We start from the raw sequence: 72,089 nt of genomic DNA, 5'->3' as shown, positions 1-72,089 counted from the left end.
GTAGAGAAGTACTTGTAGGTTTTATGAACATTTTGTGAAATTATGGAAGTTATTTTGGTGGTTTTCTAAGCAGTTCAATTCCCATTCTAAAAACTGTATTTTGAATAATTATTGGGGATTTTTCTGGACTTAAGATATGCTTCCTTTCTTCAGACAACTGTCCTTGGTACCATGGATATAAAAAGCTTTTTTCCCCCCTGGATTGGGTCAGGGAAGGGGCTTGAGGGTAGAGTGAGGAAAGGTCTAGGAACAAGTTTGGTTGGGGTTTTTTTGCCTGCAGTTGTAACTTCAATTTTATTTTCTAATATTAGAATACCTAAGTTGAATTTCTAATATTAGAAATAAGCAGAAAATATACTAACACTAGGTAAGCTTTAAAAAAGGTGTTTCATATAATTTTCCTTGGAATGCTTAATGGCCCTAGTACAGCAGATTTTTTTTGTCTTGCAGAACAAATTTACATTTTTATCATCTGAATGTGGTTGCCTTATTAGCAGGAGGTGCAGTCACTAGTTTCACTTCACCTAACCCACCATAAAATTGCTGCACCCATCATATAGATTTCTCTGAGCATGGGTGGGTTCTCCAATTTTACTACCCTCCTCTTTAGCTTTTAGTTGTAGTCACCTTTGTTGACAGCCCAAATGAGGAATTTAATATTGACCCTCTAACTGGCATCTGCAGACGGTTCTGAAGTGGCTACTGGACTTCCCAAGTATCATGTTTAGTATGAGATTGTTTAGCCATAATGTATGTTATTTTTGGAAAAGGTCAATTACTAATGGAATGATATTGCCCTTTGAAGGTTTTCCCCATAGTTCCAGCTTGGATGTCATTCCATCTAAAGAAGCAGATCATGGGAAAAGTGCTGAATTAAGTAGTTTTGATGATTTGGGTCGAAGTAGTCTAGGAGATGTGTTCTCTCCAGTCAGAGATGGTAAGTTACTAATACTGGAATTTGTAAAGCATCATTCCTCTGCATGTAGTGTGACAAAATGTCACTTGTGATTTACTGACTGCTGTACCTACTTGATATTTTAATTTGTCTTTGGTTATGAACTTGGTGCAGTGATACAAATAAACACTTCATTTGTCTATTTTCTGCTGTTTTGTAGATGTTATTGCAAATAAAGTGACTGAAGATCCTCAAGGAAATGGTAAGCATATGCCAGTGATAGGTCTTTGGAGGTCTGTGCTAGTTCTCACATGCTGATTTTGTCATATCATTGAAAAAAACCAAAAAAACAAATGACCAAAGCAGACCCTGAAACAACTTTTCTGGGAATTGTCTGACACATTAAGAGACACAGCATGGTAACAGGAAGTCAGGAGTATGGTCCTAAAGTGATTGGGGTTTTTTCCCTTTATACAATTTATAGTGACACACAGAAGCTTTTCGTGTTTTATTACTTTTATAAGTTGAGGGCATCATAAGTTGGATGGAAGGATGTAGTTTTTTGTGGAGTACATTTTTTGGTGATTTCTTTTGTCAGTCAGTTTTGTATGAGTGTGCAGGCATTCTAACTGTGGGATAGATGTGGTGTGTTTATTGACCTGTGTGTTTCATCTTTCCCTTTTCATTTTAGGCTTGGATTTCCAGTCCTACCTGTTAGGTTTGGATTTTCTCCCACAGCCAACCAGTGCCTTTCCAATAAAAAGAAACCTAGTGGGCAGTAGTGCACAAGGGACACAGTCTAGCCCATTACATGCACTTGTGGGATCTCCAATTAAAGAAGAAGAAGAACCTCCAGAAACAGAGTCTAAGAAAATAAGTCTTGGAAAACAAGAATCTAAAGACATCTTGAAGCAGGTATTTTTGTTATGAGTGGTCTTTTTAGAATCTTGTCAGAATATTACTGCTTGAAGAAAAGAATGCTGAATAATGCCCAATCTGATTTTTATTTTGAATCTCTGTTCACACACTGTTAACACAAATCTGTAAAACCTTGTGTGATTTAGGTAAATTGGCCTTCAGCAATGGAAGATAAATGTATGTTTGTCTTAAATAAGATGAGGTTACATAAGTTCCCATGAAACAAAACAGGTAGCCTGAGGAGTATTTTGATTTTTCTAGAAAATCAAGAAGGATGGTTGCATCAGTATGATCGATTGTTGTATGTTAAGTCAGTTCCACTCTCTTCTTTCCCTGTTCTGCGTCTTCCTCTTTTTATTGAGTTATCTTTGATATGCCTTTGCACAGAGCTTAACTACTTTTTTCTCAAGAGCTATTGCTCTTGAGAAGTCTGAGTTTGCTAGGAGTGATACAACCTAGTCACAACATTTTTTATGTGAAAATCAGAAGCCCCTGCCTTTTGCAATTGCCTCTTTGTGCCTACTTGAGGCAATTTGGAATGTTTTAGCAATCCGTTTTTCAGATATCTTGCTCGGAAATGAAAAGCATGTATTTCTGAGCAGACTCCTAAGAGCAAAAATGTTTAAAGGTGCATTTTGGAAAACTTAGTCTTCAAGTGCAATTAGACAATTGTAACAAGTAGATTTAATGTTTAAAATTAAAAAAAAATATTTCTGTTGTCAGGTTTCAAAGTCAAGCTTATCAAGCATAGAACCTTCTCCACCATTATCTTCTCCTGATGTAAATGAGAAACTAATGAAGACTATTCAGGCCCATCCTGCATATGATATACCAGTAAATGGTACTACCTCAACAAGTAAGTTGATAATTTTGGCCCAGTTCTAGGTGTGGTTGGTTGTAAACTGACATGAAATCTGATAAAATGGACTTGATCTCGATTCTTTAAATCAAGCCAGCCCTCCTAAAATATTTCTAGTTGCCTCTGAAAAGACTAATTCTAAATCTGATTTGTTCTTTTTATTAAGCAATATTTGAGGTAAAATTAATTAAATAAATCATTATTTTTAAAAAGTATCAGTGTAATGCGGTATATGAATGGTTTTTATTTGTCTTGAGGGCTCTCAGTATTTTATTTTCAATTGTAAAGGTTCAAAGATAGCATCACCTGTCACTGCTGGAGTTGCAAGTTCGTTGTCAGAAAAAATAGTAGAAACCATTGGGAGTAGCAGACCGAATGCACCTCTGACAGCAATTCAAATAAACTTCATTCAGAATATGATACAAGAAACAATGGATGACTTCAGGTACTGGTGTTCCTGCAGAGTCTTTTGTTTTCAATGACATGTTTTCTTAATGAGGTGTTTCAGCATCTGCTCAAACAAATTTCTCTTTGGATTAGAAAATTACACCATTTATAGCCCTATTTTTGAAAAACTAGGTATGAAACTTAGTTTTTAATAGCTCTGATGACTAATTAGACTGATGCCTCTGAGGGCTGTTGGTGTATGACTTTGCTGATGTTTTCAGAATGAGTGAAAATTTCTCAGATGGTAAATTTAGTCTGCATAGCAAGTTCTCTACTCTTTTCCTGAAGCCTTGCATTGGTTTCTTTTCCTCCTTGCTCTTCTCCCTATCCCAGCAGGAGAAATTTCAAGTTGACAGTGGGGAGAATTTGACATAGCCAGTTGACTTGTGTTGGCTTTGCTTGTTCTTAACTTGGCATGTGTAAGCTGAAACAGTGTGTGTGTATTTCTGCTGGTGGAACTTTACATTGAAATAACATCTGTGCTGTAAGTGATGGTTGGTGTGAGCTTATTTTATGGATATCTAACCAACATTCCAATTGTCTTGAAAGAAGTCAAATTAACATATTATCATACTAGCAAATTAGTATATTTAGAGTGGAGTTTGAAGAAGGTGGAGAAGTTAAGAGAATCCTACCTAGGGTATCACTTCCCAAACTCAATTTAAGATGAAGTAGGTTGAATGGAGATGATGGAGAAGAATTGTGGGGCAGGGGAACTGCTGCTGTCTTGATGACAAAAAGCATAGCAAAGCTAGCTTAGTAGGTCTGTGTACTATGGCTGTTCTGTATCTGCCAACAGAAAAAATACATCTAATGTTATTTTATGTCTTTACATAAATGTAGTATGGTAAAACTCCCCTGGGATTTTTTGGCAATAAACACACATCTGATGAACACCTGTAACTGATGTAACTTAAAATGCAGTCTATGTATTGCAGATGTGTTTTCTTTTAAATCTATGTTCAGGCACCCCAGAGTTAGAAGTTATGCTTGCCAGTCTTCCAGTACCTCAGATTTGGAGCCTTAAATGTTGTGTTTCTCCTCTGACCTATACTTCCTGGAGTGTCTGGAAGGCTCTGCTGGCCCTTTTCCCAGTGTTAAATTGCAGATACATTTAAACTGATCATGAAACATTGTTCGTACTGTGGTCAGTAAGAGGGAAGCGAACTATTGTAAGCTTCCCATTGATGTAACTGCCTTTCACTTGCTGGAATCTGAGGAAAGGATTTTTATCTTCCTTGCCTGAAATTCAAGTAAAAGGGGGAAAAACTATGAACCTTCAGGAAAGGACCAGGAATAATATATAGCTCATTTGGTTCCAAAAAGATGTTTATTTCTTGATCTCCCTGTCTTTGGGAGATATCCTACATCTTGGGATTTATAGGATGCTAGCTGGTATCTATACTTGATACACTCGAAGAAGATTGCCTCCAGTAGGAGTTCTGTAGCACAGTAATCTGTGGAAAGAGAAGGTGAATTACAGCCTTTGGGTTTGCTGTAATTTTGAGGAAAGGAGAATGAAGTAAGATCTTTGTGTGCCCACTTAAGAAACACCTTGCTTTGTCAGGCCAGTGGTACCCATAGCACAGTACTCAGTCCCAGACAGCTGCCCTGTTCAGGAAGGACTTGTCAGCTTGCCTGCTTTTCTGTGAGCTGTTCTCCTGGTTCTTCCTCAGCTCCTGGAACTCTTGTATTAATGTCATGATCAGAGGCCATTTTCAAGCTTGGTTTTTGTAGTGTGGAATGGTTGTCCATGAATTAACAAATTCATGTCTACTTCACAGACAACACTGCCACTGCTTTTTATGTAGACTAACCTGCATTATTCCATGGTATTGAGAATAATGTATCATTTACCACAGTTGTGGTTTTGGGCATCTTTTACAAAAGACTGTTGAAAGTCATGTACTGAAAAGGTCTATCTTCAAGTACAGATAAATATCCTTCCCTGTAGTGCTTATGATCAAGGGATTGAAAATTAGCTTTGAATGGTAAAAATGAGAGGAGCTTATAGCTTGCAAGTGAAAAATAAATCACCATGTCTATATTTGTGTTTCTAAACTGAAAAGTCCTGCATCTTCTTATGTGCTGAAAAAAAAAAGATACTTATAAAAATCAGTATCATAACAAAAGTATTCCAAAATAAGCTGTAGAATATTATGTTTCATGGTCTAAGGGTTTATAGACTTTTGATGAATGAGGTGAGGATTTTGGTGAGTGAAGGTGAGGAATTGTGGAGTTTTGGGTGCTGAGGGTATGAGAGAGGCTGCTTCCTAAGTAAGTCTAAGCATCTTCCTTTTGCAATTCTTCCCCCAGAGAAGCATGCCATCGAGATATTGTAAATTTGCAAGTGGAGATGATCAAGCAATTCCATATACAGTTGGTATGTACAAGGACCATGATGGGAAATGTATTCAGCTTTCAATTTTGGTAATACTAAGGCATGCCATCTATTTTGTTTATAAAGACCAAGAAAGGGAGGATTTCATGTGAAGGAGCGGAAAAATATGAATGGGAATCTGTTAAATTGTTTTTTCTTTGATTAATAAAGGCAACCTAGGGGTTGAGTAGGTATGAATTCCATATTTCAAGTGTTACAAACAAATTCAGCTGTCCTTTGGAAAGGGCCAAAGGCTGGGATAAGGAGAAGATAGATGGAATTCAAATAGAAAGCTTCAGTTGTAGATACTGTATGCATACTGAGCTGTTCTGTATTCTTTAGCTTCACCTTTTTATGAATCTTTGTTCTTTTGATCTGCATTAAAAAGACCTTGTCTGGGTTCTGAGCATTTTAATGGAATCTGCATTAGTAGATTCTCATCCTGAAGAACTGCAAAATATCCTTTGATAAAATATTCACTAATGTTTTAATGATGAAAATACTGTATGTCAGCTTAAAAGGGAAAATCTTACTTTTCTTATCAAAAGTTTTTAAAAACAGAATTATCTACGTTATTTCATTTTTAAAAGAAATATGAAAGCCAATAGGATAAAACTGGAATTATTAACTTTATTGCTACTGATTGAGACTTTTTTCTTTTCTGTAGAATGAAATGCACGCTTTACTTGAAAGATACTCTGTAAATGAAAGCTTAGTAGCTGAAATTGAGAGACTACGAGAGGAAAACAAAAGACTGAAGACTCACTTCTGAAAGATTTACATTGCTAATTTTATTAGCCTGAACTCACTACAGGTGGTGTGTTGTCTCTGACAGATCATCTATCATCACTGAAGTATTGTTTGAAGACCTGTTACTATTTTGAACATGAATTTATTCTTCTAAATAACTGGTGTAAGATACTTGTTTGTAATTATAAAATTTGTAGCAGATAGGCACTGTATAAAGAACATTTGCATCCTCATGCTGACCATCTTGCAACGCAGCCTTCTAACAGAAAAACTCCAAGGACAAGCGTGGTATTGGAGTTTTAGCAATACGTAAAGTGCCTTTTCATAAACAAAATCAAACCAGGACAGATGCTTTTACTCTAAGAACTTTTTTATATGTACCTACTTTTCTATCTGCTTCTTTATTCTACTGCTGTCAGAAGCAATCACTACAGCTTGCCTTTTCAGATACTTTCCTGGAAGAAAAAGGGGAGTGAAAGCTCCTCTTTTGTGCACAACATGGAGTCTTGTTTACAAAGAGCTGGAAAGTACAGTAGTCAGTTAAGTTTATTTAGCTGGCAATCTCTCTGTCCTGAGATTGAAAAACTAGAGCTTTCAACTAGAGCTTGAAAATATTCCCAAATTCGGTGCCACAGTCTTTCTTACTGAATACATAAGTTTGTTGTTGCAAATGCTACATCAACTTCACAATGAGATTTTTTTGTTACAACTTTGGCTATGAATCTAGAATTCTTTTTATTTACATGTATTCGAATGTTGTCATAGCTTGTCTGATGTGAATGCAACTTTAGTCTTCAAAATGTAAGTATATTAATAATATAGCCATTAATAATACACTGATGTGTAATTGAAACCTTTCAGTCTGACTCAAGCACCTTTTGTGCCCAACCTCCCCTTCCATTGGTAGCGAACAACTCTTGATATGGAGCAGTCGTGTTGTAGTTTTGAGTCATGTTGGTTTAGCATTATTGTGGCCTTTTTCAGATAGCTGCATACCAAATCTATTATCTTGTATTACTAACAACCATTAAAGAGCAATCATTACTTCAGTAGCATGATAGTATCATACTGGTATGTCAGTATTTCTGAAATGAAGATCAGTAGGAAGTCCTGACTATTGAAGTGCATGGGATATTTGGCTTGGCCTTTATTTTGACAAGAAGATTAAATTAAAACTTCAATTATAAATTACTTTAAAATCAAATGCAAATTTTAAATTGAATTAAAAATTTCTCTAAAAGACTTCTTCTACAGGTGCTTCTTGCTATTTAAGTTTTTCTGGACACTTCTTAATTTTCCCTGTAATATTTGCTTGTTTCTTTTCACAAATTGAAAACTCAAGCAAAGTTGAAGAACATGGCAGGTTAATTATTTACAACATCTAGTGTTGAAATCCACGATGACACTCTGCTACTAAATGAATATATAAATAAATTAAAGCCATAATTTGTAGTGTAACTTATTTTTTTATGTTGCAAAACTAAAGAAAAACTCCAAACATGTCTATAACGTTTCCTTACCTTTAGCTTTTTTAAAAAAGAGAGACTTCCTTTTTTGATATCATTAAAAGAAAAACAGTCTTGTAGCAAAATGAGGGTGTTCAAGCAGCTTTTAATATTAGGGAAATTGCTTTAAATACCTGTAGTTCTACTACTTTTAAAAGCTTTTAAAAATATTTCTGTATCACATATAACTTCATATTGAAAGGAAGCAAAGAAAGTTGGGTTTTTTTTACTAACTTAACACACATTGTAGAAAACTCTTTATTAAGTTCATACGATATGTAAGCTTGACACATAGACCAAACAGTTCATGGAGACAGTAGTAGTTGAAGGTAGCAAAAATATCTTAGCATCCTTCTATGTATGCTTTTCAGTGTTAATGAAGCAACCTTGCATATTTCCATCTCTTGATTTATTCAAGTGCTCTTGCTGGTGTGCCTGGATGACAGCAGGGAGTTAGACCATTATCTTGGGTATTTTGCTTATAGGTAATTTGGTTTCCTGACACCAAACTGTATAATGTTTTTAATTCCTCCAAATGGAGGTGACTATAGCAAGAGTGATTAAAAAGATTTTTAGGGCTTTTGTCCATGTCTCAGGATTACTTGTAGTGCAGGTGGCTTACACATGGTGTGTGGAGACTCACTCTGCCTCTCTCTATAAGGGTATGTTTTGCCTTGTACACAATCTGATTTGTATGTTAAAATAAAGCTTGTTTCAACGTTTTTGAGAAAAAAGCTGTGGTGACCTGCTTATTAAAGAGAATAATCTGTGTTGTAGTTGTTATGCCTCATCAGGCACCATCTACCTGAAATTCTGGAGTAATCTCTCTTCTGCCTCTGCGGCTTCATGTAGACCATCCAATCATTTCCACAGAAATGTTCACAATACCTCATGCTCTTGGAGTAAAGGACAGATGAGCAGTCCCCCCTCCCAAATTGAAAACTGTTACAATCATATTGAGAGAGATCATATTCATAGCTAAATATTGTATTCAATCAGATGTTTTAGGTAGGAGAAATAATCTTGTCTCCTGAGATCCTGGTGAGCTGGACATTCTGCGTCTTCTTCATGTTAAACTTCTGGATATTTAATTTTTTAAATTCCTTTCTCATGCTAATATAGACTTTCTGTGATGAGAAGTTTCTTTGCAGTTTCAAGGTATGTAGAGTTTGAAATCTGATTTTGACTAATTGATTTATTCTCATAAAAATGCCAGCATGTTCTTACTTCCTGGCAGCAGTCCACCAGTGCCTGATACACACACTGTATTCTTCATAAGCACGACAAGGATGAATTTGGAAGTTGCACATTGCCCCTCCTGCACAAGGAACATGGCATACTAGAAGAAAGAACATGCTTTACAGACTGCATTGCCAAACTGTACTTGCCAGCAGATACCCTAGATACTAAAACTGAAGATGCAAAATGGTTGTAGATTGTTTGTATGTAAAGGTAACAGATCTGATACTGCTGAGTGCTTAAGGCTGACAGGTGCTGTGTCTGTGCTACCCACCAGTGCACTTGTGTCTTTGGGTCATTATGGTGTGTGTCAAGAGCTGCACCTTCTGGTCCGGCTGAGTACAGCCATTTTCACATCATCTCAGTCCATGCATCTAGGCAACACTGATGAACAAATTCTCAGCTGTGGAAACAATCTTGTACTCTTCCTTAAGCATCCTCTGCCAGACACTGCCAAAGATAAATTACAAGGCCAGAGGGACAAGAGTAAGAAATTGCGAGGTGTTTTCAGGATTAACTGTGAAATTAGCTGTGATTCTGGATGTCTCTCTAGCCGAGGAAGTACAGACAGTACCTGTGCACCTCACATTTTCACATTTGTCTGGCACAGCTATAGGACAGGGAAACTTAACAGTGGAATCATACTCAATAACTAAAAGTCATGGAAAGAACATCTCGTTAGCTGATTTTGGCAGTCGAAACGCTGATACATTTATGGGACTGAGAGCCACAGTCCTTCAGATGTGGACAATGTCACATCTAGTATGCTGTCTACGCAGTTGCTAATAACACTTTGTTACATAGCTACTCTTACTAACGTTAGGGGCTTATATGAGATGTTTCAGTGTTGTTTTTTTTTTTGTATGGAAAGGTATCCTAAAGCTAGAATGTATATCTAATATTTTCAAAATATACAGAGAAACTTTTGAGACAGTGCATATTTAATAATTTGTCGATTATTAAGAGCATCTTTGAGATGGTAGGGGGGTGATGACCCAAAAAACTTATTCTTGGTCCAGAAGGCACTTGATTTTGAGAGCAAGTTAAGAATCCACTAAATCAGCAGAAACTTAGATGTTATTCTGTCTTCACCTGGATATAAACAGCAGCTGACTAAAAATAAAGGAAAGAGAAGTGTAGACTTCTCTTATTCCTTAAATGATACCTTCTCCTTAGCTTCATTAGTACTCAAAACATCCAGACCCGAGCTCAAGTAGGAAGTAGCATTCCCTCTTCCAGAGAGACTGTATCATGACTGAAGATGTTTGGTGGAGTAATAACTGCCCTATTTATTTTGGACTGTGCCTGTGCTGAACCAGTTCAGGCCTCCAAATGCTCTTGCAGCATAAACAGTAATGCTTATTATTTTTTGCGGGGGGGGCTTAAATCATGTTAGAATTTTACAAGTGTCTGGCTTGGGGCTCTGAAATTGGCTGATGAGTGTCAGAAGCCGTCCACTCTCCATTGCGTACTAGAACAGGAGTTCTCTGAAACAACTGCCAAGCTTTGTATTACCAGTTGCCCCATGCAGCCATTGGCCTAGCTGCAGACATAATTTTGGAGGGAGTTTAAAATTGTCATTATACCTCTGAGGTATACCCGAGATGCATTCTGATAGTAGAAGCTTCTGTTGTTCTTACTAGCACAATGTTTTTCTCCCTTAGTTCTGTCATGTGTGAGTTGTAGGACAAATGCTCATGCCTTGAGCTCTCTCTCTTGAATTCCTCATTTGTTCTCTCATTCTAGCTAAAAATACCGACACTCATATAATGGAAAGTTATTACGGTTCCTTTCCAATATCTTACACCACAAAGTTCTGTCTCTTTATGGAAATCACTGAGACAATGCTTTTTCAGCCTATTATTTTGCAAGAATGATAATTCTGATTTATTCTTTTCATCCCTACTTGTCCTCTGAGTAATGGAGAAAGAACAAAATTACAGAGAGAAAAGGATGCATGAGAAAAGAACACAATTTCCTATACAGGTTATTTACATACAAGTGCCTTTACTGCTTTTAAAAATACACATTAACTAACACAGGGCAGAAGTGTTCCAGAATTAATTTTTAAAAAATTAGTACTATAAATAAATACTAATGCTTTGTTGTATTACTATAGCACTACTTACCAGAATGCCTGAATACCCAGAGGTGTCCAGCTGGGGATATTTTTTATAATTATCGGGTTGCAGAGGGTGAGCTGTATTTTCTGAATAGCAATTCTTCATGTTTTCCTCGGGTCTTAGACTGGCCAATAAAAAATTCGGGCGAACCAACTCGATTCATCACTTTTGAAAGTTTTGGGCTAAGTAGATGGAGTTGTCCCTCTAATTTTGTAGCATCTGAGCTGAAGCAGTTCTGGGTTTCTGCTGTTCCAGTTCTCATCACTGGGCTTTTTTATGAGTCAAGAAGCTGATGCAATTTGTCCAAGTCCACCTGAATAAACAGAAGGGTGCAAGATCTGTCTAAAGCTTTAAGAGTCAAAGCACTTTGGTCTGCCATTTACTGCCATCCACTCAAGTTTTAAATTTCCAACATTACAGAAGTGTCTGCAGATTTATCCTCTAGTTATTTTGTTACTGAAATACATCCTCTTGACTAGGGAAGTCAGCAAATTAAGGCAAGCTTAAATTAAATAGACCCTGTGTCCTCATGCCCTGATACTTAAAATTATTTCCTTTACATATTTGCCTAAAAGAAATTGCATGTGGTGCTGGAGGTCACACTCCCGCTTGTCCCCACTGGGTGGGGAAAAAAATGTCACTGCAGTGTGTCTAAAATACTTGTCCCCAGAGTCCTATCTCTTATCAGCTCCTCCAGCTTTGAGAAAGCTGTTGATTCCTTGCCACTCAGGAACAGCAGAAGGAATTACAAGTTTCCTTTCCCTGGGAGGCATTTGGCCTCACTCCTGGAGCCCCTGTCCAGGGTAGTGCTCAGCACTGTCTCATTCTGCCAATGCCCATATCCCACTGCAGGGTGTCCTTCCACGGGGATGTGCTGTACCAGATGCAGGTCACACCACTAACTGAGACTAACTTCACATGCCGTGTATGGGTAAGGCTCACGAATATACATAAATGCCACTGCTTGTTCCCATGGTAACTTTGATGCTTCAGAATGGAAAAGACAAAAAAGCCAGGAACAACAGGAGACATGCAGGGAGGTAACAGCACTTCAGTCACATATATTTGAGTTCCCCTGTGCTATTCTGCAATGCCAGAAATCCCAGGTATGCCAGACAATCATGCTGTGATGATACTCCAATGATACTATGATTTCTATATTTACCCATCCCATAGTTTATTTGGCTGTATATTTTTTTTAGTCTTGGGATTTGTTTTGAAGGTTGCTTTCTACACAAGGTATTAGGAAAAGGCAGTGGCATCGGTGTGACTGCTATGTATCCTCTTAGTACAGTATAGAGTTCAATGGTATGAATGCTTTGAAAGCTATGGCATGCTTTTTAGAAATACAGGGATTTATGTATGAAACCCACATGGGAGTACAACTGGGATCAGACAAGATAAGCATTACTCTACCTTTTCAAAAGTGTTTATCTTTGTAAAGTTGAAAAGCATTTTGATCTCATTTCATTAATTGACAGCGTTTAATTTTTGCTGACCTGTCACAAGTTTAATGCCTAATCATGTAGTGTATGCATTCATTTCGCTGTTGAAACCTGGCTTTGTTTCAGTTTCACTTAAGTGGCAATTTTGTGGTAAACTCCACTGGACGACTAATCTTGGTACTGAGTGAGAGAATTGGTAGCTCATCACCACCACCACATCATCATCATCATCATCTTTGTCAAGACGTCTCCTCAGGTTAAGGTAAATGTTAAGGAAACTCTCCTGTCCGGCCATGCAGGTGGTGTCCTGGCAGTCATACATGCACCACCTGAGCAGGGACCGAAGCCCTTTCCACTCCACACCCCGCACTCAACACAGTCACACCACATTTCCTTACCTCCTTACCGGCTGGTTCCTAGAATTCCTATAGCAGAGTCTCAGATGTCGCGATCCTTAAAATAATTTAATCTCGGTGCTATAACTAAATTACAAAATAACAGCTCGAGCTGGTGCCTCCGATGACGGACCGCAAACCAAGGAAACCCTTGAGAGTCTCCTCTTAAAGGAGACCCTTAGCGCGTCAAGCGAGGGGATCGTGGGCTCCTGCCGTGTCTCTGAGGGTCCGGTACCCTGGCCAGCGCCACAGGTCCCCTGGCCCTTTATGTTATGCAAAGGGTTGGCACTTCACGGCCCCTTTTCTGAGGCTCTCTCAGTTTGCAAACCGAGCTACCTGCACTGAATGTATTCCTCAATAGTAAAGAAACCAAAATATTTCGTATCTAGTGCTTAGATTTCACCGACGATTTACTCTGCTCGTGACTTTCGCCTGTTGTTTCCATCAGTTCGGTCTCTGCATACACCACACCAGAGTCATTAGGAAGAGTATGAACATCTGTCTCTCTGATGGAGTTGACTGCTGTGCTGTCAATCAGTTCAGCAGTGTCCTTTCTGGACAGAGTGTAACCACCGGGGAGAGTCCACATTTCAAATTACTATGTTCTATCTTGTATCTTTCCCAGGAATAACACTGGGCTTGAGAAACCCGACTATGTGTTGATCCTAGCATGTTTAGGAAGGAGGGAGAAACAGACCTAATGATGCCTGAGCAATTAACCTGATTCACCTGCTAATCTCCTTGAAGATGGGGACCTTGAAGCTGATCTACAATTGAAGAGAAAACCCCCACTACTAGTGCAACTGTTCCTCTCAGCTAACGCTCTTAAAAAAATTCCCTCTAATGCCTCCATTACACAGCAGATGAGCTGTTTCATATTTTTCTTCACTGAAACTGCTCTTCCTAATAAATTGGTAGGTAGCAGCTTAACCTAGGGACCGCAAGGCTTGGGTAATAGAAGTCAGTCCAGCTGCATCAGAAAAGATGGAGACATTTCTTGCCACTGTTGCTGTGTGTTAAGAGCATCGAAGAATGAAAACAACTCTCAGAGGATTTACAGCCCTTACCACACACTGAGTCACAGCACTGAGGATTCAATAACAGGAGCCCTCCAGGCCCTTGAAATGCTTCTTTCAATGAGCATCCACTCCATCACACCAAGGCTAAGCGTAAACATACTTTTCTATCCATATACTTGTCTCGGCCACATATTGGGTTTTCCTGATAATGCCACGGCAAACTCTGAAGGAGAAAGCAGTACAGCTACTCCTGGTACTATTTCTGTATCGGGGATCAAATTAACATCCCCGAGGGTGGGATAGCTTAATACGACTTCAGCGGGCTTGTCTGAGGGCTCTTTTTAAAAACAAGAAAATAATTTGGAACCTGCGGGGTCGTGCAATGAACACTGACATGGAAGAGGTGGACGGAAGGATGGCGCTAAGGGGCAATGAGTGGGACCTCACTCAGCTTTCCGGAGCATGAGACACTCGGGCCGCGGCCGCGGAGGTGGCAGCAGACCTGGATCTCGGGTGCTGCCGCCCACCTTTCCCGGCAGAGCACAGCCTGTTCCCCGCACGGCGGGGCAGGTGGGAGGGAGGACGGGCTGACGAGCCCGCGGCAGGGGCGCGGGGGCGGCGCACGGGGTCCCTTCCCGCCGCTCGCCGCCTACCGCCTGCGCTGTCCGGGGGCGGAGGGCTGGGGCCGCTCCATTGCGGGCCGGGAGCTGCAGGTGCGCTGCCTGCCGAGCGAAGAAGGCGGCCGCAGGTCCCCGGCGCCGCGCTATGCCCCGCGGCAGCCCCGGGCTGTCGGAGCCGCCCCGCTGGAGGCCGGCAGTACCTCCCGGCCCCCGCAGAGGGCAGGGCCGCCCCGCGCCAGGCTCCGCTCCGTCGGGTCTCGCTCGGGCAGCGAGCGGGGGCGAGCCCAGGCCGAGCCGAGCCGAGCCGAGCCGAGCCGAGCCGAGCCGAGCCGAGCCGAGCGGTAAGTGAGCCACTGGCGTGAGCCGTGACCACCGCGGCCCGAACGGCCGTCCCTGTGCCCGTGCCCGTCCTCCTGAGGTGGGCTCGCCACGGCAGTGGTCTGCCGTAGCAGGATAGGTCCGTTTTGAAGAAGCCTGACAAATAGGTTTTCATTCCAACAGTTTACCGTGAAGAGATGAAAAGCGATTTAAATTTCGTTTCAGAGCTACATGAAAGCAATATCACTTTAATGAATTTTTTTAACTGATAGTTGTTCTCGGTAATTAAGATATGAAATATTCACTAGGACTTACATTACATTCTAGGGGCTTAAGGAAGAAGTGAAAGAATAGGATGCTAGCCGATGACCTCTTTTGTGGTGGCTCATTTCCTTCCACTGTGAAAACAGTAAACTTCCTAAAGCTAAAAGCAAGGGAAAAAGTAGTTTGAACTATTTCAGTGAGTATTTCTAACCTCTCTCTTAGAGGACCAGACCTTCTCTAACCCAGTATTGTTGTAGCTATACAGCTCTAATAGGAGTGTGAGACTTCACATGACCCCACAGTCAGAGGTCTGAGTGACTTTGACATTGTGGGGTGCCCTGCTTCACCTCTCTGCTGCGAGAAAATGTTACCGGTGGAGATCAAGACAGCCAAACAGAAAGATTAGCAGTATTTCTGTTTCAATTCGGGTAGAGCAGGGACTAGAGGTAAAATTCTCCTCCGTCATGATAAGTAGCCTATGAACATATAGTCTTTGTCATAAGCTTTTAGTCATTGTCGAATTCACTCTCATTTGCCAGGAAAGTTATCTTAAGTCTTGAAATAGTCACCTTAACACAAGGTCTGACAGCTGTTGAAGAACAGCAATCCTTGCTAATGCCACACCTGTGCAAGATAACCCTGAGAGAGTGCTAGACATGACTCCAGGGTGGCTGGGCTGTATTAGCATGTGTGCAGGTGCAAACAGTGGGGGAATTAAGGCTCTTTGTAGCTCAGTCCTTTCTTTTAAAGGAGTGAGAACATAAAGTCTCCTTTTCCCATTCCCTTTGCCACGGGTTTTGGAAGAATTTAGAGATGGCGGCTCTCAACCGCAAAAAGAGTCTTGCTTATGGGGCTTTGATGGCCACCTTTGAGTGGACCATATCCATATATATATATATATATATATATATAGTTTTCATGTTGTTTCTGATCCTGTGAGTGACCCTACTCATGGGACAGTCTTATTTGTTGCCTTTCAAAGCTTGGCTAGAAACTATGGCATAAGGTAACTCACTTATAAGGTGTCAGATTATAGCGGTTCTTCATGCATCTTGCAGCAGAGAATGGGGGTCTGCCAGGTGCTTACAGGAGCCACGTGGCAACTTTAGCTCTTACCTCTCATACTTAGGTGCAGTTAAATACTTAATGGTCTTAGAGTTTAAGCATGGATTCATGCGCTTGTTTTCACTGGTTGGAAGTTCAGGTCAGGCTATTCTTTATAAGTTAAAGGAGGTAATAATGTGATAGGAAAAGAAATACCAAGATTAGGGCCAGATGACCTTCAAGATAGTTCAACAGGGTATGGAATTGTGATTAGAATTGTTATTTGTGGCCACAATGTAAGGTATCGATTGGATTCTGAATTATTTTGACTATCTTGTTTGTGTCTTTAAACAATAATAGAATTTCCTATCAGCCTCTGGTCAGTAGGAGTGGAAATAAGAAGTAAAAGCAACATGAGGTTTTAAAGCCTCTGACTCACTAGCTGCTACCCTTTTAGGCTTCAGTGCACAGCAGAGCATGTTCCTCAGAGGCAAATCACCTTTTTCTTCTTTTGTAGTTGTTTCAATTTGACAAGAGTTCTTCTGAGACTGTTTATTTGTGAAATGGCTGTAGTTCAGGAAGGAAGACGGAATTTTGTGTTAATTTCTAAAGGCAGTGGACTCTGTGGTCATTCACACATTTCTCAAGAGTGAGTTAGTGGCTTTGTGGATGCCATTAAGGGTACTGGTTTCTCCTGGGGTAGACTGTTACTTTTGATATCGTACAGCTGTGGTTCTTGGGTAAAAAAGTCTCAGTAAGTGGCATAGATATTACAGATGCCTTTGTTTCTCTGTTTTTCATTGAGAGAGAGACTTCCAACCAGTTGTGTTCTGTGCAGAGCTGAGAGATGGAGCAGATAGCAACATCCTAAAGAGGGTCTCCTCTCCATCCAGTGAAGATGTGTTGCTCTCCATTGAGGGTATGACTGGAAGTCCAGGTCAATAATTTAAGAGCTAAGAGTTGGGTAATGCATGTACATCCTGCCCTTCATCCATTTGCAGGCATGTCCAAGTTCATTTCAGGCTTGCTGCCCGTGCTGAACATTGTAGGGTCATGTACTTAAAGGAGTGAGGGCACAAGAAGAGCAAGGGGCCTGTGAAGTCATAGAAGAGTTGTTTCCATATGACTGAAGGACTTTTTCTTCCCTTTTTCCTATTCTTCCCTACAGTCTGTGGACTGTTTTCATCTTTCATTTGTTTACTAATGGTAGCGGCCATTGACATTTACATCAGAAAGAAGGGAACATCCACATTTCATATGACACTGAACAAAAGCATTTGGGGTTTGGATTTTAATAATGTTGGTTAAAAAAGTGTCTGTGCATAGTTCTTTATAAGCTATTTAGAATATTTATTTTTAAAATATTTTTCTTCATTTTAGCTACTTTGAGATGGCTTTTATTTAGTCTTCCTCTATGACTGCACTGATGTTGAGCTTCTGGTTTTTTTTTTTTTCCCTAGAAAATGTAGTAGAGGGCGATTCTGTTTATTTGGAGAAAAGCAGTATGTTCCTGACCAATAGGCTGAAATTAAGCAGTAAATAACACTGTCAAAAGTTTGCATAAAAGCGAAGTTTGTCAATGTGAGACATGGTGTGGTGAGTGATTATTGAATAGCCAGGCCAGAAGGAAAGGTTTCCTTGGGTCTGTTGGGTAAAGACCTGCTTTTTAAAAAACGAAAAAACTTATTTTAAAACAGCATAATGAGGAATTTTTCACATTCAATGTAAATTACTTTCTCTTGTTAATCTTAACAGTTGTCTATAGGAATGTGGTGTTTTATGACAATTAATTTGGAGTTTAGTGGGTTTTTTTTTTCCTTAAAACAATGTCTTCTCAATTTGTGATATTTTCACTGTGTGCATTTTCTGTTAAAACAGAGTAGAATGGTGCTTCCTTTGTTTTCTCTGTGCTTTTTCTTATTGTGCATTTCAGATGTGGGCCCTCTTTCTTCTTTCTGTTTATTTTGGCCTCTGGTTGCCATATAATGGGGGATCAAGCTTAAAATGGTTTCAAGAGACCATTTCTTCATGTGAAGATTCTCCAGGGCTGCCAGGAATAACCAACAATTAATGCAAGCACTGTTCTAATACTTGTTTGGATCTGAGTCACACTGATGCTTGTAGCATGAATTTGTAGCACAGGGAAAACAAACACTGTGTGCTTGGCACCAGACAGCTTCAGGTTGGAAGAACCGTAAGGGAGATGTAAGCGGGTGAAACTCAGGAGGAGGTAGTAAATAAAACAAGACTGGATGGTAATCAGTGTTTGGTATGAGAGAATTAATCTGAGGAGGTGTTGAAGCAGAGGAAAACAAAAACAAAGTCAAAAGTATGCTTGAGACCATATGTGAAGGTTGATGGTTATTTGGTTTGAAATGTATCAGGAAAGCAAGCAGAGATGAACCTGTGGTTTCAGCTGAAAATAAAGTACCTAGCATGTGGCTGAGGGAGGGCAGAGTAATGAACCTCTCATTTTATTGAGCTGCATGAGCTGGATAAACAACTTGTAAATACATTTGGAACAAGTATTACCCCATTTTAAGAACAGTAGCTTTTAAAAGTGAAACTTATGATGTTCATTGTGTTCCTTGATTGCTTGGCTGAAGATGAATGGCTGGATTTTACTCTCTGAGATCATAAAGCTGCATTATATGTTATCCTGAAATTAGGGGAAAGGCATAACCAACAGGTACAAAGCGTAGGAGTTTCATAGTCTGGGAATAACTGTGGTAATGGAAAGACTCAGGAAAATGCTTTAACTTCTAGACAGTGTTTTACTGTTTGCTTACAGAGAGTAAGTATAGTCTAACTGCTACAACAGTGGAAACTATGAAAACCACCAAGGCTGAGATAGAAAACCTGTGATTAATTTTATTATCTTAATAATCATGTGGTGATTCACAGAAAGTGCCAGGGATTTTTTCCATTTCAAATGGATTGCTATTTTACTTGCATTCTTTCTAAGTAATAAACTGAAATGATTTGTAACAGAGCTCAGCTGAACTAGATGGATCTATACCAGCAGAGGATTTGTTCCAGTTTCCTCTTCTCTATTCATTAGAACAATTAGGAAACTTATTTTCATGATGTAATGCACTGGTTGTTTTAAGAGCTAATTCCCAAACAATGTGCTAATTGGCCTGAAATAGTGCAGTGCATGTGGTGCCCCCTTGGGATTTGAAGTTACGGACGATCCTATTTGTTAGTGGCTTCAGAAATTAAACCTCTCATGAGTGTTTTAACTGTGCTTTTGTAAGGGCTGAGTGAATAAGTGCATGATAGTTCGAAACACAGTGTTCAGAGCAATTGTTCTGTATTACATGATTGCTGGGCAAATTAGACTTGCAGTGGAAATTTCCTTGCAGGGTACTGTGCTGAAGTTTTCGGCTCACCAGCATAGGGTTGCAAAGATGTGATAGAAGGTATGACATATACCCTGGTCCAATTTTTGCAGTAAACTAGAAACCGTTTAGCAACTTCTAATGGAAAAACAAGACAGATTCTTAGCAAGAGGAGTGCAACATATAAACAGAGACTTGAAAGTAATGAATTGAATTACATTTCATATAATTCTTCCGTATGTTCTATTGCCAAGGTGCTATGCTTTTATATTGACACTGCTTTACTACACTGTTGAGTGGTGGAAGAGGGGCTGGAAAGAGTTTTGACTTTTTACAGCTTTGTAAATGATGGTGAACATTTCAGCAGTTTGGAATTTAGATTGACAATTTTAACTGGATGTGCCTGAGCAGCTCATCAGGGACACAAAATTGATTAAGATCTTGCTACCTCCCCACCTGCCCTACCTCATTTAGGCTTCTGCATCAACTTGATTAGCTGAACAACTCTGTTCTTAATTTTTCAGATTTGCTCAGGATGTCTCCAGAGTAGGGAAGATGATATTGTGCTGGATTTCATTTGATCCATGTCGGTGGTTTCACGGCTGCGAGAACAGGGAATGTGTTTTGTTTTCAAATTAAAGATTATGTTTTTGTGTGGTGAGGTCCTAGTCTAAAGGAGAAATTTCTGCAGTGATTTCTACAGTGAGCAAAAACCTACTGCGTGGTTGTGGGCCAAGATCAATGGTTGCATTCCTGCTGCTGAGACTCTCCTGCCTAGGGACTCCTCTCTGGGCTGAGCCTACCATGAGAGACATCGAAGGTATAAAACTGGTGAGTAAGTAGATGTTTTACTGATGAATAATGATTCAATTACATAACTTAACTATAATATCTGCTAATGGGAGTGAAGAGCAGAGTGAAAGAGGCATCGTAGGCCTGTATATGTGAAATGTGAATTAATTCAAACAATGTAGAGAACTTTGGAGACTTCTGCAGTATTTTTCTGAGTGTTATATGTGCCTCATTTTAATTGCTTGATGTTATTCTGCCAAGCTGCATGAAATTAAATAAAAGGAAACTTACAATGGAACAAAGAGGAAATGAAATAAGTGGAGTAAGATGTCTCTGGAGAGAATGGCAAGGGATTTGCAGTAATATTTGAGAAGTTATTAGATGTGAGAGTCCCACCTGTGTGCTCCAGCAGCCTTGTTTTTCTTACACCCATATAAAACTATATAAACTACATCATGGGGAGAACGGAAGGTGGGAAAGCCTGCATACATGAGAAGCAGAGGCTGGATGCAGAGGCATTTGGAGTGGGATACAGAAGGAATGTTATGTTATATTTCTTCCCCTCTCTCTGCACCCCTCATCACAGCAAGTTTGGACTGGATGGGACGTAACCACAACAACTGAAGAAACAGTAATTTGTGAATGTTTGAGTCAATGAGCTGTGGTCTCCTGCAATGTTTTCTCCACCTATTCGCTGAAGTTGATGTCCATCATCCACCACTCCCCAGTTGCCCTTATACTTCAGTACCTCTTATTTTACTCTGGCTGCTCACCATTACTTGCAGCCTCCTCATGCATACCTGAACTCATGGGGCAGTACTCCAGCTCTGCCTCCTTGAATTCTGCGGCTCCTGTGCTGTAGGTGGTGGAACTCATGCTAGGCTCAGAATTTACTAGAGGAGCATGGTCTGTTTTTCAACCATTTTGGGAGAGAGGCTAGTTTTGGTTGTCTTGGTATATTGTGGGCAAGATCTTCTTGTTGTGCAATCACCAGCAACAATAAAGACTTTTCTGGTTCCATCTTCTGTACAGTGCAGGTACTGCTGCCATTGTCAAGCTCTTTCCTCTAGTGCTGCTTCACCTCTAGCTTTGCCATCAAAAATGGAGGCACTTGCACAAGCTACTCATCATTATGTTTACTGTTACACTGCGTGACCCTGGTCAAATGGGAGAAATTTGTCCCTTCATAAATGGAATTTTAGTGTAATATGCATTGACCAGCCTTGGTCTTCAGTGTGTAGGCTTTGCAGTACTGCAGTTTGGTCAGAGCAGTGTGTTCAGCATACTACTGTGATTTCAAGTATACAGAAAGAACCAGTCTGCTGGTTACCAGGCTGGCATATACTATCAGTTTTTTTAACACAGTGTTTGCATCTTAGTCAATGTGCCTTTATTTTTTTCTTTTTTTTTCCCCACTTAATACAATGGAGGTAGCAATTTTTCTGACTGTGGCTCCCACTAGAGCTGATTGAGATGGAATTTCTGTTCTCTAAGCCTTGTTTGTGGTTTCCATAAAGTTGAAAGTAGTTCTTGGTGCTGATTATGTTTTTTTCTGGCCTAAAATTTCATCCCAATTTCATCTGTAGCAGATAACCCTTCTTGGGTTTATTGAATGCTTTCCAAAATTAAAAAGAAAGCATTCTCTGTGAAATTTTCTTAATTTGAAATAGTCTGTGAAGTTTCTGCTAGAGTAAACACCTTTTGCTCTACATGTAGTCAGTTTTTTGAAGTGAGTTTGATATGGGATTCAGGGCATCAAAATAATTTGGCTTATTGAACTGTAAGATGGGAATACTATTTTGCTGTCAGGCCTGGGAGCTCCTTCCTGGTAAGCTGTAGTAAACTTCTAAGCATTAGTATTGAGATTTTTCATGCCATCTGCCTTTTTATTTGATGCTTCATCAAAATGTTTAGGGTTATTTTTAAAAATGCATGCATGGGGAAAAATTGTATTGCTTTGTCACTTGCAAAAGCCCCTTCTGTCATGGCATTGCAGGGTAGGTTTGGCAGAAGTCGGCATTTTTAGAGGAAAATGCTTTGCTGCTTTTATTTAATTCTTGCCAAGTTTAGAAGTCTCTGAAAAATGTGTCAGTAATAAAATTCTGGAAGCTTACCTGTCATCTCTGTGCAATTAAAGAATGGATATCCCATCCTCGCTGAGCAAGCAAGAATGTTGCAGCCCGGGGTTACTGTGTGTTTGAGCAGACCTCCCTAAGCAGCTCCTTGTGGCTGCAGGCTCAGGTTAAACCACATCCTGAAATGGAAAAGGAGCTTCTCTTTCCAGAGTACCTAGTGACCAGCAGGTTATTTAAATGCAGATGAAATACATGCCAGGCTGTGTCAGGAGGTGGGAAGAGGGAGGGAAGGAAGGAAGCAGGAGGAATTTGGACATGGGCCCTGGTGACTCAGGGTGGGAAAGGAAGTTACCTGGGAAGATAGGAGTTCTACTGGAAGATGCTGTGCTTGCTCAGAGATGTCTCTGAACCTCTTTTTTAGGTCCTCAAGCCTTATCCTTCCCTGGTTTCTATAAAGAGCTACATGAGCATGAGGAAAGGATCCCTGTGAGAGCCTAAAGTCTATCTTTGGAGCAGGGGCTGGGCACCAGGTTTTGCATATTGATTTCTGCTGGTCTGCATAACACAAACCCTGCCACCACATTTGCACTTAGAGTTCTGTCATGCAGAGGTTAGTGTCTGTTGGCACTGAGATTGAGACAATGTTTGTACTTTTTGTCTTATAAAATGTTCATGTGTACCTTATTTGAGCTTTGATTTTATATATATATATTTACTCCATTCTTGCATTGTTTTGGGAGAACAAGTTGTTATTAGTAGATGTAAACCTGAGACATGATTTAAATAGGATAAAAGTTATTCAAAATATGAATTGTCTTGAGGTTTTTTTTTTTCTTATGTCTTCAAATATTAATTCTTTGATTAATATTTTATTTGATTGAATTTGTAGTATGAATTTTACCAGCTCCATACAGGAGGCAGAAAATACAAATTGTGAGATCTAACAGCTGAACAGATCTAACAGCTTTAAATTCCCCCTACACTGCTGTGTTAGACATCAATTTCACAGACTGTCCTCATGGATCCTGCCCACCTGCTAAGCCTCACTGCTTTATCCATGCCTGCATCATTTCTAACCATGTCTGGTAAAGCCTTGAGGCTTTACTGGGGATCCTGTCAGGAACCATATGTATACCTAATAAGTCACAGTCAGAGTCCTGGAGGGCTTGCCATCTGAATGGAGAAAGGCACAGCAGGTAAATGACACACTCAAGCAGAGAAAAAAGAGGACCTGAGAGTGGGAATTTGGCCAGATGTGGCTTGGTTTGGTGTTGAAGTTGGGCAGTGCTACCCCATCACCAGGCTCTGTCTCTGCTAACACTGTCAGGTGCAATATACAGCCCTCTGCAGGTGAAGCTTCTCCTCAGAAACAGCTTGGCTTCATCCACACATCAGTCAAAGCAATTCCCTATGGTTCCCTTTCCTGAGAAGCTGCTCTAGAACCAAACCCTTTGGCAGTCAAATCCTTGTCATTTTTAGTTTAAAGTAATTTGTTCCCATATTAACAAATGGCCACACATTCCTTGTTGTCCTCTGGTTTGAAGGACAGTTCTGTGTTTTTCATTTTGGCTTAGACAAATCACAGTGTTTCTTACATGAAAAGGCATGGCTTTTACCTTATGAGCATGCTTACAGTAGAGTCGTTGCTGCAAGTGTGCCTCTGTAGACACACCTGACATACCTTTGAGCTTCCTCATTGACAGACTGTTAGCAACACAGCTGCCACAGTTTAAGTCAGTACCAGGTGACCAGATTCGAGTATTTTAGTTTTTGGCATTTTTTAACAGAACCTAAATTTCTAGAGACTGAAGACCTAAGTGTGCTGCAGAAAACTTGTGGTCTTCTTTAGAATGTTTAGATTCCTCTTTAGAACTCTTTAGAGTTCTGGCCAATGTCAGGGCCCTTCTCCAAAACAGTTCTGAAAGCAACATCAATTCTCTTGGCTGCACTTTCCTGATCTCAGGATGGAGTCACAGTGATAGTTTGGAATCATCCTGCACTCACAGTTCTTACAGACACTGCATCTTGCATTGCTAAACCTTGTTTTGTGTTCATTGACATGCTTTTCTTCACTCCTGATGTTCAGCTCTATCCTGAAAGACCACTTTGAAGGAACTTCCTTAATAATGAGCTTTTTGCCTGGTAATTTCCCCTTGCTCCTGTTTATCTTTTAAATAGTTTATCTGATTTATACATCTTTATACTTTTGCTGACTTTTCCCACTTTTTCCAGTTTAACCTATGGAGTACTTTGCCAAATGATTTATTAAAATCCAAACAAATCACATTCACATTTTTTTGTGGGAATAGAATAGAAAAAGAGACATTTTGGACTAGTATACTATGATCAGTCTTCTGTAATGTATTTGATCTGCTTTTATTTTCCATTCTTTTGTCAAGATCTGTGTGTTATCTGTAGATGACTGATGTGTCTGTGCTACCAAAATGACTTTTTTCTCTCTTTCCTTCCAAGCATAGACACCATATTTGGCTTTCTTCAGTCATGTGGTACTACCTCATTTGATGGATTTATTTAATATCTGTGCTATTAGACTTAAAGTTTCATGTACCAGGTCGTTCAGTGTTCTGTGATTAAGATGGTTCTGCCACCCAGACTTGACAGCAATAAGCTCTTTGGATTTTGCTTCTATCTCAGTAATTTCTGTCCTTGAGAACTCATTCTTATTAGCTGTCATGTGTCTGCTCCACTGTTCAGCATCTGTTTGGGTTTTTTGGAAAATGAGTGGCTTTAGTTATTTCTTTTGGGGAGGTATGTGTACATTTAACATGAAGTCTGCCCTACTCCAGTGTAGAACCTAATGATTATTTCATGTGCTTACCGTGGTAATTTCTTTGCTGTTGTGGGTTTTTGTTTTATTGTCAATTTTTTTTGTTTGTTTCTTTTCATATTTAAAATGTGTCAAAAGGACTGTCTCATTCTCTGTATTCTCTTAGCAGTCTGGTTCATCTTCAGCAACACTGCTGTTATCCGTTACCTGTCTCATGTGCTTGTGAGTTTTGGGACAGCAGAACACATTCAGCAGTTACAGTTTTCATTGTGTTAGACCTCTTTTTACAGCTTCTCCTTGAAGTTATCTTGTGCTGGACCCTTCTCTTACCAGACTTTCTGCCCTTGGGGTAAAAGCTGTTATAATAGCTCAGTCACTGCTTCCTTCAAGAAATTCAGCATCGCTGCACACGTCTTGAAGGGTCTCTGCTTTTTTAGTGACTTTGTGTAAGTAAAGAAAAGGATTGTGGGAGAGCAGAAGGATGCTGTAGGTCATCTTTCAAATAATAAAGAGAAGACAATAAAAGCATGTATGTCTGTAAAAAGTACTACGGACTGTAGGTAGAACATATAATTAATCTGAAGCTAGGTACTTTTTTAGTATTGGGCTTTTTGTCCCCTACTGAGGAAGAGGCTCAATATTTCTGAAATATTCCAGAGTAATTCCATTGCCAGCGACACAGATCATAAAACAAACCCCAGAGTTTTACAATGGTTTTCTTGGGGAGAATTTAAATTGATCTATCTTTCTGGTTTCTTTTGGAAGTCTGGCAATTAGGAGCTTTGCAGACTTTCAGTGTCAGCTTTTTCTTTCTGAAGATAGTTCACATAACAAAGAGTGACCCAGTCTTGGAGTGGGTGCAGAAGCGGCATGAGTTTTGAAAAAATTTAGCCAGCTCTAATTGCTCCATGCCAAGGATGTAACTATACAGTGAGTTTTTGAATTAATCTAAACTGCACCAATTAAATTCTGTGTGAACAATTCATGGACTCTTTGTTATCTTCTGAAAAAAATTGAAACTGCAAAGCAGCGGGGAAGCATTTTTAGTTTTCTTCTAGTTCTTCTGTGGGGCACAGAAATTAAATAAGGGCACCTTGCTTAAAAGGGAACAAATAAAATTGTACGTGGTGTGCTGCCATAGCTTTACTCAAAGATCCGTGTCTGCTGCCACGTGTAAGATGCACTCGCTGTGAACCATCCACCTGACAAACTGTAGCACTCTGGAAGCTGAAGCAGTTTGTGACCTGAGGAGATAGTGCTGAGGGGTGGAGGAGGATGCCTACATCTGTTGTCCTGGTGCAGGGATACAGTCGAGTTCCAGCTGCCAGTGTGTGATCAGACAACAAAAGACTGTAAGCAGAGCTGGCCTTGTGAAGAACCTGCTCAGTTCTGGCAGGGTTTGGTAGCACCGGTACTGTGGGAGACTGTACTAAGCTCTTCTGGAGTCATCTCAGTAGAACTGCTGCTTCTGGGCGTTGCCTGACCATGTGGGTCTGATGGGGCCACGTTGGCTCCACACAGAGCTGCTTGGCTTTTGAGGGTGTTTATTAGGTTGGAGCACTAAACCTGAAATGAATCCAGGTTTTCATGCTATGCTAATGCCAAGTTAGCCAGTCTTCCTAGAACTGAAGTGCAAAAGTGCAGATTCACTGGTGTCTTTGTAGGCATCAGAATCAACCTGTTAAGACTAAATGAGGGCAGGAGATCCTGTGAACCTGAGCTGACTCCATGTGCCTTGTGGTTTTGCTCAGAAAGCCACAGCTTTTTTTCTGTAAAGGTTTGGTGCCCTGGTACTATAATCTCAGTTTTTTTAAAAAATTAATTCCCAAAGTAACCAGCTGGGGAAAGCAGCATTCCCAGGCCAAACTGCAGACACTATAACACAAAGGTAGGTTGGATTAGCTGGAACTACATCTGCAGCAGGTGGCTGTTTCACCTTACCAAGACTGGTGTATGTCTTTGTGTGATGGCATTTTTTTAAGATGACATTTAATATGTTCTGGCAGGTAGTGGGGAGCCTATAGCCAGAGCTTTAAGCTACATGTTTTTAGCTATCTGTTTTCTAAGTATTTGGGAAAGGAATAAATGTTTTATCATGTGTGTCTGTACCATGATGATATTATAAGAAATTCTAGGTATGCTTCAAGCATTCTGCTGCTTGCTTACTGGAAGCCAGCAGAACTAAATAGGATTTTGCCTGTTTTTTTACTGTAGATGCAATCCTAGATGTCTTTCTATATTGAGAATCATCACAGAAGGCAAATTTAACTAGCTCCCTGCTACTGCAGGTCCTCCATGCCCATTTGACAGTGTTCTTGATCCCCGACTCCTTTTGTTCCTCGCCAGATTTGTGTCTTCCATTGGTCTGCTCTACAACTCGAGATTTTTTTAGGGTCTTGGGAAGTTTTAAGTCTGTGCTGAGTCTGAGCATAAAGTATAGATGACTGTGAATGCAGAAAAGATACAGTTACTTGTTTTCCATTTGAGTATCGAAATGCAGTTTCAGCATGTATGCACACTGGAGTCATACCATACCGCTTCAGGCATGAGTTGATATCCTTACTAAGTTTTGTTTTTGTGGGTTTTTTTGGGATTATTTTCTTTTTTTAATGTTCATACTGCCTCAGTTTCAAGTGGACTAAATTTTAGCCACTCTTCTCAGCCAAAACTATAAAATCAATTAGCTGCCCCTCTGGATGATTAGGTCAGACACACTAGGGAAACATGATGAGAAATTGTCACTGTGAGTGTTGCAGCACTCTTCATCTTTGTGTGTGCATTGACCGAAATGGATGTCCATGAAAAACTATACTTTTAAGACCTCTTGGTTGAAAATATTACCTTTACAGGTGTCTGTAACTGTCTCTAGCTGTGAAGAAAGATATTTGAAATAACTGCAATTCTTCCATTTTCAGACACTGAAACTACAAAAGACAATTAGATTTTATAGTTGGCTTATTTTTTTTCCTCTGTTAGTGGGAGGAAATGGTGGAGTGGTTTTGTAAACAGTGCTAATGCTCAGTTTCTGGAGTGGCACTGGATTTGATAAAAAACCTTATCAGAAATCCTGCAGTTTAACTCTGCAGGATTCAATATAACTATGAGGTTGATTATGTAAAAGGTATTTGAAAGGCTGCAGAGGATGAACAGCAATGTTTACTCTCTTTCATTAAAGAAGAATCAACAGCAGGATGCAGAACTTAGTGTTTTGCAATTCAGAAGTTTCAGGCTATGGTAATAAATTCGAAGATCAAATTAAAGCAGTGCTTTGGTTTAAAAAACAAAACAAAAAGCCCACCCAAAGCATATGGAAAAGTGGTTCTATTGGATATTATAATTTCTTTTGCCTGAAAAATATCACTTTCATATATAAACAGTATCATTTGTGAAAAAAGTTGCTGAGTTGTATTTATATTACTGTGAAAATTTAATTTATCTTCCAGTTTGTTTACTGGAGGCCATCACAGTTAGTACAAGCAGCTATGTGTGTGTGATAATGACTAATAGGGTGGCTGTTGATGGTATTGAATGTTTTTAAGCCGTTAGTTTAAATGTTTTAGGTTTATTATTAAAAATGAGGAATTAGATTCTTAAATAGATAACATATTGGACTCTTATGGAAGCTTAAACTAAAATTGTCTGCCAACAAGTTTTTTTTTAAATCAGATTAGCTCTTAGTTGAAGTCTCTGCTCTATAATGATTGGATTGCCAGAGACCATGGGGAATATCTCTTTCCGCTGTAATTAAGTTGAACAGAGTCATGTTTATGTTACATCTTTGAAAGCCCCTCTTTGAAGGCATGTAAGAGCCCCCTTTAGCAAGGGAAATGCTGTAGGCAAATGCAGTGTATGTTGATACAAATATATGCTGTTTAATGAAGAAATCTTAGAGACCAAAGTTCAACAACAGCAGAGCTGAAACACTTTGGCAAGTGCACCAACCTAAAACCTACATAACTGATCATGATATGAGCACAATAACATAAAGGTTAAGAAACGCAAAATCTCATAAAGCAATGTCTCAGAAGTGGCTGGAACAGAGTGGGTAATTATTCACAGGCCTGTGATCTCTCCAGCACAAACAGTTCTGTGCTGCTACTGAGGTCAGTGCTGCTTAGCCTTTTGCAGTGCTACTGCTGTAAAAGCAGTTGAGAAATTGTGGTTATATTGTAAAGATGAGTGGATTTTAAGTTCAGGAAACTTTCTCCCTCATCCCTAAGAGCTAAAATGAAGTGGCTTTCTTTATGGTCCTGTTTCAAAAGAGGTAATTCTCTTCTGCTGTTCCTTAACATCCCCAGAGCTTTATTGTTATATCACAAGGGTTGTTTTCCTTTCTTGCCCCACTCTGATCTGTAATTCCTTTTGGGTGACGTCATAGTGTTTGATTTCTGGCTGAGATTTGAGGCTTTGATACACTGTTCAATCTCTATCTCTTTCCAAGAACTTCTAGCTGTTTGACATTGCTCTGGGTGTCCCTGGAGAGTTTTGAAGGTGGTGAGCTGCAGTGGTGGTCTCTCTGAGAAGGGCCCAGAGGTTGCCCCAAGCCGTACATAGCCAGCTTCTGTGGACTCACCAGAGGACACAGTGGAGCCCGTCACCCATGAGTGTGGCACCTCTGTAAAAACTTATTTTAAAAAGAGGCAAAAAATGCTGGACAGGAAAAGGACTAGGGGGAAAAGTAGTGACAAAGTGTAAAGGGAAACAGAGGTCAGAGAAGAAGGAGAAGGAGAAAGAAGTGTTTCCTGATAGCTTAGCAGATGCTGTAGCCTGGGAAGGAGCCCACACTGCAGACAATTTTTTTTCCTTAAGAACAGCAGCCTTTGGGAAGAGGCTGGGCTGGAGCAAGGAAGAAGAGCAAAGAGGGAAGGGGTGATAGAGAGGAACCCTTGTGGACTGACTGTAATGCCCCTGTTTCTTCTGCGCTGCTCAGGGGTTGGAGGAGTGTGAGGAGTGAAATTGAGTCTGGAAGGGAAAGGAGGAAGGATGTTGCTTTAAGGTTTGTCTGTGTTTCCCTTGACAATAAATTGGAGGAGTTTTCATCTGTCAAATCTGTCTTGCCTGTGAAGGTAATTGGTAAGCAATACCTCTGCCTTTATCTCCACCTACAAGCTTTGTCATCCTATTTTCTCCCCCTTTCCTGCTGAAGAGGAGTGAGCAAGCATCTAGGTGGGCATTTGGCTGCTTGCTGAGGTTTCTCCAGCACTTCCTGCTTGTGGTAGGTCAAAAGGTACATACTTGTGGTAGGTCAGGAGGTCTACCTTCTAATGACAAGAAACTTTAGTTGTGTATTATACCACTGTTTTGCTGTTAGGCACAAATATTCTGTGAAAAACAAATGGAGCAGAGAACTAGTTGATTCTTTAAAAATTACGCTATGAAATAGACTTGTGGAATTTTAAATTTCAATACATTTTATCTGGAATTTTAATTATCTGTATTGTCTCTTATCTTCCCTCCTTACTGGGTATTGACTCCGGTGGCCAGGCAGGGAAGGGCTGTGAGGTGAAAAGAATTAAATCTACTGTAAAGTCTCTCTGACTTCAGTGAGCTTATGGAGGCATTAACCCTATGAGAATCTCTTTGCATGGTTGGATCTTTGATTTTAACAAGTATTTATCTTGAATTCAGTATCAAGCCAGGAGAGACATTAGGGGAGTTTGCAACATGAAACAGATGGTTGTTTCTTTGGAGGAAGCTCGTCTGAGAATTGAAACCCAATCTAATTAAGCAGTTGACAGGTTGAGTCTCTCATCTTTTCTTGGCAGGCTGCAGCAAAATTAAAAATGTGAATCCTGGAAATAGTTAATTAAAAGCATCATGTTGGCCATGCAAGTTGCTTCGTTGAACTGAATGGGATTCTCCAGCGATCAGTCACCAGTGCCAAAGTGTTTCCAGGGTTTGCATTTTTCATCTGTGAAGATCTAGACTAAGGTTCTTCAAGCTCGGGGAGTCTAATTCTTGTTGACTTTGTGATTTTGAAAGCCCTAAAGTCTCAGTACTGAGAAATACACAAACACTTTCTTCATCCCCACAAACTTCAACAGCTTAAGTCTGTTTTTAAGTACTCAGCTGTTGAGGTTCTACCCTTAATTCCCTCCTACCCTTAGATCCGGGGTGTGCAGGTTTTTCAAAGGCATCTTTGTTTTTATCAGGACTTTCAAAGGCACCAGGACAGGTGAGTTATCTAGCCACTAGGTATTTCAAAGGAGGATAGTTTCAATTACTTAAAGTGCCTATAATACCCACCAGGTTCCTCTATATCTTCTGAGCTCAGTGAAAAGTTTGAAATCAGATTAAACCTAAGAAATTTTAATTGTTTTGTGATTCTGAAACATACCTGAAAATGTTTGTTGAGGCAGAATGAGTGTTGCTACACTTTTGGGCAAGGGTAGGCAGTTTTCTCATAGCAGGAAGTAGTTACAGTATAGAAGGAGGATGAAAAGCACGTGAACTTGTTTTTTCTGTTCTTCTTTGCCTTTAAAAAGCCCAGATGTATCCATTAAAATACATCAGGTTTTATCTTCCTTCTTTGAAATCTACAAATTTAAAGTGATGACACTTGAACCTTTTGCTCCTACTTTCAGTCCTAGAAATACCTGTTGGTAGGACCATTTCTCCTTCATGTTGCAGAAAACAGAATGACAGTAGCACTTAACATTTTCCATCTACATGAGGAAACTTCAGTATTTCTCCCTCTCATATTATGGATGATTGTCATGGGTAAAGTGGAGATTGAGGTTTGCTGAATTATAAAATGCAGCTGTTTGATCTTGTATGTAGAGGATCAAAAAGAGCCATTTTTCATTATTTTGTGCTTTTCTCGACACATTTTGGTGCAGCTGAAATGTGCTATTACTATGAGAAGTATGGTGGAAGCCATAGGTTTTCTGTCCTCTGGCAGTTTGTGTAAAACAAAAATGAAGCATTAAAATTAGGATGTGGTGATATGTATTCAAATCTCTGTAAAGGTTTTGTTTTGAATAGGTGCATTTCAAATTGTCTCTAAGAACATAAAGGCATTTAAAAATGTGATTTCTACTTACCTGTGCTCATTTCTTTTATTAAAGGTTGTTGGCTAACATTGTAATTCATAGTTTGTTGATAGAACACTTAAAAATGTTCGGCAGTGCTTACCACAGTTTAACAAAACAGAATTTAAGACATTGCTAAAGGACTGGTATCTGTCTCTAGAGCAATGAGGTGAGAATTACTGCAAAGACATGCCTTATGGAAGTACTCAGCCTTCTTGGTGAAGTGGTTATATATCTGATAGAGTTCTGATACATTTCTTCATCTCACTTTTGTTTTTATAAATGTCTCTTTCTTGCTGCTTAGTTCTTCTAAATGTGAGACGTAGTAAATGGAACAGATGTTTGTATAACTGCTTATTGAGCTTGTGGAAGAAATGCATAAAGTGGTATCTTCATTGTTATAATGAAACTATAATTACATTTGCTTGTGAGGTTTGAATTGGGTTCTTAACAGGAACATGTTCAACAGGCAAAAAAATATTAAATGGCATAAAACATCATGTGATATTCGAATAATGAAAAATGTATCACTTAACAGTGTTTGCATTATTCAGAGTTATACACATACAAGTGTCTGCTCTAATCCCTTGCCAGTATGTTGTCTTGGTAACCAGCTACCTGCACACCTGCTCGGCTTCTGCAAGTGAGGGAAAATGGATGGTTATTGGCCACAAATATATTGAAATGGAATATAAAAATCCGGCAGAATGTTAATATTTAATAAGGCTGTGCCTTCAAACTTCAGTGTTTTAGCCAGTCTCTAGCAGCAAGTTTTATACCTGAACAAAAAAAGATTTGACATCATTTTTGTTCTTTCTGTAAAGCAGGGAGAAGTCAAATTCATACCCAAAATCCTATAGCACAAAGAAGAATGCAAGCAGTATGCAAGTTTATTCTAGTGAGAGGCTACTGTTTATTGAGTAACTGTTTTGGAGTTCTTAATAACTGTCAAAGAATTAATCCCTTTTCAAAAAACTTCCTGCTTGCCACTGAACTGAGCTATCAGTTCCATACAGGTACATGGGCCTGAGAACCAGAAATGGGTGGCAGGGTACTCGGAGGAGGAGGGCAGGTAGATAAAATGCTGTTAGGATTGGACCTGAAAATACCCTCTGCTTTGGCTGAACTTCATTGGCAGAGTTTTACCTTTACTGGAAATAATTTCTCCTGCTTGCTTTATAATTACAACCTTCTACTGAGCATGAAATGAAACTTAACACTGGGATTTTAAGAGCTGGTAAAGAATGCATAAAGGCTCATATGGGCATTTTTATTTTTCAACTCCAGCTTTATGAATAATTACTAGAAAAGTGGGGGTTTTTACTAACTAGTATTTTATAACTATACCTGGAAAAATCTAAAGAAAGCAAAAAGCTGAGAAATACATAACTGATGTAAAACATGTATATAACATATGTAAACAAAACATAAGATTAGGTACGAAAACAGATTTTTTGGCATGGTGTGCCTGGTGTGAAATTGGAGCCAGAAATAAGCCAGAATGGTTGTAGGATTGGTGCATTCATGATGTATGAGGCTGTGTGCAAACTGATAGTGTCCCACTAAGAAATGTCTTCCCAGTGCATGGACAGAGTGAGCTTGCACTTGCCTACTGATGTAGTTGTGAATCTTTGCTGGTAGGTATCTCACTATACAGATATAGGTATAGTCAGAGATGACAAAGAAAAGACTATAATCCCAAAAAGGACAACTAGTTGATGTTAACCAGATGCATATTTAGCAGATTGTCTCCTGGGTAGGATAATGCATGTCACTCCAGCATTTCTTGTCGAGAATATTCTAGGCATCCATTCGTATGGTGTTACCTGAATCACAAAATGGGACCACATTGATTTAGAGGGATTTCTCCTTGTAATGTAAAAATTGGATGTGTTTTGCCTTTTTTATTTTTTCAGTTGTATTCTAAAATGTTAAGGATAAGGAAATTAGAAGTTATATGGAGTTAGAAGCCCAGCTTTTTTAAAAAAGGGAGCCTGAACCTGTATTCATGTTAAGGTACAAGTGGGTTTGTTCTAAAAACTACCCTGGTGCTTTTTTAAAAATGCCCTTTACCTCAGTATTTTTTATAATGCAGGTTCTTACATACATTTGTGGTACAAAGAGTTGAACTGTGTGATCTGGTAAGGTGGAGTTCAGCCTTAAAAAAAAAAAAAAAAAGGCAGAAAGTCTTTTTTCTAAATAACATGTAAAATATCTTGCATTCAAAAGCTGGTTTTAATCTTTCTGTTTCTGCTCATGTTTCAGTAGCCTTGACAGCACACTATGTTCTGCCCACACAGAGGAAGGATGTTTCGTTGTCCTAATGTGTAGATCCCATTGCACAAGACACATGGCAAAAACAAATGAATCACCACAGGAAGAGTTTCAAACTTAGCTATATTTACTCCTGTGCTTACTCAGAAGTTGATCTAAGTTGAACTGGGCCTCTTTTTAGAATCATGTGTATGGATATGTGTGTAATTTATATACATAATATATAAAAATGGAGTCCTCTAGAATTCTCATTAGCTGGCCTTACTATGAGCTGTTAGGTTAACTATTAGTAAAGGTCTCTAAGGGTAAATTTGATGCTATTGTATTGGCAGATCTGAAGGCTGGAGGTCACAATAGTTTTATATGAATCGTGATTTGCTTTTTTTAATTCTCTTACACTGTAGGAATACACTTTGCGATGCTTTTGGCATCAGCATGATAAGCTTGGGCAAGAGAAAGGACAATTGTGATTGTGTTTTACTTTATAGGTTGTGCAACAAGCCCAGAGATTTTGCTAATTCAGATTTACACCTCAGGATGAAAGTGGTTTTACTTTCAGAGCAATGTGAACTTAATAATTTGACATCATTTTGAAGTGTAAATTCAAATTCTGTAGTTCAGAAGTATGAGAAAGGATTGCTCTTTCTGTTAGACTGGTTATTCCCTCTCAGCCATGTGGCAAGGGTGTGTGCAACACTGAATCTAGTTAAAATTCCATGCTCACTTATGCTGCTCCCCTCTGCTCAGCCCTGGCGAGGCACTGCAGGAGAGTTGTGTCTAGTGCCATCTATCTCACTACAAGAGAGTGGAGTGTGTCCAGCAAAGCACCATGGAGAGGATCAAAGGTCTTGGAGCATCTGACATACAAGGAGAGGCTGAGAGAGCTGGGAGCTCAGACTGGAGAAGGGAAGCTCAGGGGAATCTTATCCATGAGTGTAATGGCCTGATGTGGAGGTGAGTAAAGAAGATGAAGCCAGGCTCTTCTCAGTGTGCCCAGTGACCGGATGGGATGCAATGGGCTCTAACTGAAATAAGGGAAAATTTGTTTGAATGCAGTAAAGATTTATTCATATTAGGGTGGCTGAGCACTGGGCCAGGCTGCCCAGAGGGTTTGTGACATCTCCTTCCTTGGAGATATTCAAAACCTGACTGGATGTAGCACTGAGCAACCTACTGTAGTTGGCCTTTCTTTGAGAAGGGGGCTGGACCAGATGACTTCCAGAATTCCCTTCCAACATGAATGCTTTTGTTCAGTTAATCAGAAAGAAATTGCTAATTGTTTATAGGTTCTCTTTACTCTTTCATCCTGAGTGATGGTGGACACTGTCATTGTGACACTGGCATCCAGAAATTATGTTTAAAGGTAATCATATGCATCAAACAAATGCTTTTTTCCAACCTGTTGTGGATGGTGCACTTAAACTCTAGGGTCCTTTCATTCCTAAAGGCTGAGTATATACTTGCTTCATTGAGAGCTTCAGAAATTAGTCTGTCCAGCACACTGAAGTGCTTCACAGGCACACAGCCGCATACGGAAAGCACGACAGTGTTGCATGGGTGACTTCAAGCACAGGTGTGTGTCTAACCGTGGGAAATTCTAGTCATTATCACCCGAGGACATGATAAATTCCCATCCAACAGCACTCTGTCTGTTGCTGGGTAAAGTAGGCAAGACAGGGTTTTAGAGGCTGCCAGCCCCATGATGAGCACAAAGGTTTTTTTTTTCCTATGTTCTGTTGAACTATTTCTGCCTGCATCTGTAATTAAAATATGAAATCTTTTAGAAATGTCTGTTGATAATAAACTGCAGATACCAAGAGTCAGATCAGAAGGTAAACAGTTAAATAAAAAGGGTAATTATTAAGGTCTGTATTTCAGAACCAGCCTCTGCTGTTTCATCTTGAGCCTGTAATCAGCAGCAGCTGTGAGGGAGAGAGAGAATATGAACATTATTATTTTAGTGTAAAAACCTAATTCTGAATAAACCTTTTCTTGCAGATGTGTTTCTGGGCACCAACAGAAAATCTCATTGTGAAAACTTAATACCATTTAGTATGCAGGTTTGTCATTGACAGTGCACTCTGGAAAGGAGCAATTCACTTTAGTAAGGGTAAAGTGCTTTTCAAGCTAAAAACAACAAAAAAGCACCCAATCAACAAAACAGAAACCTAAAGCCAAAACAGAAGTCATGGGTATAGTGTCTGAAATGCTGCTCAGGACAGAAAGTAAGTTTTTTCTAAGATGGATGTTAGGTGTGTATCCTCAAGGGGAATGTATAATTTTACAGTGGTGCTCTTTGAAGTGTACGTGTAGAAATGACTGGCAGCTCCAGGTGGGCATCTTTGGCAAATTAAAATTAATTTGCTTTGCACAACTCATCACATTGTTGGGTATTCCTGTACAGCTTTGCTCAGATTTTAAAGCACATTGAGATTATTTGAGCATTTTGATGGATCTCCTTCTGGACTTGTGAACATATAAAGCTCTAGAAGTAACTTAAGATGCATTTTTTTCCAGAAGAGAGCTTCTGAAGTGATGCATAATGGGGGAAAGGGTATGGGTATTATTTTGGTCTCTGATTAGGTCTTTGGTCTTTAGCTGTTTTTGAGACATGAGGAGGTACTAGTGATTATTCACAGGTTCTGTATGCACTGTATAGGAACAGCTTTACCTTTAAAACAGTTGTAAACCATGCTGTAATACAGAGCCTTTCTGAAACAGTGAAGTCTAAACTTCTTTTCTTAAATACATTTTGATCCATGTGATAATACTTGTATAATCAAAACTCCAAAGATGAAATTTAGTGGCTATGCAAGGAAAATTGAGATATGGGAAGAAGTGGAATAGTCAGCATGCTGTAATTTTGGTCAGTGGTTGCAGACAGTGATGCAGGTGTGAAGGTCAGGTTCAACAGAACTGCCTCCATACCAATTTTCTATTGGAGTAATTGATGTAAGGGAAGTAAGATGAGCCTTCAACTTTTGTGTGATGTGGGCAGCATATTTAAGCGCATATTTGTGTTTCTTCCTGTTACCAAGATATTAGCAAGATAGGTGATAACCACCAAATTAGAGCAATTTTCAATGATGGCTGCATATGAACTGATTGCTGCACTGCACTGAGTATTGGAGTGGCACATCCCATTTGCTGTGCAGCTGTCCTCTGCTCCCTCCTGGCTGAATGCTCCTCTGGTGCTGGGATCTGCCACCCCACATCTGACAGTCAAGGGTGAGGCTGGTTGGATGTTATTAATCTCCTAATCTTATTGATGCATTAGATGTGCTGGCCTTATTTTGTCTCCATTTCCAGTTACTCAAATTTGACATTACTGCCTGAAGAATGTTTATTTTCTTTAAGGAGAAATGCTTTTGAAAAAGAGGGTTTTTTAAAAGATGAGATCATGAGTGAAAATAGCACTGCTCTTATTTTACTGCTGATTGTACTGATAAGCTTTATACATATTTTCTTTGGTCATCGCTCTGGTAAATATGTTGGTACTAAAAATGAAATGATCAGTACAATCTGTAAAAGAAAAAATGACAGTTATGAGTTATTATCACACAAGGAGTGATAACTCATAACTGAGTTTTGAGTGAGCAAAGTCTGAGTGAAATGTTGAAGGTGGAAAAGTTTTAACTGCTGATTATTGAAGGTCTTTGGTTTGATTTTGAGGCCAATCTAAACTTTGATTGCAATGCTGTATCTTGTAACCACACAGCACAGCTGAAACCTTTATAAGTTGGTCTACTTATTTTGCTGTAGTTATATTCTTCTCTACACTGCTTTTCTCTCCGTGACTACTTGGAAAATGGTTAATATAAATCACTGGTCATGCAATGGAAGCAAAAATGGTACTTTCAAATGAAATTTAAATTTTTTAAAAGGCCATTGTTTGTGGAAGCTCTGCACCTTTGAGTCAGTCAGTTATAAAAGTTAGCTATATTGATTCTCAATTAGCATTTTTATGGGATATGCAGGGATATTAGCAGACCTTGAGAAAGCATGAAACAATCTCCCCCCCCCTTTCAGATTAGCATATAGTTAAAATCTAATTAAGGCAGTACCCATTATACAGGGTCATAATTTACAATTTAAAACAATTGCCTGGTAAAATAACTAAATATGCATTAAAAGAAACAAAAAACCTTAGGAATTCATGACCTTTTAAAATTGGTGTAATCAATCCAGACTTGTTTTCCACTTTAATGAATCCTGGCACCTCAGGTTTAAATGCCAAATGGTGTTTCTTTTCTCTCCTGTGGGTCTGAGGACATTTGTTGTAGAAGTTAAGCAGAATGACAGCTGGTTTTGTCTGATGGGCAGAACTCTTGATCATCCTGTTTTTACTTTCCTCCATAAGAAGTCGCTAATAGAAATTCACTTGGCTGCAGGGGAGAGGTAATTTGTCACAGGTTTTGGGCTGATGTAACAGCCGTGGAGGGCAGTAGAATAAGGAGGAATTTTCATATGTGGGCTCTTTTTGACTTGGAGATGTCAAACATTTTCCAATAAAGAAGTTCTGTCTTAATGCAGTGAAATTTTAATTAGTAGTGCTGTGTTTGAAAAAGCATGTTCACAGCTAAATATTTGAACAAAGAGAAAATTTGAGATTTTTTTTCTTATGTGTCTGTATTTGCATAGTCAAATATTTCAATGCCATTGAAAATAGTTTTGCTTATGAAACACTGTGTCATAATATCTACTATTAATAAAGTAATATTCTGAGAGGAAACAGCCAATTTGGGGTTTTGGTTGTATCCAAAATACATTTGGATACATGTATCCAAATGTATTTTGGATACAACCAAAATTTTCTTTCTCAGGATGTAAATTATCCAGGTTTTATCCTCAAGGTGATTTTTCCCTCAATTTGAGTAGTCTAATACTATGGTCAAAATATTCCTGTGAATTTTTGCAGTTGGCACTGTACCTTTGGGGATCTCAGCATAAGGAGGCAGCAAAAGGACAAATGAACGGTAAATATTACTTCAGAATGGCATAAGAAAAAGCAAATTATGTAGTTTGATACTGGCTTGCATTTATATAGAATTTCAATTCACTATACGCCTCAATTAGAAAAGAAAATCTTTATTTCCAAGAAGTGTCTTGAGGAGCAAGATGTTTAGAGAGTAATTCTAGCATCAGGGTAACTTTTACAAGTTTTGGTAACACATGAAATATTTCCCTAAGTTTGCTTTTATTTTTTGCTTCTTATAATCTGTGTTCTTGATGGTAATTCTGTAAGACAGAACCAGAAGCTGGCATGCCTTCCCACAGCTTCATATAAATCTCCTCTGTTACAAAATGAGTTGAACTGCAGTGAACTTAAATGCTAATGCTGAAGACAGCAGGCAACCTGCTTTTTAGTATCACAAAGCTTTAACTTTGGCTTACTTCCACATCTTCCTTGTTCCAATATGAGTTAAACTGGCACCTTACCATGGCTAATGACAAAAAGCTGTTCTTATTTGCAAACAAAGTAGCTGTATGATCAAAAGCCTCACTAATAACGAGCTTTGCACAAGGTTGTATGTGCCACAGTGCAGGCTTCAGTCAGCTAATGAATAATCCCAGTCCTTCTGAAAGATATAAAAATTATCAAACAGTTTTGACTGTATGGGTATGACAGTCTATCTTTAGAAGAAACCGTATTTTTCTCAGCCTCATAACCTGTATACTGGCAGAATGTAGTTGATCTATAATACTGCATATTTTATTACATAATATTTTCTACAATACATTCTATTCTTTTCATTAATTACTTTTAAAATAAGGGCGTTTCAATGATAAGGTATCACATCGTCCTTCCTTTCTCCACTATATGAGTTTTCATGTAACAAACTGAATGAACTAAATAACAAGGAGTCTTTCATTTAAGCCTTTCAGAGGCTTATATGCTCTATGTTTTTCTCCTTTACATCTAAACAGGAGAAGAAAATTTTGATGTCTACCTTTTTGCTACAAATCTGATCCTGCTGAGTACTTCTGCTTCTTAAACTTTGCAGGACGTGATGATAGGCTATGTGTGGGAGGATTAATGAAAAATGTTTCTTAGTTGGGATAGGTGTATTTCATCCGTCTTGCATCCCTTCCACTTGTGGAATGGGGGGATGTAATCCTGATCTGTCTCCACAGTATCTGAAAGAAAATATTGAAATCAGGCACTGCTTCTGGTGAATGTCAGACCTCGTAATAGGGAAGGTGAAGGGCTAAAGAAACATGAAGCTCTGCCTTGTAACCAGTGGGGTATTTTGCAGCTCTTGGTTGGAAGCTGTCATTTCTTGGTTTACTGCACAAAGCTGGTATAGACTGACACTAAAAAATATTGCCTGCTTGCTTGCTTGTCCTCAGACTGTATTACTCTGTTTCCTTTATCCCTTGAGATGCTAATTCTTCTGTAAGATTGAAGTAATTAGGTCTTAAGTCTTCCATCTCCTCTTCCCCACAGCAAATTTTTCATCCACTATTTCTAAATCCCATTGTTTAGAACCTATGAATTTATGTGGGGTTATGTGTTGGGCAGAGCCCATCAGGTGATGATCATGTGCTTGAAGGTAACATGCTCAAATCTGACCGTGAGCAGGGTGAAGAAGGTCCATCTCTTGAGAGAAGGAGGTTCTTTAAATGCATTGGGAGTTCTGTGGTGTGCTTCTTAGTTCATTTAGAATAGTTATTTATAACCCTGGGCTAAACAAGTTGCAAGGCTGATTTATTTATATTTCTGTTATTCATCTGATAAGGCACTAATTTTATATTAAAATTAAATCCTTGGTTTACATCGGGAGATTGAGAAACAAAAAGTTTTGAAAGTATAATGAGACTCTTCTAGTCTGTTCTTTTTTCCCTACTTTTTTTTGGATGTTACATTAGCAAGCTGTATTGACTACTAATTTTTTCAATTATTTTGATTATTGTTCAGGTTGTATTTCTCTGAAGGTGGTCCTACGTCCTGCATAGGTGTAATTTTAGCTAGGCTTTTCTGACATGTTGGTATTTGTCTCCTAGCAAAAGTCTCACCTTGGGAAAAGAAACTTCTCTACTTGGTTCTGATTTTAATCAAAGAATCTCAAAGTAAGCTGAGTTGGAAGGGACCCACAGGGATCATCTGGTCCAATTCCTGGCCCTGCCCAGGACCATCTCCAAGAGCCATATCATGTGGCCAAGCGTAGCTGCTATTCTGAAATATTACACAAAGGATAAGAGAGTTTCTCAGTCCAAATCTCAGTAAAGCACCTTGTTCTGTAATTGATAATTTCTTGCAAATAAGAAGGAAAAAGTCTTTGTGTCCTTTCATGTTGCATATATTAGTGTATTACTATAAATTTTTCAAACCTAGATGAGTTTTATGGTTGAAATTTTAAATGTTTAACTGTGCTATGCACATAGACAGTGTCACAGGGTATTGGCATCATAGTTTAAACAAATTATGGTAGTTACTGTGGTTTAATAAATTGATTTGTGCAAATTGGTTTGTTTGGACTTTGTGGGCCTGCTTTCAGCGTATGGGATAAGGAGGTGCAGCTTCATGTTTTGCTGTTGCAAGCACTGGAAACCATTTCAAGAAACTGCAGTAAGGATGTGATGAACAACAAAAAGATTTAAAGAAAAATATCTGTGCAGTTTTCTAATTGCAGTTGTAAGTGTTTTGCTAATCTGTCCACACAGATTACTAGATTGGATGGCGGGAATGGAACTGTTGTCTATTTTCATTTCCTCTTTGATGTTATCTGCAAAATGGAAGATACAGCTAACTTTTTCATTGTAAATAAATAATATTTGTGTTCTTTCTCTGGCAATGTTCCATATTAGTTGTTAATGTGCCAATTTAGCTATTTTAAAATAGTTTTCCTTATGTTGGAAATTATGGATACATGATGCATTTGAATATTCAAATAGTGGTATTTTCCTTCTATTTATAATCTTTATTTGGTCATTGGACCCTTGTTCTGAATATAATTATTTATTTTTGAGATGTTTGTAAAGAACATCTCCAGAGATTGTTAACATTTGTCAGCTCTTAGAATGACAGCTCCAGTCACTACAGAAGACAAGTAATTTTCCTCTTGAAGAAAAGGGATGCTAATCTCCACCTACAGTAACATGTTTTGAGAAACATAATGCACTAAGAAAATGTACCAATTACTTGGCTGAAAATTGCTTCCCTTCTGCAAGATAGACAATCATAACATTTTTGGACTTTTTTTACTAGTTTCATAACTCCCTCTTCTACAAAGTTGGAAACATGAAGTTTTAGAGCAGACTAGTGTTCTAACAGGTATGGGAGCAGCATGGTACTGTGGTGTGCATTTCAGATTCTGAATCATGTCCAGGCTCTGTATCTGGAAAACAAGTAGGATTTGATTTATTAGGAAAATTAAGTGCATATATGCTCCCATGTGTTTTACTTACACAGCCAAAGGGTGATTCTTACACTGTTGTCCAGGATGGGAAGTTATTTTTTAGGTGTGATTTCTTAACTGGCTTTCAGAAGCACATTACTGATTCTCACCTGCAAATCATGTGGAGGCTGTAGGTGGAAATCATATCTATGTGCATGAATGAGTGTATGTCTCAATATAATTATTGGCATATACTAAGTCAAAACACTGAGGAAAATGGCAATTATATTAATAAAGTTGCTTAATTGCATATCATGAAATTTCTAATTTACTGAAACCTATTGAAGCTATCACGGACTTAATAAAGATTATACCCTTTTACTTCTATTGTTTTCTATTTAAATCAGCAGGAGTATATTAAAGCAAACTGCTTAATTGTTGAGAAATTAGATTATTTGGGATGCAGAAGGAAAACAAAAAGATGGTAATATAAAAATTGACTCTATTTAATAAGCAGTTAGACAAAACTACATTTTTTAAGATGTTTTGTGCCACAGGCTTATGACATTAGCAAATGAGTCATATCAAGTCACTTTACTTGCAAAGATTTCTAATATTTCAGCTGGAAGCCATTTGCAGTTATGTCTTCTGAAAATAAAGAACTCTGTTGCTTTCATTCCCAGCTGCGTGGGACTCCAGTGGGGCAGAAAGGTATGTAGTAAGTGGCCTTTAAAGGCAAGGAGGAATAAAGGAGAGAAAAGGCTTAATTACAGCTCATTCTGATGGTATGTTCTTAAACTACGACAGTGGATTTCTGAAATGTAAACAGGATAGCTGGAGCTGCATCCGGCCCCTTTCCGCTAAGTGCTCCACCCCATCCCACCACAGTGCTTTCTGGTGCTCACACCCACCTGTGAAAAATGTCCCTCCTATGCCCTGCTGCCATCACCTTTATAGCCTTGTCTCTCCATCTCCTTGTGAGACCTCGCTCTGGTAGCAGCACAGGTGTTAGCTGCTGCCGCCCCCTGCGAGGGAGTTGGCAAAAGGAATTGCAGAGGTGGAAGGAGATCAGAAAAGTTTGGGATGAAGTTCAAGTCCTGTGTAGAGTTGCCAGAACAACAGGTTTCTGGTAGGATATAACAGAGGCAACTAGAAAAAAAGTCATGCTAGCATAAAGGCTGGAACATCTGTTCAATGGTTTAGAAAAAGTTTAATGTTCAACTTCACTAATGGCACTAAAACTTGCTATCGTTAATGTGAATGATAAAGAGTGACTCACTTCAATGTCTGATGAGTTTTGAGAGGGATGATTCCAGCTGGAGCTCTGCAACTGCTGCCTTTGAAGCCATAGCACTTTGCTGGAGAATTCCAGCAGGACAAAACCTATTTTGAGGTGTGTTGTTATGCATGGTTTTTGGTATCTGACTAATCTAGGTCTATTTTTTGTTACTGGCCCTGGTTATTGCCTGTATTGGTATTGTGTACTAGTGCTTAACTCCATCATAAGAACTAAAGCATCTCAATGTTAAAGTTTTATTTAAATCCTCTTGTATTTGGCTTGTACATGGGGAAATACACAGCGTAAGTAAAGACTTTGTGTAAGGAGGATTGTTGTATTAAATGTAAGCCTGGAAATCCAATTAACTGCTCAACAATTCAAATATTTTTTTTTAAAAACACTCTGTTTTTTTGGTTCGGTTGTTTTTTTTTTCCCGCTCAGAGCGATTTTCATCATCCCTCTCTTACTTTTAAACTAGTTGTATCTTGGAAAAGTAATAAAAGCTTATTTCCTTTGTAACTTGGTTTGTATACTCATGCCTGTCACATTAATCTGGTGTTAGTATTAGACTTTAATAAAAGGCTCTACATAGTAAGAAGAAAGAGCCTTGCTGATATTATAGCGTATTTCATATAATTTAATTTTTTGTTTCTAATATTTATGCTTTTGGTACATTGCCAGTGATATTGGACTTTGCCAAATATCCTCTATAAAAAAACAACCAAACAAAACCCCAAATACAGGAGTTACGTTGAAGCAATACTAAGACAGTGAAAAAAGAAAAATTCTGAAAGGGTAGAAAGCGTAGAAACAAAGTGCTTCTCTTTTACCTGGTTTTGAGATTCAGGGAAAGGAAGTAAATATTAACAGTGAACTAACGTTTCTTATTAGCAATTGCATTTTGCATTAGCAGTTTCAATGAAGTTTTGTGTATTTTGTGGAATAAACATAACACAGCATTTGAGAATGGATTGTGGGGGCGTGGGTGTTAGAATCCCCTTGGAAGGTTTCTATGGGGCATGTTTGTATAATTAATTACTACAGGTGGGCTAGAGGCAATCCAATGGCTTTCCACATCTTGATAAACAAATTAATCAGTTCAGATTGCTTCTCACCTATGGGACTAAGTTTTGGCTGATCTCATGGTTGAGATGATAGCAACATCTTATTGGGTGAGGTAATCATGGAAAAGAATATGGCTGAGATAGTACTACTTCAAGCAAACAAGAAATTCCCATATCCCATGCTCTTGCAGGCAAGAAAAATTTGCCTGTTGGTAATTCCTAAAAGTTATTGCCATTACCTCATTTGTTATCCATCATATAATCTCCCATGGCTTTTTTTTTCTAAATTACAATATAATAGTTTTGATGAGAAAAAGGGGGAACCCTGCCTCCCTTCCCAAAGAACTGTTAGAAGCAGTATCTTTATATGTAAACTTGATTTAATATGTATTATTGGGGAAGGGGAAAAACAAGAAGAAATTTGTTTTTCTGTAGAATTTCCTGTGCCCACCACTTCACAAATCTAAATCCTGCCATTACTGGATGTTCAAATTTAATATGGCTCCTGAAGATCCTTGTTTTAACACTGCTGCTTATATTTGCCACCCCAGATTCCACTGAAGCCATTTTTTTTCAGTACAGCACCTCTGGAAATTGAAATAAAGGTCTTAGGTAAACTTAGGCCATGTGCAGAGTAACGGGCTTGTGATGCCCTGAGACTGGATACTGCAATTAGTGCACAGGCTTTTTTCCTACTCACTAGGCTGGACCTTGATCTAGTACAGGTTTACAAAAGAATGAGCTTGGGCATGTTCCAAAGATACCCAACAGCCTACGGGAGAGAGCAATGACCTTTGCTATGAATTCCCAATGTTCGTTACTAAAAAAATGAAATGTGGATTTCTGTGTGTACACATCCATATGTCTACTCTGTCTAGTTGGTGTGGGTTTTGTGGATGCTTGTAAAGCATATATGTGCTTTTTCTGTTAAAAGAAGCTTTTTGTGATACCTCTTGCTGTTTACAGGCTCTTGTCGCTGTTTTTATATACATTGGTTTCTGACCTTGGGAAATTTGCTGTAATTATTTAGTAACTGTAGTGTGTGAAGTAGTGCAGAGAAAAAAACCCCCACTATGTCATAACTAACTACAGTCTCAATATGTTCTACATGTTTCTAAAAGTCAATAGCAGAGATAAAGTCTAGGGCGGTGTTGCTTTTTTTTCCTTTTATTTGTTTTTAATAGAATTAAGGTTATTTGAGCAGAATTTCTTGGGATATGGCTTCTTGGAAATGTTAAGGTTTAAAAAAATCCCAAACAACAAAACAACAAGCTCTAATTTTCTTTCATTTTTATCTCTTTCAACAACAAGAATAGAAGAGTCATTTAGTTTTTCTAACATACTTTCATAAGAATTTAAATCCAAATACAATTGAATATATTCTTGAGATTTACTTTTGAATTATGTTTTCAGTTTTGGAGGTCTCAATACTCTTTGCAAAGTGACTACTGCTGATCTGTTCCAATTTCAATGAAAAATATTTCTAGTTGCTTACATTTGAGAGTGCACGCCACATGTAGTTTTTTGTCTGGGAGCCTGAAAAGTGGAGTTCTTGTACATCAGGGAGGAAGGACAGGGTGAAAGTGTCACAGATATGGTTTGTGTATGTCCTTTGCTGGAGATGAACACCTGCTTTGGTTTGTCAGAGGCAGGTCCTGCTTGGGTAGGGAGACACTGCTGTTACATCCAAGATTAACATTTGCATTTTCCAGCTGGTCTTTTGGTTTTTGGGGTTTTTATTGTTAAAATTTAGTTTGGTAGGTAAGCCAGAACGATGCTCAGTAGGAGACTTTGAGTTTGTGGCTGTTGGAATGGGAATGTGGCTTTTATCTCTTCTGGGAACTTGATATGGCAGTCAATGTAGTGTTATAAAAAATGGCATAATGAAATTGAAATATGTATCTTTGGTGACATCAGGACATATTGATATCTACCTCATGATTGCTGGGCTAATGTGGGAGAGAAGAGAAAAAAGCAGCAGTCTGCTGCCCATCTTAAATTTCTAAATGCCATACAAGATATGCGAGAAATAAAGAGGAAGAACTGTCAAAGTTACATGCTATAAAAAAATCTGGCAAAGGGATTCAGGGGCTTGAATATTTATGTTGCCTTATTAGCAGGAGTGACATTAGTTTGTCAAGGTTGTACATGCTCTGAGGTCCAGACTGCCACTTAATTTGAGTGTGGAAATCTATGGGTAATCATTATAGGTGGAAAAGGGAATTAACGGTGATCTTCTCATGTAGCTAGCATGATTACTGTCAATGAGTAGGTGTAGAAAGAGGAAGAAACAGATTACTGTTTTATTGGCTGGTCCTGATGAATGTCATCCCATTTAGAGAAATGGATAAAATATTCCTGTTCAAGAAAACATTGACAGAATTTTCAGTGAAGATGGTGAATTTTCAGAAAGATGGAAAAAAGTAAGAGAATGGAAGAGGAAGATCAGGGAATTGCAGACAATTTAACTAACTTAAGTTCAAGTAAAGTGCTGGAGCTTACAATCTTTGACAAAATTAAATAAAACCAACCCATACAAGGCATCTTGACTGAGGGCAACTCTTTTCAAACCAGTCTAATTTAATTTTGTAAAAGTGCAGGCCTTTTAGAGGCAGAGAGGCTGTAGATGAGATGTAACCTGCCTTTAACACCTGGACTTTTTTTTTTGTGCATGCTGCACTTTTAAGCAAAAAAAAAAAAAAAAAAGCTGATACAGCTGCAAACTGAATCAACCAGTAGTTAGGATTCTGTGCAAACCAATTGTGTGAAGCATCTGCTATTGAATAGGGGACTGAATGTGTGTCTGGAGGGTTTAGTTTGGGTCTGCTCAGCATACTTGTTTACTTGGCAGGTGACCATGAGGAGGAAACAGTAAGAAGTTTGGAGGACAGGATTAGGATAAACATGCTGGAGCAACAGTCTACAAAAAGTTGGGAGAAATTTAGTAAGGACTACATTTCTGCTGCTAAAGGACAAAAGGACTGCTACTCTTTGGAACAACTAGCTGCACAATCGTAAGGTGAAAGAACACTAGCTTAGAAAATACTGAAGAATAGCTTCTGGTAACTGTATTGGATACAGTTACTCTAAATGTGAACCCACAGTGTTCTGCTGTTTAAAAATGATTTATAAATCACATTTTGATATGTTATATATAATAGGATCTTGGCAGAATTTCTATGTCATGTTTAGAGCACTGAATTTAAAGAAAAGTGGGATAAACAACAGAATCAAGAAGGTAAGAAAACTAGAGGGAAGAAAGAGCAGTTACAAAGCCTACTGAGAGCAGGAGAAGAGAAAAGTTAATTTGCATTGAGAGAGATTCAGGTTAGATGTTAGGAAATTACTTTTTTGAAAGTGTCTGGGTTAGGCGACCTCATCTAATGCCTGGGAAATGTTGTGGAGATCTCTGCTGCTGGAAGCCTCAGTTAGAGAAGCTGTGTGGATGTCTGTAGCAAAAGTGATTGGTCTTGCCAGGGATTATATGACCTGTTGAGACCTTCTTAATGTGTTGTCTTGCTTTCTGGAAAGTTTTATTTGAAGAAAAAAAAAAACAACCCAAACAACCCAGAGCAAAAAAATCCATCTATGAGTCAACCAAAAATGTTGTAGAGCAGTATTCCTCAGTAATATGTAGTGTGGCCTTTTAATATGAGATTGCTTCTGGGATTTCTCACTCATCTGTTTACCAATTACTATCATTATTCTGATCATTTTTTCCTAGTGGAAAGCAGAACAAAAACTACCGTACATCATGAACTTTCTTAAGGGAAATGTCAAAAATGTCATTCTTTAGGGAAATTTAAATGCCGAGTTCTTTCCTTGGACTTCTCTGCAGTGTGTCATACAGTGTTTTACTCTAGTCTTTCAGAAAACAATGCAACATAAAAAGAGTGCTTCAGGTGTCAGTTTTTTCATTATCTCTATTATTAATGGCATATTCTGTTTATAGGGACTTGCTGTAACACAGCACAGTCCAAATATTTATTATTCAGGAAGCAGCATTTTAGCTCATTTACATGACAGGAAACATTTAAAAAATCTTTTATTTTGGTTTACTGTCAAGGCAGCAAAGCATATCACTAGTAATGTTATTGCTGTTATCTAGCTAAATATTACAGCTTATTTTTATTTATTTAAATTAGCTGCATAATGTTGGGATATGTACTGCTATGCCTCAAAATTCTTTTTGAGTAATTTTTATATTCACATTCTTCCTTGGTTTGCCATTTTCAAATGAATGTGCATTAGGTGGTAAGTTACAGATTCAAAACTTTTAGATGGCACACAGAGTGACATAAACATTTTCTGAAATATGCTTCCTTTTACCTGATCTGTTGTCTGCCTATCTAATGAAATGAGGCATATGCCTCAATGAGGAATATGAAGAAAAACTGGGGTTTGTAAGGGACATGGGACACACCAGGCTAATTAGTTTAGCTGCTCAAAGGACAGTTAAGGTCCTTTACTTGTTCTTCTGCTCCTGAAACTGTTCCTCCTATTGACTGAAATCCAGTAACAGATGACCAGACATGGACTGCAAATTAATCCAAAAAGACTGTTTATAATATTCTGATTATTCTTTGGTTGAACTGAAGAAACTTCTACAATACAGAACAGAAGATTTTATGCCATGCATTCCATTTCCCTTCTGAAATTGTTCCAGGCCACTATAGCACTTCTGTGGTTGCATTTACCATTTTTTACCCTTTCCTTTAAGAAATGTAAGTCATCAGCTGCTCTTCCATAGCAAGCATTAGAGAAAACCTTTCCCCTGCCCTCCTGCTCCCTAGGTGAAGGCAAATGTTTGCAATCACTTCACTCATGGAAAAGTTCAGCCTTACAAATCCACAGACAAAATTAAAATAAGAAATGAGGCATAACACATTACTATCTGTATCCAACACATGGTATCAGGCAGATTGCTTATCTGATCTCATTGGCCAGCTGTCATGGGATGAATGGAGGCCCTGCTTTAGCCTCAGAACTTGATCACACTTTAAAATGAAGGAATCACTCTGCAAGTTTAACGATGGCAAACCAGATCTTTTTATAAAAGTGGATATTAAACAGACAAGAGGTAATAGATGAAAGATCTTAATCAGAATTACTTACTACACAGCATAGAACTAAAGAACTCCAAGTAGATTACAATATGACATAAAACAGTACACTATATCAAGGTTCCTATATTAAAACTAGCAAAACAAGTAGTATTGATTCGGAGTTGAATGTAACTTACCACCAGAGTGATGATAATGTACACAGAGTTCTTCATTTATCCTCTTGGGAGTAACAGACAAGCAGGCATCTCACTCAAAGGAGAAACTGCACAAGCTTCCAGGAAATTGTTTGGATGATTCCTGCTTTGTGAAAGCTTATATTCCTGCTTTGTCAAGCATTTATAGTTTGCCAAGTCTGATGTTACCCCATTCACTATAACTGTGCCCAACCTGTGAGCCAGTTGCCCACCCACAACATGATGTGGTTATCCAGCTGTGAGCTGGGCATCTTGTCCAGAAGGATACTGTGAGAGACAGTATCAAAGCTTTGCTGAAGTCCAAAGAGATTACATTTGCTGGCTTTCCTAGATCAGCTAGGTGGGTTACCTTGTCATAAAGGGAAATCAGGTTCGATAGGCAAGACTTTCCCTTCATCAAGCCATTCTGGCTATGACTGATGTCTGGAGATGTTAATTGCTGTAGCCAGGATTATGGATTCTTACATGGTCTGCAACCCAGCTGAATCTTAAGTCTTTGTTATAGCTGGGTGCAGAAGTGTTTTGGGCCAGGATTAAGCACAAGCATATCAACTGGTTAAACTGAAATAATCTAATAGTGTCAAAGTGTTTATATTTTTGTTTTAATTTATATTTTTGTTTTTTATATTATTTATATCTTTGTTTTAATTAAAAGAGTTGACTTTTTTTCCTTTAAGAATAAGGAGTAAGACAGAGTGTTATTGTTAAAAATTCCTGAATAATGTAACTCATCAAGAAAGTGTTATACCTTCTGAATAATACCAGAAAATCCTAAAGTCTTTTGTTTGAGAAAGATCTGAAATTCTAGAGGGCTGGAGGTGTGATCTTCATTCTGCTGGAATATCTCCATTCTGTATTCCACTTACAGTGAATTACTTGCCATATGCTCTGACTCACTTTCAGATGTTCTCAAGGTGAATTGTGTTACAGTTGCTCTCCATAGTGCAAACTGTAATAAAAACATGTCTCCTGCAAAATGCATAATTCATACTTATGATCTCATGATTTACGTAAAATGAAGTCAAGGACCCAGTCATTTATCTTGAAGATATCTGCTCTCTAAACAAATGCAGGACTGTGAATAAGATGATTAGCTACCCAGGTGATGGGCATCCATGAATCCTTGAGTCCTTTATACCCTTGACTCTTGTATGACATAAACCTACATTATTTCCTTTTCACAATGCCGATCTGTATGTTGGTAACATTAAAAGATATCACTTGCACTGGCATAATAACAAATAATATAGTTGATCAGCAGTTTGCATATTGAAGGTAATTCACAGTATGACTTTGGATTGTTCAGAAACCTCATAGAATATCATAGCACTCTTTCTGTTCAACTTTGCAAATCACTACTTTGAAACTTCACAACAAAACTGAAATCAGTGAGACAGCTGAAGTCTCATCTTATATTCTGCCACAGATCATGTTGGTATTGCCTTGAGGTTAATTGAATTGTATAACTGCAGAAGATAAACTAGATAAACATTATTGTTTCTATGCTGGGAGGATATGACCTCTGTTGCTCTTCTCATCAAAATATCCATGAAATCTATTTCCTGTGGCCATCATTCAGAATTGCTGAGACCAGGCCTCCTCAAAGAATATGACAGGGCAGTAATCCAGTTGTATTGGAATTCTGATTCATTGAACTCTGCCAGCCTGAAGACACAGTATGATATAATGAGGATTTTTATTGTTTCTCTGTGTTCCAGTGTGAACCACTAAGCCTCAGTCACATAGTTTCTCTTGTGCTTCTTCTATGTTTTCTTCACTTCTAAGAGAATTTTTTTCTACAAAGTGCTTATACTGGGTCTCTGCTCTGAATTTGTTCCTGGAGAAGCCTTTTTTTCCCTGTTGAGTATTGAGGAGCCACAGGATACCAGCTGCCTATGTAAGCACCTTAGCTTCAGTGGTGTAAATACCACCCCCTCTGGAAACCTGAAAAAGCTTAGTTTTTCAAGATGGGACTGTTACAAAAGTCATCTTTTTTTGCCTTTTTGGTTTTTTTGTGTGTGTGTACCCAAGTGATTTTTGTTACTATGCTTATATTTTGAAGTAGTATCTGTGCAGTGTCAGTACAGTCCTACTATAATGTCAAAAGGAAATTAGGAGTAGAAGTACTCTTAATGATTTCCTGTGATACTGTAGTGAGGAATACTGGTTAACACATGTAGCTGAATGAGGTTTGTTGCAGATAGGTTATTGCAGGCAGGAATTAACACAAAAAGCATTATGTAAAAGACAGGATCTGGCCATGTTGGCCAAATTACTGCTTATATTTAGTTGCTCCAACATACCTGTAATAAAGAGTGTGGTGTTTTGAAACTCATTCAAAACCTGTTGAGTAAGACCATGAATGACCCTTAATGGACTATTTTTAGTGCTTTAACTATCTGATAACCCAAAGGGGGGAAGAACCTTTCAGAAACTTGTTTATCTCTGATTAAATAACAGAAAAGCTGTTACATGGAAGGGAAACTTGAAGTCAGCAGCTAAATAAATCATTGGAAAGAGCATTCTTGGCCTTATTGATATCCTGTACTCAGGGAATTTATTATGTGAGCAGTAACAATTTCCTATATGGGCCCTGAGGAACCACGATTGCTGAGGAAGCCTCATGTTTGTTTCCAGCTGTATGAAAAATCAGCAGGTGAAAGCATTTTGGACAGACAACAAGATGTCCAAAATAGAACGATATAGATCCCATAGGGAATTAGTCCCATGACAGTCATGTAAAGCTGCAGAATAAATCTGCTCTGTCAGTAGTGAAATACAGCTGAATCAAAAAGAATAGATCATTCAGCAAATTGATACCATAGTCATGAGCACAACCCTGTCTTACAGCATCCAGCCGGGAGCACAACTTGAACAGATCATGCTGTCTGGCTTTGAGTAAACTCATAACAAGCCTGAAGGCTATTTATGTGAAGATCTAAGTGTACTTCAGCATTGTCTGTTTTTACTACATTTCAAGCTATTAGCCTGACCTTTAATCCTCTGTTGGTCTATCATTCAGCATTTGAAATACCTGAATACTTGGTTCAGATTCATCTGGGGTGCTAACTTTGATCCTAGATCAAAGATACATGCACAAAACTGTTTTCATCAAAATGTTGTGGTGTATTTCAGAGATGTGTAGTAGAGTTTTCCAACTTGCCTGATTTTGTCAGATTGTAGAAGAAAAGTATTGAAAGTTAATACTCCTTCTCCAGATCTCTGTTTACCAGTTCAAATACAACTTTCTTTGAACATATCCTAGGGGCTTGAGCTGGGAAAAGGCTCTTACTTAGTGTCTAATTAAAGTCTTGTAGTTTTTTTAAAGCTCTGCCTTTTGCTGCAGTGGGAAACTCCCAAAGTTTCTGAATTCTGAAGTTTGCAAGCAAAAGTTGAACAAGTTTCTGGGACCCTGACTTGAGGGAATAAGTTTCCATGAAGTTTGGTCCTTCTCAAATTTTTTTCCCTCTGCTTCCTAAATTAATTAAGCAGTACAAATTTTTAGGTGGTTGTATGTGGGGTGTTTTTTTGTTGTTGTTGTTGTGTTTGTTTGTGTGTGCTGTTAATTGAATTTTCGTCTATTTTGGTTTGTTTTTTTCTTTTTTTTTCCTTTTCCTCAGGATCCTGCTACTTCTGAAAATGAATAGTATTTTTCTTGGCATACAATACTTGGGTTTACGAGAGAAACTTTAATGCCAATATTCTTCATTAGAAAAAAGACTCATGAACGCTCAGAAATAAGGTGTCCTGTCTGGAATTCTGTATCGCAGGTTGATGTCAGCCTCTGTCAAATATGTGAAAGTTAAAAAGTTTTCAAATCAATGGGTTATGGCAGTGTGGTACTGAATTGGTGTTGCCAGCACAAAGGAGGGTCAGTATTATACCTTAGGAGCTAGAAGGCTGTTACTTGTATAAAAATGAGCTGGTTTTAGCCATGGAAATGGTAGAAGGTGACTGTGGCTTTGCTTTGGTATTTATAGCGTCCAATGCACTCTGTTGGGGTAGAATTTAATGGAAAGACTGCCTACAGTGAAAAGAAAGCAATGGTCTTAACTGGACGCCAGAAGGTTAGCCTTGAAAATGACCATTCCATACTTGCGTTATTTCTTATGTTCCCTCTCCAAATATGACCTCTTTTCTGCTGGTTTAGATGGCCTCTTGATCTGAGAGAAAAAAAAAATTGATTGGATGATTTTTGAGAGGTTCATAATTTATGCTGGGCCCGCTGTCTTGACAGAGCCTGGTTTAGAATGTTAGATATCAAAGGTGTAGGACCCTGATAAATTACAGGGACATCATTGCTGCTGCTTTTCCTGGCTGGTCTCTAACCTGCTTTGAGACTGGGCTTCCAGCCCTTTTCATCTTGGGCCCTTGGAGTATTGCCTCTGAGCTGGGTATTGATCTCTTTCACACTCAGTTCTGTACTACCACTGGGACCTTGCTGGTCTGACTTTAGGATATCACCATTCTCAAGCTACAGTGTGACTGCAGTCCAGAAGCTGCTTGTTAGCACTAAAATCACTTTGCATGTATTGGGTGGGTAAATTGATGCAATACCTTTGACTGAGCAGTGTATGCTTCCAGAGAGAGGCTGGGTGAGTCCATTGTCTGTATGTTATCTAGTTCAGAAGCAGTCATTAAACATGGGGCTGGTCATATCACCCTGTCTTTCTTTCCCATTGTGTCATGGTAGCAATTTACTCAGATGAAATTAGTTTTATTGTTCTGCTTGCTAAGGATGAAGCTCTGAGTCAGGGAGAAATTTTCTCTCAGCCTCAATTAGGGTCACCTTTACTGCTGTCCAGTGGCTGTGCTCAGGTTGCAGGAGCTGTCTTGGGGTGTACTTGGTAACTATGCCTCTTGGAATTCAAAATTGCTCCACCTCAGGTGTGCAGGGATGACCACAGGGTCTCCTCAGCAATTTCTCCCATTGGAGGTTGGATAGTACAGAAATTATGTGAAGAAATTGAATTCAAAAGAGGAGCAAGACAGATGTCTCTCCTTTGATACTGTTTCATCAAAGAAGCAGTAAAAGTCAGTGGACTTTACCTCAGGAAATTGGTTCAAAACACTCATTTCTTCAAGTGTAATATGTAATACTCAGGCTGTAGGATAGACCCAGCATCTGCATGGGCTTCCTAATATGGGTTTTCTTCTGAAGTAGAGGGTCCCTTACGACAGTGAAGTAGTTATTGCTGGGGTCAGTTTGATTGCTTTTTTTAACTGGCTTTCAGCTCGTGCTTTTTTTTTTTTTTTTTTTTTTTTTTTTTTTTTTTTTTTTTCTTGTAGGGTTAGAGCATCTGTATTTCAGTGGATATTTATTTGAATCTCATTGTGTTTGCCAGTTATTGTGAAAGATGGAAATGTACAACAGTGAGCATGAGGGCTGAATTTTTTATTACCAGTTTAAATCCTGTGCACGTCTCTGGATAATCTCTCTCCTTACTGCCTCTGTGGGGAAGAAAAGTAAGTGTGCTTTTAGTGGTTTGGGTAGAAATATTTTGTAATTTAGATGAAGAACAGTTGAAACTTACTCTGGTTTAGGCCTATGTTTATTCTGCTTTGTCTTCTGTAACTAAAGAACTCTGTAAGGTTTCCCGCTGCTCTTCTCTCTCCCCAACACTTTTTTATTTTCCTCTGGGTATTTTCTGGGTAATTTATGTTTTTGGAAGTTTTACTTTTGAAGTGGGATTACAGGTTTGGCAATACCCATTGAACATGTAATGAAAAGAAATCCTATAGTGGCTAGGTTTTGTGTTTCACCTTATGAAACCAGTCTAGAAGGATCACCAGTTATTGAAACCAATTGTGAAGTAGTCCTATGAAATTGAGAGGTTAATTAAAAATATATTTGTATGATTAAGTCTTTCACATTGGTACATCCTACTAGTCATATAATGTTAACAGGAGCTGGGATTCAAGGGTTTGGGTTGCAACCCAAACCATTCAAAAATTTGTTAGATTTTCATGCGCCTCTGCATCTCAACTGTTTTTATTTACAGCATGACACATTTGAGTATCACTTTGAAGTTATGGTAGCAGGTGCGTCCTTTTCCACTGGGTAACTTTTGGAGTAGACAATGGCATGCAAAGATCAGGTATGACCAGAAGCTGACACATTTTAATAGTTGGCGCTTTTCCCCCTGCTATTTGACTATCACTCCCTCAAAATACTGGCTGATTATTTTTTCTCTGTAAACGAGGGCATAGAACTTCATAATGCTCTTCCTTTTGTACGTAAATACATAAATAAAATTGTGCATTCAGACAAAATGTACTTGATTTTTAATTAAATTCAAAGGTGTCTGTTTTTCCCTAATAGTACTTCTTGTTAATGAGATAGATGACTCTGCTTGGAGTCACAAATCTGTTTAGGAGCAGTGGGAAGTTTCAGACATAAAAGTAACTCATTCTCAGTACTCAGCAGGTTACTGTACTTGTTTTTAACAACAGCTTTTCTAGAAAATTCTTCACAGAGATATGAAGAAGTAGAAAAAGGAACATTGTTGAAACATATGGTAAAAGGGTAATATACATCCTTATCTCATTTCATAATCAAACCATCTATGTTTGTCTTCCTGTAATTTCAGTAGTTCATCACAAGAACAGTCATGGATCCTGCACACCTTTGGAGTTCTGTGGGTTTTTCTGATCTGTTCTTCAAAAATAGAAACATAAATTAATGCCCTTCTAATGTGAGGATCATCCTCAGGGAAGAATGCTTCACATATGATCTTAAGTTTGAATATCTGTCTAAAAAGCTTTGATTAAGCTGCATGAGTAGTTTTTAGATTTGTCCCTTCAGATAATTTCCAGATTCCAGTAGCATTGCATCAACATGGGTTATATTCACATTCTCCAAGGTATTCTTTCTGACTGTAGGAGTAAAGGAAATTGAGCAGCCTGGCTGGAAGGTGATGGTGTTATTGCTCTTTACACATGCATGTGTTTTTGTTTACCTATGGAGAAGAGTTTGAGCCTCAGACAGGGTATCACCTCTTTCAATGAAACTTCATTTTTAGAGAGTATTCATTTGAGGAAATGAAGACTGAAATGCAAATAGAAGTAGAGGAATGAGGGCCAGAGAAGTACTTGAATGGCAGAATTATAAGCAAACCTTTGATGCTTTCCCTGGTGGTCCATCTACCTGTACAGAAACACACAATGCATAGGAAGCAACAAAGACTACAAAGTCTGGATAGAACCTGGGTACCTCTTTAGGGGCACAGAAATGTGGTATGGGATGGTTCACACCATGCAGACTCTTTTGGAAATACCAGCTGCTAAGATGTAAGAAAGGCTTGTTGTCCAATGGTCGCTTGAATTTACAGATCCAGATTTGCTTTGGAAGGAGTAATAAGCTGGTCATGATCAAAGGAGAGTCCAACATGAATACCTCTCAGCGAACATCTGCTACTGACTGAGTGGGAGAAGAAAGAATTATCTGAAACCTTTAGAGGATGGGAGGAAGCTTGGTTGGAAACGTTTCTTGTGAGCAACTTTGACCTGTCAACATCTGCTGGAGGGTGTAACATGATGCGGCACATGACATCAAGGAGATTTTTGGGATGTGTTGAGGATCTGTTTTAATGCAAGTGCTGCCCCATCAGTCACAGAAGGGTGTGCTGCTCTTGAGTAAAGAGGACCTGGTGAAGCATGGGAAGGTCAGTGGTAGCTCCAGCTGCACACCTGTGAGGTGGTGGTGAGGAAGGTAAATAGCAAGATTAGAACCCTGGAGTTCAGAGTTCAGTAATACCTTGGTGGCTAGACTGATGAGATACTGATCAGGCAGACTAAGGTAGCTGGAAAACAAGCTTAACTGCCTGACCTAAAGGCTTAGGGTCAGTGTGAAGTCCAGCTGACCAGCAGTTGCTGGAAGGTGTGCAGGGCTCAGCACTGGAGCCAGGACTTCTTAGCTCCTTCATAACAACCTGATTATGGTTCTCTTGCATGCAATCTCAGTAAGTTTGCTCAGTGTTGCTCTTTTGGAGGGAAGTGGTTGATTTGCTGGATCATAGGGCTGCTTTTCAGAGTGCTCTCAACAGGCTGAAGAAATGGGCTTGGAGGAACCTTGCCTTCAGCAAAGGCAAATGCAAATTTCTGCAGTTAGGATGGAATAACTACATGCAACACTACACAGTGAGGGCTGTCTGGCTAGAAAGCAGCTTTGTAGAACACCAAGCTAGAAAAGCAGCAAAAGAGCTGAGGGCTGGATTGATTAAATATAGAGAATAGAAGACTGAAGGGGAAGTTTGAGACACAACTCTAATTGTTGTCTTCACTTGTCTAAAAGGAGCTTATAGAGAATTTGGGTTCAAGAATAGATGGTCCAGCACCTTGTTCAGCTGAATCTTAGATGTGCCCAATATTGGGGAATCCACCACTTCCCTGGGAAGGTTATTCCAATGGCGGATTGTTCTCATTGTGAAAAACTTTATTCCTGTGTCCAAGCAGAAACTCCCCAGGAGTAACTTGTTCCTATCACTCCTTGTCTTTTACACATGACTTATAAAAAGGGGGTCTCCCTCTTCTTTTAGCTACCCTTTAAATACTGGAACATCATGATAACGCCTCCTCTAAGACTTTTGTCAAGGTAAACAAACCCTGTTATTTCAGCCTTTCCCTTCATGGCAGGCTTCCCAGACATCTGATCACCTTTGTGGCTCTTCTATCGGCCCTCTTCAGCCTGCCTGTGTCTATTTCTTATAGTGGGGACCAAAACTGAGCACAGTATTCCAGGTGTGGCCTGACAAGCGCTGAAGTGCTCTACACAGACACTTTCTTCTTGTAGTTCTTAATACTTTGTCAACACCTATAAATTTAGCATATCCAAAGAAAACCAGAGAAAACCAAGTAGTGACAGCAAAGGCATGGATAAAGTTTAGGACTGAAAGTCTCGCAGATACACAATTCCTTTTAAAAAATGAAATCTGTTAAAGAAATTGAGAACATCATATTTGTTAATCAGCATTGTGTTGTCACTCTCCATATTTATTATGAAACACATTTTTATAATCATAAAATGAGTAAATGAATAAATAAAAAAACCTTGGATTTAGATTAGTAATCAAAGCAATTCACCCAGCAGATCCATACCAGATGTCAGCAGATTTTTTTTTCAAACCATGAACGAAATGTCTTGAAATTTATTTTCATTTTTCAGATACTCTGGGTGAATATTTCTACCTTTACTGCTACTTCTTCTTTTGCCGGGAATCTGATTCAATATTCTAAAAATAGTGAAAACAATTCCAAGAATTTCCTTTTCTCTTGTGCTAAGATATTACCATGTACTGCAAGTGGGCACTGCCAGGGCTAATGTTGAATCTGAGTTAAAGGACAGTGATGTCAGCCATTATTCCTCATTCCTGCATTGCTTAAAGACTTACAAATTTCTGATGCTGGATAACTGGCCAAATTAAGAAAGTTAGGATGTTACCCTCTCCTAGCAGAAATTCTGTTTCAAAAGAAGGATTCTCAGGAAGTGTCTGCATTTTTGAAGATATTTGAGTTGTTGCATTTTGATATTTGAGATGTCTGTATGTCCAAAGATGATCATCTCCTTCCTTCATCTGCTACTTGGGCAGGTTTAAAAACAGAAAAAGTTAGACACTTTACTTTCACTGTTGCCTATGCTGAGATATACTCAACACTCTGTACTTCTAGGTAAATTTGCTTCTGTAAGTCCCACTAGTTGATAGATTTGGGACAATAACACAGCTACAGTTATTTTTCCTGGGGATGTATTGATTCCTGCTCTATCTCAAAGCACTTCAGGCATATGGAGTGCTCTGAAGGCAAAACCTACAGGTCTTGTGCCAAAGTGTGCAACTCAGCAAGCGTGCTTTGTGTGTTTTAGCTCTAGTGATCACAGATGCCCGTCTGTAAAGGGGGGGAACCTGCTGCCTGTGAGGTGCTGACTGCACTGTTAAATGCTACTGAGGGCTTCAAGGTCTTTGTGCCTGCCTGTGAATGGAGATAACTGGTTCAGTGGAGGGTGAGAATGGATGATAACAGTGCAAGTCCAGTGGCATTTACATGATCTTGAGTTTATCTCCTTTTTACATGAACTAACCCGGTGAATTTAGGGAGTGTTTTTCCCCCTACCATTGTTTGGTGTGCTTGGATATTGCTCTGTCTCATTAGCTGTTGTCTTTGACAGCCCTGAAGAGATTGATGTGATATCTTTTTGAAAGGTTGTGCCAGAGGTTTTTCCAGCCTGCTTTGTACTCCCTCAAAGTGCTGCGGGGGTCTTGGCTGCCAGGTTTCTGGCAGAAGGGTTTTTTCAGGCAGAAGAAGCCACTCTTGAGGAGTAATGGACCAAAAGAGAGGGAGCAGCTACAGAAGAGATTTTTAAAGATAGTTATTAAATGCTAATAGTTCCTTCTGAGTCATTGTGGAGAGTTGTACAACAGATTATTCGATACAGAAGTCCTCTGTGTTACAAAAAATTGGAAAGCTGTTTTTCTAAATGAAAAATACTAGTATTTTTCAGTCATTACTAAATGCTAAAACTTTTAGTAGATCTTGAGGTCACCATTGAGTCAGAAATGACACAGACTCAGATCAGAAGGCAGCCTGTTACTTGGATCCTCTTTTATACCTTGGTTTGCTACAGGTGGGCCTGATTGGTCATTGAATCAACACATTTCACATGACTGGCTAATTCTTTACACCCCTTTGGTGTAAACAATTTAGGAGAAAAACAACTTGCTATAAACACTACCTGCAGATTGTTACCATTTGATTATCATTCTTTATCTCCAGCTCCCTAAATCTTCCCAGATCGATTAATGGGAAAGCTTATCTAGCTTTCTCTCTCTTGGATCAGACTGTCATATCCACATCTTTACAACTCACTATAGGTCTTTGTAGAAAATATTTGAAATGCCATGGAAGGGAGATTATTAGCACTTTGACAAAATTTGAATGCACAATTGATGTGGATGAAGATAATTCTCTTGTCTCTTAAATTCAGTCTCAAAGAATTTAAGGTTTTCACTTTCTTTGCTTCTTCTATTTAGATTTAAGAAGAGATTGATTCCAAACACGGTTTCACTCAAATGTCCTATCTACTTTTGGACTTCCAAAAAAATTGGACTTCCAAAAAAATTCACTTTCCAAATTGGTTGTTGAAGGCTAGATATGACCTTGATATGTTCACAAAGGTCCAGATTCCTCTTTTACTGACATAGAGCACCATGACGTTGTTTTCTAGGGACCGCATCTTCACTCTGCCCTAGCTGACAGAACTGGTCATGGAGTCACTAATGATGGATAATATTTTCAAGGTGTTGTCTTAAGTACCTCACTTGGCTTAATAATAAACAATCTCACTTCTAAAATATGTTTTAGAGGACAAGAGTGAAAGAATTTTCATTTGATTTGTGTTTTATTTACCTTTTCTCCCCGAATCTGTATGAGTTGGGCTTGTATCTGTACTGGGAAATTACTTAAGTGCCCACTTGTAAGTACTTGTGGATGTGCTTGTGCTTCCTGCCTTGACATCCTTTTGGCCCACAGCTGGAATATCAAATGATAGACAAGGAAAATTTTTTTGTAAACTGGAGACATCAGACTTGTATAATCTTTAATTGGGGATTAGTGTTTCTTGGTTGGAATACAGACCTGCTAATTATATTCATGCAGCACTGAAAATGCACATAAAATACTGCAACCAAACAGAAATATCCCCACTAAGATGGTCTCCCCAAGTCTGTTAGATTGTTGTTTTAAGTCAGTTTCTCTTAACTCATTATTAATTCTAGCTATGGTGCTAATTATACTCCATCATAAAGTTTGTGTTTTGAGAGCAGATTTGTGGTAAAACTATGCTGAGAACTTCTCTGCTTATAGGGAACACTTTTCCTGCTGAGTTTGATTTGCATTTCTGTTTATCTCTTCTGGTTCTTGACATACACTTTTAAGAAGATATAAATCAGCATTTCTGCTTCCAAAAAGACTCAGTGAATGCTTTTGTCATTCTGCATGCTTCTGAGCAGCCACCTGCATTAATATTGAGGGTGCACTGCCTTGCGCATGAATTCAAGTTGATTAGTCAAGTAGAGAGTGCAGTTCTTGGTTTTATTCAGAAAATGGACTTTTTTATGAAGGACATGGAATTTATTTTGAAGCGGCAGCCAAGATACAGATAATATTTTATATGTTTGTACATTTACACACCATTGTTTAAAGGCTGGATGCAGCCCTTCTAACTCAACTTTGCAATATCTCGTTGTGTTAGACATGAAGCCTTGCCACTGAAATATCCTCTTCTGAAAAACTTTGCAGAGAATTATATTGAGTAATAAAATTTAGGTTTTGTGATACTTTGCAAAGCTGATCTTGAAAACATAAATTAGCTAAACATTAAGTTTTCAACAGTTTTTTAACAAGAGCTTTTTCAGTTGAATAGTTTGTTACATTTTGCAACACTTCTAAAATAAAAACATCCACTGCATTTTCTCAAGTGATTAGGGAAATTGAGTAAAAGTTAATGTTACGTTCAAAAGAAAAATCTAGGAGCAAAAGCTCACCCCAAGCAGCGGTTTGACGGAAACCAAATATTTTGAAAACAATTTAGTGTTACTAGAAGAGAAATTATGCTCAACACAGTTCCTTTTGCCATGTTGACTGGCATCTGATCTGTGGGGAGCAATTTGCCTGTCCTGCCAAGGAGAGAAAAAGTATGGTAATGCACTGGCAGCTGTTAACAGCAGCTACCAGAGGGATATGGAGAGAACACACAGCTTTGGTACAAGCAGAATTATGTAAAGGCTCCATTCCCCTTAGTTAAAGATCTTATCCTTTTCTGTCTCATAGTGCTAAGAATCAGAAGGCAGAGATAGGGATATTCTGCTGTTGTTTTGTTGGTGTCTCCTGTTTCTGAGTCTACGTGGTTATTGCAAGCACAGCTGACAAGCTAGCTGGCATTTAAGCAGAGCAGATATTCACCACTAATTTTCCTTCTGTGCTGCTGCTAAATGGAAGTGTTGCTTGACTTAATTGTTTGAAGGAAGGGATTTAAAATATGCGTTCGTATCATTCATGTCTTTGACCGTATGTTTTTTGAACTTGAATTGATGTCTTTCAGTAACTTTTATCTTTCTGACTTGTGTTTGAGCTCTGTGTGTCCACATGATGAGAAGGTGATTAGGCCATTGCCATGCAGACACCATCTCTGTGCATTTAGCAGGGCGCTCAGATTTGATTCTGCTGCCACTGGCATTATTGTGTCATTTTTTCTTTTGGTTTCCTCTCTTCCTCATCATTCCTCTGTGGCCTGCCATAGCTCAGGTGCTGCTGGTTGCTGTTAGTGTCCAGGATTTATGAGCCATCTTTCATAGCGGGTCTCACATTCCTGGCAAGAACTAGATGGATGAAGCGTCCTGGATCATCACTCAGTGCTGGTCTGGTCATGAAGAGCATGTGATTGCATTGTAGGGCCTGATTATTTCTCAGGAAGTCCATTCACTAGCAAAGAAATACTGAGGAAACATTATAAAAAAAGTTAAAATATTAATAGTGGTGATTTTTCATTTAAACTTCAGAGAAAGTATGACAGTATGCTCCCACCCACACAAAAAAAAAAGTACCCTCACTCAAGATAAATCCAGTGTTGGAGTAGAGGATGAATTTTTATTGACTCCACTTTGAATTGTTGCCTATGTATGCTTGGCTAATCCTGGAGATCACCTGAGCAATGACAAAGAGAGCTTAACATGAAACAGCAGTGTGCAGTTCCTTAAAATGATGTTTTTATCATGTATTTTAGCCTGCATTACACTCTTGAATCATTCCACATTGTAACAAAACATAAAACATTCTTATGGATATTTAGTTGTGTGTTTGCATATGTTTTTAAATTTTTTTTGTGACACACAAGTAAACAAAGTAGACAATTTTCTGAGTATTTTGTGTAATGGCAGTGCAGAATGTTATGACTCTATCTACTTGGCAAAATGTCTTGCTGAGATATAAATAGATTTCTAATGGCTGTCAGGCTCTCTGCCCAAGAAATTTTCTTGTAGATATCTCATTACAGAAATAACATCATCAATAAAATAGCTGAAATATTTTGAAAACGCGGGAATATTTTTTACATCAGTAACTGCAAGGAAAATAACTACCATATGCATAATTTGAGGCTGATTTGAAAACTGTAATTTATCATAATTATCTGCATATTATAATGGCAAAACATGCTTAATTGCTTTTGACTGGACTGGTATTATGATGAGAAGGAAAGTTAACAGCAGATGGCCCTACTGTCAAAACTGTAGTCTCTTAACCCAAAATGAAGTAGCAGACTGAACATAACATGTTTCTGGCTTCTTTTTCTGATTTTCATCAGTAAGTATGAACTAGCATTTGGTGGGGTTGCAAATGTTTACAGACCAATAGAATTATCTTAGCTGGTGACAAAAATAGCAATGAAAACTTGACTAGATAGGATTCCTCATCACAACATGACTTAGATTTCCTAAAGCACATAAAGTTGTTTAAAATATTAAACTGGTCTGCAAAGCAAATTCTTTCAAAAACATCAGAACGTATTAAAACAATGTTTTCTGCCCTTTTACCACCATATGTGCGTCTTCTACTTTCATACAGCAGTGAAAAAAAATAAGTGCTTAATCTTCTATACCTGTCTGGCTGTGAAGAAATAAATTAACAGTTGAAGAAACAGATAATTTTGCAGTGCTTCAAATAATTTCAGCTTTGCTGCATCCATTGCAATGTGCCTGAAGGATTTCTCTTGTATTAATCACAATGTGCATGCACAGATGCGGTGCTGTAAAAATCCCAGCAACTCTACTCACAAAATGCCTGAGAGAATTGAAGAATTTAAGATTACATTTGTACAAAGTTAAATTACAGAATAGGAGAGAGAAAGGCAGGTTTGGTTTTGTTTTTTTTTAAATGTCTAGCCAGAGAGAATCACAATAAGCAGGTGGTATATTATACTGCTGGATGTTCAATGAAAGTAAATTAGCTGCTTCAGCTGATAGAAAGGAAATGCTGGCCTGATCAGCTTAAATAAAGGTGACACGTTATTTGTGAAATAATGTGAATACTGAAATGTGGTTTAACCCCAAAGTTTGTGTGTATATTTGTATATATGTTTTGTCTGTGGTTCATATTATAGATTTTATAACAGTTAATCTTCTCGACTAAAATAGTGGGTGAATTTATTAGGAAGCAGAATTCATTACAGGGAGAGATTTAGTATTTGTTTTGTGTCAGAACTGATGTTGCTCAGATGTGTTGATTGATGGGACAATGTAATTAGTTCATCATAGTAACAATATGTTAAAGGAAAACAGTGGGACAAAGATAGTTTGCACCTTAAACATTTTCCCCTTTGCAGTCCAAGCCTAATAGGGAGATTTTTAGAAGAGATCCTATTTTTTTAGGGCTGACCAAATGAAATCAGTAGATTTTTTAGATCTAAAATTAATAGTAAGACATAAACAGTTTGGAAAAAAAAAAAAAACCTTGTGTAGGTATTTTTGGCACTAAGAAGATGCATATTTAAACTTTTTCAATACATCATCATTTAGTGGTGATGTTTCTGGAAACTGACAGCCAGTTGCCAGTTACAATCTGTTTTATGCCTATTTCAGGAGGCTCTTAGTTTTTTAATCTTTAAATTTGTTCCTTAGGCTGTATCATCTTGACCCTGATTTCAATTAATGCAGATACACAACTTGATGATATTTCATGGTGTATTGTAGGAATACAGGGGCACAGTGCTCAGACTTTATCTGCTCTTTCAAAATAACTTACTACACATAGCAATAAACAGTGTGCAATATGTATATAATTTTTATTTAGCCTACTGTATCATAGTAGACACAAAGATAGGTATTCTTGAATACTCAAAATGAGTTGTAAAAAAGCCTGTAAGAATTTTCCTATTCTTATTTTTTCCTTGGAATCATCCTTGTCTTTGTTGGAGGTTCTCAAGATAGGTTTTCTTTGAACATCTAGTAATCTGATATTTTGCTTTTACCCCACGCTGCTCTTCTGAGCATCCTTTAAGAAGGTTTCTGTGATCCAAAGTTCCAAGATCAAATTAATTAAAATATCTCATTATTTGAATCTGATTAATGTACTATAGAGGTTTTTTTTGGGAGGCTTTAATGAATCAAGTTTGAATTAAAATGAAAAAATGTGATGATTCACTTCTCTTTTGCTAATTCTCTATATTTCCTTACAAAACATTGATGCAATACACAGGTCTCTTGGAAGTAGGTTGAAGAACACAGTCTCACAGGAGTTTTTAAGAGTTTACCTGCTAAGCTATATTTTTAAATGGATTCCTTATACAATTCTGAGAAAATTCTGTTTGCTGCTGGAGAATCATATTTTTCATTCTGTCTGTGCAGTTTTGCTAGGCTCTTTTGCACTCACCAAAACATGAGCAAAGAAGCAAAAGCTACTCGCAAAAATGCATCAGTTCTGGTGATTTAAAATTTTGCCTATTGTTTCTCCTCTGTCATCATTTTTTCATATTACTTTTGTTAAACCTCTGTTAAACTAATTACTCAGTTTTATTTATTTTTCATCAAAGTGTTTTGCTCTCATTAAAAAGTCTATATTCCCTATCTTTGTGTGAGTCAGCAGAGCGGTGACTTTTAGAACATGTGATAACTTTCAAGATTCTGAAAGTCTTTCTGTTAAGAAAACACATGTTTTGTTTGTAGCAGGTTGACAACTGAAATCTTGAGAAGTGAAAGTAGAGCAGGATATCAGGAAAGGACTGAAAGGCTAGATATAAAAAGACAATAGTATTCCAAATATTACAGTGAAATAATTAATAGAATCATTAGATAAAATTTAAAATAGTAAGGAAGTCACTTTGAAATTGTGGCTTGACATTTTTAGTCCAGTAAAATGTTCTGGCATGGGTTAAACAGTTTGATCTTGCAATGAAACCTTAGGTTTAGAGCAAAGGAGTAGAAATCTCCATCAGTGTGCATTTATAAAGAAGTCTTTCTTCTTAATGTAACTAATTGGAATCAAGTATCCTTGTATAAGGCATCTAAAAGTATGTATAGTCACATTCTGTTTCAGCCCTAAATAGTACTTTTATTTTTTTTCTCTACAGAATTATTGTTCTTGGTTCAAATATTAAAGCATGGTTTAGTTTTGTAAGAAGTAAGTGGCTTGTTTTTACTACTGCCAGATTATTAAGTTGGTGAATTTTTTTAAAGTTGATTATGTGTTTTCCCAGTTCTTTACACTTGAACTTTAGTACAGGGGAAAACCAAAGAAGGTATTTATTGAAATGAGACTTAAGTTGTTAAAGGCTTGAAGAGTATCATTGCAGTGTTGCACATGTCATCAAACCAACAGATTCTGGCATAGAGATGCAACACAATTCCTCTAACATTTTTCTTTTTCTGCTGGAACAGGCAAGCTCTGAAGGCCTGCGTTGACAGGTAATGAGATCTAATAAGCAAGGGGAAAAGGGGTAGGAGGGAATGAAAGAGAAAGGGAATATCCATATTCATTATTTAATCAAATAAGATTCTCTTGGTGGATTTTGGGAATACTCATTCCTTGCTTCAAAAGCTTCTCTGTGAGAGCTGTAAACAAATTACCTCTATGAAGAACTTCTTAATCAGGGAAGAGTAGAGCTGTTCTCTACTTGATCTCTCCCTTTGGGTGGTCCCAGTCAGAGAGCAGCAGTCTTCCTTCTGATGGCTTGGCTTCAGAAAAGCTATATGATATTATGCTGACAGCTGTAAACCTCTTTCTGTTAGGGATAACAAACATCCTGTGCTGAGGACAGCATCAAGCCCAGCCTGCAGTATGCCCAATTAGAGAAGCTAAAATCTCATTTGTTTCACCATAGGAGTCTCTGAAAGCACACCGTTTTGGCCTCATTACAGTATTTTTAACTTTACAAAAACAATTTCATTATGGAAATTAAAGAAGCTCATTTAGTCTCAGCATTTATGCTTAACTTAATAAATTCCACAAGTGTATCAGTTGCCCTAGTGTGCAGGCTTTTTGTTCTTTATGTAAGAAAAAAATTGCTTATTTGCAGAGACTGTTCCATACAGGAATGTGCCATTTTAATATGCTGGTTATTTATTACTAAAATGAACAAATTTCTGGACTCCATTGTAGCAATTTTCCTGTGTTGAACATCTGAGCATTGACCAGCATTGACTCTGCTATACTCCAGTATGTAAGTCAGGGAAAAGATGTCAGATGATAATCTCTTTTAGTCCCTAGCAATGTGGGCTAAGGATAGGATATCTTAAGGTGCAGGTGAAATAGCTGTTTATCCCACTAACTACATGTGAAATGCTTTAGTTTCCCTGGAATTTTTCTTTAGGATTAAATAAATCAATAAAAAGGGACTGCTATAAACTGTGCAGTTGCTATATAGTTCTGAAAACAAACTAAATTGATTGTAAGCATCTGTTTTTATGTATTTTTTTCTCCTTGGAATATGTCCCAGTGGCGTGTTTTTTGTTAGAATGATCCAATTTACTTAATAACCTATAAATATGTTAAGCTCAAGTCAACAAAGGTGTTTTCAACAAACACAGCAACATAAATCAAACTTTTTTCTTACAATTCTTATGGGCCACAGTAAGAGAATGGTAATCAGTATCAGTGGTGCACCTGGGGCTTTTCTGGTCTCAGGTGCCAAATTCTTTTTTCTTGCTGCTGGAATGGCACTGTCACCACTGCTCCATTTTCACTTGCTGTTGCAGACAGGAGCTAGAAGGCGATAGGAGTGAATGAGGCAGAGGCACCTGTCTCCTTCCACCACTCTTCATCTTTCCTTTACTCTCACTGGAGCCACCCCATCAGCTTCCTCAAATTCCCAGTGTTAAGATTTATTTAGACTGGTGAGAGGTGTCTGCTTAAATCCAGCTTAAATAACTGAGTTGTTTTTCAGAGAAGCAGCTGTCCAACTTGCTTCAAAACTGGGCTGTGTTTAGTGGCCATAATAATTTGTTTCTCCTACAGCTTGCTTTTTCAGTCAAGCTATGGCATTTTCCACAGTAAGAATGTGAGCTGTCTTTGTTTGCTTTTTGTTTCATTAGGGCGAAGTGATGCAGAGGACTGTGAGAACATTCTGTTTCCCTTAAAATAATTGGACTTCAGTTCTTCAGAAATGGTTGTTTTCTTTTTTTCTCTGCTGAAACCCCAAATCCTTACATTACTGAGAGCTGAAGTGGTGAATTTATAATTTCATTCCTCTTGGCTCTCCAGCAATGTGAGAAGTTGGACTAATTTAAATAAGTGAGCATAAATAAAGCCATTAAAATGGAGGATTGGTGCAAATGGCTAATCTGCAGTTGGCCTGCACCAGGTATTGTCTTAAATTACAGATGCACAGTCTCAGTCTCTCTTTGGTTCTCCTTTGGAGACATTCAAAACTTGACTGAACATGGCCCTAAGTGCCCTGATGCAGCACAAAAGTTGGCCTGGCTTTGAGTGAGGACTTGGTCAAGATGACATCCACAGGTCTATGCTGTGATTCTAAGTCTAGGAGAGAAGGACTAGCAGATCCTGAACATCCAGTTCCAGTGGATAATTTCCTTGGAAGCATATTTTTTCACCAAAACTTTCTTTAAACACCTGTGTGAAGCAGGGCAACGAATAAATAGTTACCAGAAACTAATTCTGTGAACTCCTCGTGGTTGTAAGCTGGCACTGCCCTGAAAATCACAGCAATGCTCTATTCCTTTTTGTCTTCTCTCCCTCCTTCCCCCATTTCTTTCTCCTCCTCTTCTACTTTTCTCTGTAGACATCCCATATGCCTACCTGGATAATGCACCAACTATTGTGTAGCTTCATTGTGAACAGAAAAGGGGACTGATATAACTGAAAAATCTACTTTAATGGGCTGAGTTTTAGTTTGTTTTTTTTTTTTTTTTTTTTAATTAAAAAAAAAAACAAACACCAAAAAACAAAGCCCAACCTTTGCAGAACTGTAAATGTTTGTGACAGCATGGATGTCTTGGGAACAAACTGGTCTGGGAAATTTGCAATATTTTGATTTTTTACTATATGTGTAATAAAACAAGTTATACAAGGTGAATGGTAGTCTTGGAGATCCTTACTTATTCATACAAATCTAAAGAAGGGAATGAGATTCCTGTTGAGTCTGAATAATGGCGATCCTCAGTCATTTGGTGTCCTCTGAGACTTACTTTTGTTCACTATTTCAAATGTCATTTTGTGTGTTAGAAAATATTAGGACTCCATCTTGCATAAACTGCATAAAAAATACAGTTTCTCTACCTTTCTTTCAAAGCCAATTAAAGTGTAAAGCTGAAATAATACAATGTGGTTGAATTATAGATCAAGCAGTTGTGCAGGTGTATCACTGAACGGTGCTCAGTCCATTTTATGCTATTATAAACTACAGAAATGCTATGTTTACTTCCTTTATAAATCAAGCAAATCTTGTTTTTATTGCCGAGAGTGGGAGGTGAGGTAATAGTGGAGTGGGAGGATAATTTAGAATAGAGGTACCTGCAACATGCAGATACAGTGCTCCAGAGTATTAGGATATGTTATGTTCCTTTCGAGAAGTTGTTTGTAATGATTGTTAATAGCATCCCACAAGAGGAAGCAGAATGTAAGTATGCTGAAATCCAATCAAAGTTGTGATATAAAGTTCAGGATCATTTATATTGAATGAGAATCTTAATAGGAGGGCAAACAACAATTTTGTCAGGAGCTCAATCCATACTCCTACAATTTATTGAAGCTGTGAGTGGTCTGACGTGTCTGTTTTCTGGAAGAACTCTATATTTAGTAGTTATCAGAAACTGAAAGGGTGATAATATGGAAAAAATGTGGAAAATAAGATAGTAATTCTAACTGGCAATGAGGCCGTGTGTTACAGCCAGAATTTTTTTTCAAGCTGACATATAACAAAATGAAGAAAAATGGAAAGTAAACATTTGACTTCCATCTAATTTTTCCCTCTAGGTAGGGTGTCCCATTGTGGTTTGACAATGGGACAAAGAGTTGGCATCCTTTAACTCAACTCTTTTTATTCAGTAAACAAGAGGCTCTATCAATATCACTGCTTCTTCTACATCAGTTATTTCATCCCCAGGAAAGAGAGCTGCCTATTTGGAACAGATTCCTTAGTATGCATATATGTATTTGATCTGATACTGTAAAAAACTTCATAGAGTCATATTTTTCTAAAGCAGCAGAAACTGAGGGGAGCTTTGAAAATTTGAAAGGACATATTTTGTCAAGAGAGAGCTAATAATAATAATAGATCTTAAAAAGAAATCTTAAAAATAGATTTAAATTCTTAACAATAGATCTCAAAAATAAATCTATTTTCAGAAAGCTTTCCATAACAATCTGGTAGGAAAACTACTTATCAAAAAACTGCTGGCTTTTAACAAATGGTTTCTAGACTCATCTTCATTGTTTTTAAAATTGCTGCTTTAACTCACTCAGGTTTCATTAAGGAAAAAATGTTAGCAATGCTGCAGCAATGGTTGTGGTGTCTTTGGGTTGAAATGTTGACATCAAAAATGGTGTGAGATTTATCATGAGTGAATGTGCGTGTGTATATATATATATATATATATATATATATATATATACACACCTCTGTGTG

At 38.3% G+C, this 72,089-nt stretch overlaps 1 protein-coding gene and 2 long non-coding RNA genes across 7 annotated transcripts in view; 2 read left to right on the top strand and 1 right to left on the bottom strand.

Moving 5' to 3' along the window:
- The window catches only part of NEDD1 (NEDD1 gamma-tubulin ring complex targeting factor), a 21,046-nt gene extending 13,963 nt beyond the window's left edge, over positions 1-7,083 (top strand). The window contains exons 8-14 of the mRNA XM_068191675.1: positions 806-937; positions 1,116-1,157; positions 1,587-1,810; positions 2,537-2,669; positions 2,961-3,117; positions 5,436-5,502; positions 6,167-7,083. Of these exons, the coding sequence (XP_068047776.1) occupies positions 806-937; positions 1,116-1,157; positions 1,587-1,810; positions 2,537-2,669; positions 2,961-3,117; positions 5,436-5,502; positions 6,167-6,271 (860 nt within the window). The 3' untranslated portion in view covers positions 6,272-7,083. The remainder of the gene's footprint in view (positions 1-805; positions 938-1,115; positions 1,158-1,586; positions 1,811-2,536; positions 2,670-2,960; positions 3,118-5,435; positions 5,503-6,166) is intronic.
- Positions 7,084-15,067: 7,984 nt separating this feature from the next.
- LOC137474790 (uncharacterized) lies at positions 15,068-41,716 on the top strand. Of its 5 annotated transcripts, none has more exons than XR_010999488.1 (5): positions 15,068-15,194; positions 15,717-15,873; positions 19,817-19,913; positions 20,087-20,393; positions 41,528-41,716. It is a non-coding gene; the product is annotated as an uncharacterized lncRNA (long non-coding RNA). The 5 variants fall into 5 exon arrangements; XR_010999491.1 differs by lacking the exon at positions 15,068-15,194 and adding an exon at positions 40,658-40,824 and having other exon boundaries at positions 15,314-15,873; XR_010999492.1 differs by lacking the exon at positions 15,068-15,194 and adding an exon at positions 22,860-23,625 and having other exon boundaries at positions 15,314-15,873; positions 20,087-20,397.
- Positions 41,717-62,572: 20,856 nt separating this feature from the next.
- The window catches only part of LOC137475045 (uncharacterized), a 9,964-nt gene continuing 447 nt past the window's right edge, over positions 62,573-72,089 (bottom strand). The window contains exons 2-3 of the long non-coding RNA XR_010999659.1: positions 69,110-69,208; positions 62,573-63,951 (exon numbers count right to left, since the gene is read on the bottom strand). This is a non-coding gene — a long non-coding RNA (uncharacterized lncRNA). The remainder of the gene's footprint in view (positions 63,952-69,109; positions 69,209-72,089) is intronic.

The sequence above is a fragment of the Anomalospiza imberbis genome, chromosome 5 (genome assembly GCF_031753505.1).
Source record: "Anomalospiza imberbis isolate Cuckoo-Finch-1a 21T00152 chromosome 5, ASM3175350v1, whole genome shotgun sequence".
Taxonomy (NCBI): domain Eukaryota; kingdom Metazoa; phylum Chordata; class Aves; order Passeriformes; family Viduidae; genus Anomalospiza; species Anomalospiza imberbis.
Note: the sequence above shows the minus strand (reverse complement) of the source record. Positions and strands in the feature narration are given on the sequence as shown.